The 72089-nt window shown below is 37.7% G+C and overlaps 1 protein-coding gene across 1 annotated transcript; it reads left to right on the top strand.

Annotated features, from left to right (window-relative positions):
* The first annotated feature begins 35567 nt into the window (after positions 1-35567).
* LOC149172115 (uncharacterized) lies at positions 35568-36341 on the top strand. Its single transcript, XM_089426203.1, has one exon. It carries the CDS (start codon positions 35568-35570, stop codon positions 36339-36341), a length of 774 nt encoding a protein of 257 aa, XP_089282329.1.
* Positions 36342-72089: the final 35748 nt, after the last annotated feature.

The following is a 72089-nucleotide window of genomic DNA, read 5'->3' as shown; positions in this document are numbered from 1 at the left end:
AGAACTGAAGCACAACAACCAAAGTCTTCAAACAGATAACGTTGAATTGAAGATGCTTCTACATGAAGAGAAAGAGGAGAAACATAGTTTGCTATGACAGTTGCAAGCAAAGGACGAGGCCTTGGAAAAGTTGCAGCATGACCCATGTGAGGTAAAAAGTAGTTCTCTGAATTCATGTATATGTCTTGATGATGATTTCACTTTTTTTGAAAATCATACCATAGGAATTGGCTCCAAAATTTTGAAGAGAATGGGTTATGAAGGAAAAGGATTGGGTGTTAATGGCCAAGGCATTGTCAACCCCATCAGAGTAGAGGAATTACCCTGTCAGGCAGGACTTGGGTATGTCAAAAAGGAAGTTGGGGAATGCGCTGAGACAGCTAGCGAACCACCAACAATAGATGATGAGAAGCCCTCATCAGTTCTTTCCAAATCGACAGAGGAGGTAAAATATGTTGATTTCCTTTCGGTTTCATCTTCACATAGTATGATTTTTGTTGGAGATTTGGAGATCCCAATTACAGGGACAAACATGAGGCTCCTTACTAGGATGAGGCACGAGGAGGAAAAACAACTTGGTGTTAATAACCAAAGCATAAATCAACCTTTGGAGGTTGTGCATAAACATCAATTTGCATGCGTGAGATACACCAAAGGATAATCCGAGACATCGTCGAGGAAAGAGAATGATGGGAACACATCCCCATCATCCCGTGGTAGTGCCCATTACAGGGAAAGAGCTGAGGAAAGCTCTCCTCGCCATACTTACACCAGAAACAACAAGGAAAGGTATAACCACTCTTGACATTCGAATCTTCATTTCAATTATAATCATGTTGTTAATGATGAACGTAAATCATGGAATAAAAAAACATGTACCTTTTGTGGATTACATAACCATACATTTTCTAAGTGTTGGAAAAGAATGGTAGCACAAACAAAGATGAGGCATGAAAGGCCCTCTCAACAACAGGCAAAGAAACATGTTAAACATATCTGGAGAAAGAATATGTATTGTAGTCATTGCGACAAAAATGGCCATCAAAGAGCCACATCTTGGAGGCTCCATCCAAAGTAGTGCCTTAAAGACAACGTGTCGATGCATGAACCAGGTGAAACAATTGTTCGACAAGCAAAACCACCACAGGGGGATGACCCATTCACAGTGTTAAGTGAAAAATGGTTTCTAGATATGTTAGCTTGTCATGGTCGTGCTTTTGTAAATCATTTGTTTCATTTAAAATTTAAAAGTGATGATGTGTTTTCCATCACTTGTTCAACAACAATGATGTCTGGTCTTATTTTGAGTTGCATGATAAACTGTGAAAGTGATGTCGTGTTTCCATCACTTGTCAAAGCAAAACAATAGTGTTTGGCCTTATTTTTGTAAATCATGTGTTGCAGTGATGATGTGTTTTCCATCACTTGTTGAAGAAACAATGATATGTTGGCCTTGTTTTCATAGCTAGGGTATTGTGTCCATCCTGATGTAAACTTGACCATCGAGTATGTGTTGTAGGTGTCGGCTCATCGCTTAGGGCTTCTAAAAACAAAGGTGAAGGAGATGGAAGCGAAACCTTTCAGGACACTTGTGATGCATACAAGGTACAAAGAAGTTGCAGATTATTTTTCATTCTTTTGGAGGACCAAAATCTCCTCAGTGGGGAGGATTGATCCAGGTGGCTCCAAAGCCACACACAGGACAAAGAGGGCTTATGGAAGCTCAAAAATCAAAGTGATTAGAATGTTTTTGAACCATAATCAGAGTGTAGATCTCGTTATCCTGATCCCAATGGTGTGAATGGTTCGTCAATCCGAGCTCGTATGAGGGAGAAGGAGCCAGTCAAAGTTTTGGTCAAAGTTGGGATGTGGGCCAGGTTTAAGTGTCCTACAATTTGACCGACCCCGGGCATGAAATCTAGCTCCTGAAAGTGGGCGAAATTGTTGCCTCTTTAATTTCTCTAATAACCACACTATATAACAAAGTTCTAAGTTTTTATCCCTAAAGGTCTAGTGTAAAACATTTGTTCTTTCATTTCATTTGTCTTGAGCCCATTGAGTCCAAGTGTTGAACATGGATCTAATACCACTCTATAACGGTCCCTCCCACCCCTTGGACTTCCAAATCCTAGTAGGAATTATTACCTTCAATTAGCCCGACCTTCATGGTAACATTATGGAAATGGGTTTAAAAAATTCCTCCTTTGCCAAAGTTAGTGGAATTAACTTTGGACAACACCAGTGCATTTAGCTCGTCCAGAGCTTTCCAACGATATATTTTTTATTGAAATCCTATGCTCAGATAAACATATATGGCCATTTAAAATTTCACTATCAAACCTTACCACATAGGCAAGGATCTACCACGTGGCACCTCACGTTACCCGAGTTGATCCATGTTGTGTATCAAGATGGTCGTGGCTAATTCCACATGGCACTTGACACGTCAGCTAGTCCAAGGGTCCCACAAGTCTGACCCCTTGGCATGTTATGTCAACATTTCACATTATATCTAGATTTAGGGAAGCTCAACATTCGCACGATTTCTCAGATGGAAAATGCCCTGGACCTCCAGACTAGCTCCCCTATACAAGTACATCTGGGCCTAGCCCACATTCGGACCTCCAAGCTTGTAGACATGTGCACACCTACAAATATCCCCGACGTCTGAACTAGCTTCTTATTATGGGCGCATCCAGGCTTGGCCCACATTCGGGTCCTTCATCCTCGCTCTCTTGCACTCGCCCTAGATGTGCCAGATTCCTAATCCTCCAAAGTACCACCCATACATTCCCACACCATTATTCCATTAGAGGGACCCACCCTAGACTTCCATTGAGTTATGACTTGCGATGGGATCTGAGGCCAAACACCATAATACACTAAACCTGAAGGGCCTCATGCCATATATGTCTTATCTAATCCATTTAACTACCACATCCAAGTATATTAAAACCATCCAAAATCCAAACCCACAACGATTTAACACTCATATTTCCTCCCAAACACCTAGACTCATGGACCTTTCTAGACTAGCCCTAATCCAAATTCCAAATACAATTGTTTCCTGCCTTAGTGGACCAGAATGCCTTTCTGAGTTTCTTCAAGTGTTTCAGGGATTTGACCAAGGTTCTCCTGAGAACATGGTTCTTCCTAAAACATACACAGTCACAAAATTTATATTGAGCCAAGCACAACAAACTTAAGTGATAACCATTAATAGAATGCACTCACAGAGGTGCAAGTCCAACTATTATTAGAACGAATACCCAACCAATCCGTGGAAACAACTCTTTGTGAGTTTTAACCACAATAATACCAAATTCCTCTGCTACACACACAAATTTATTCCTTTAATCTAATAGATAGCCATGTTGATTCATAACAATATTAACACAACTCGTCCAAGAAAAAACTCTTTACTTTTCAAGCATAGAGACTCTTGGTGAGTAAAACACTCAACCATGGAATTTCACACACACCATGGCAATTTACTAGCTATTATTCAATGTATTATACATAGTACTATCCACAACCCTCAACAACCTTTACACAACATCTATTCAATATATTCACACATAACATATGATGGAAATCACACAACCATAATCAAGTGATCATGTCAATAGTTAAACATAATCATATAAATAAATTTCCATCTAGGGGCATATCAACATTATAGTGATCCACAAGTCCTTTTCAACCATGAAAAATATTCACAAATCATCGCATTGTAATACATAGGAATAAACATCCTCATTAATAATGTTGATAAACCCATTGTCATGCAATCACATTGTTCATCATTCACATTGGCCAACATACAAAAGATACAAGTAATCAACTTATCTTATTAGTTGAATGACTAGAAACTAAGGGAGGGACTTCAACTCTCCACCCAACCATAGTGAAGATACACTAAAATCTTTCTTGCAGATGACCACCCTCAAGTTAGATTTAGAGTTTGAGGAGGCAATTACTCAAGAGTACTCTCACCAAAAACTAGTATGGTAAGAAGCAAAGTCTATTTCTCAAGTGATTTCTCAATAGCCCCCAATTGTAACACCAAAATGACTCTCTATTAGGTAGAACATCAACCACAAGGGTTCATCCAAATCTCAATGAGTTTCAACTCAGTTTCAGGAGAAGGAATATGTGTGTGTCTGTGTGTGAAGGGAGGTTTATCAACTAGATTAGTATTGTAGGAGTAAAGAGTCCACTTATAGGATATTTATTAGTTTACTGAGCAAGTCCCTAAGTGGTTTATCGGTTCCAAGGCAAGTAACTTAGGGGTTTATCACACCTTTCAACTAAGTCCTCAGTATCTCATCCTATCAAGTAGTTTGTTAACCTAACTAGTATCCCAGTGATTTATCAGCTCCAAGGATAGCTACTACCCAAGTGTTTATCATCTCTTTGAGTAGGCACTAGACTGGTTTATCAACCTTGACTGACACCTAAGTGTCACAACTTCATTGAAATCTGTATGGATTTTCAATGCAAAGTCACACTCATAGGCGTCAACAAACACATGGAATTCCATCTCAAGCAAAACATGGTCTGCGATAGGTTATATCTTCTTGGTAGATTCACTTCAACTACCAACTCATGCTATGTGTTCTCCTTTCTATCGAGCTATCTATCTTGCTTGACTCATTCCCTGTATCTTCAGTTTTAAATGAAAGCATCCTCCTCTAATTAATGCCTCCATACTGATTTAATTTTTATGTCTCTCCCCTTGTCACCTATTAGGATTTTACTCTTGTGCATTTTCCATGCACGTTGACCACACCCACATTTCTATGAGAACCAAGACTACACGCTCATCCTTTAGTTAGGGATCCCATTCCCTCAATTCAATGTTGTGCCAGTAGTGCCATAAATCCATTAGGGAGATAGGTGGTGGAATAAATACAGTGGCTTGGATTTTTAAGCAACTCCTCCTCCTCGGTCCTTTGAATCCGTGTCCACTTCTCTTAGCTAGTCAATGTGTTACATTTCCACATAGATAAGGAAAAGGGTTGCCATAGGCCGTAGAGTTGTAGGTTTTAACCCCGTACAAAAATTACCTGCATACGAATTCTAAGAACAAAAAATAAACAATGCGAGAGCATAACACATAAAACACATATACACAAAGATTTTCCCCTGGATCCCAAAACTGGGACTACTAGCTTGATTTTTCATTATGTTCCTTTCATATGTTACAATACATATATATACATGTCGAACATCCAATACCATGGACCAAAAAACCATCGCGCCCAAAACCATGTGCTAAAACCATGCACAAAACCATAGGTAGGTTTGTCCCACCTAATATAGGGTCCAATTTTTTTTTCCCCAGGGCGCTGCCCTAGACCTCGTAGAGGCGGGCTCCGCCCCCCCTCTAACCCCCCGGTTAACTAGGTGGGCTAGTCGTGGAAATAATATAACACAACCCAACATTGTACCACTTGTTGTTTTCTTTCCACAGGGGGCCACAAGAGAGCTTAGTCATTTATCCAGCCGTGCAACACCCATTGTTTCTATACACCAAGAGAACTTCTCAAAGCTCACAGATTTTGTCAATGCATCTGCAATATTCTTCAAAGTGTCCACCTTTACTAGCAACACCTTTTTGTCTTCTATCATATCCCTCACAAAGTGATACTGAACATCAATGTGCTTTGTCTTTGAATGGTAAGCAGGGTTCTTTGCCAAGAAAATTGCAATTTGGCTGTCACAGTATATCCTTATAACTCCCTATACTAACCCCATACTTGAACACAATCTCTGCAACCAAACTGCTTCCTTGCTTGCATGAGTGGCTACCATGTATTCTGCCTCTGTAATTGATAATGCCACTACAGATTGTTTCTTACTCATCCAACTAACTGCACCTCCAAATAGGTTAAACACATACCCACTTGTAGATCTTCTCTAATCCTGATCGCCAGCTTAGTCTGCATCAACAAAGCCATGAATATCCAAAACATTGTCCAATCTTGGTCTTCCTTGATAGCACAAACCATAATAACTAGTGCCACACAAATACCTGAAAATCTGCTTCACTGCTATCCAATGCTCCTTCCCTAGTTTTGACATAAACCTGCTCAATACTCCTGTTGCATGTGCAATGTCTGGTCTAGTATAGAGCATCACACACATCAGGCTACCGACTGCTTTTGCATATGGAACACGGGACATGTCCTCTTCCTCTTCTTGTGTCTTGGGACACTGTTCAACAGATAACTTTACACCTACAGGAATAGGAACCTTCATTGGTTTACTATCCTGCGTATTAAACCTTTGAGTATTGTCTCGACATACTTCCTATGGTTTAACCAGAGCTTCCTCTTTGCCCGATCTCTCTTAATTTCCATGCCCAAAATATAGTTTGTAGCACCGAGATATTTCATGTCGAATTTGGAGGACATTTGGGTCTTCAAATCCTAGATAATTTCTTTGTCATTTCCAACCAACAACATATCATCCACATACAAGACCAGATAAATAACACGGTCACCAATTAATTTAAAATACACACAGTGATCTGCTTTGCTTATGGTGAAGCCAAGTCCCCGTATAAATGTATCAAATTTATGATACCACATCCTTGGTGACTGTTTTAACCTATACATCGACTTATTTAACTTTCATACCAGTTCTTTCTTACCCTTCACCACAAAGCCTTCAGGTTGCTTCATGTAGATCTCCTCTTCCAGATCCCTGTGAAGAAATGTTGTCTTCACATCCATTTGTTCTACCTCAAAATCAAAAGAAGTAGCACCAAAAAAAAGTAATCTAATAGAAGCTACCTTGGCAATGGGAGAAAAAATATCACCAAAATCAATTCCTGGCACCAGGGAATAACCTTTTTATACCAACTGAGCTTTGTATTTCTCCACCTTTCCTTCTACATTTGTCTTCTTCTTGAAAACCCATTTGCTACCAATGGGTTTCCTTCCAGCTGACAATTCCACTAGATCCCAAGCCTCATTTTTGTGCAAAGATGCCATTTCATCAACCATGGCCTCTTTCCAGAGTTTTCCATCCTTTGAATCTACTACTTCCTTCATATTTCTGAGATCATCATCAGTAATAGATAAAGAAAAATTTGAATAGAAAGCAGATGGACTATACCTTTCTGGCTGCCTTCTTTCTTGAACTGATCTTCTCACACCCAGAGTTTATGGCTCTTCATCTTCTGATTCCTCTTCTGCTGTAGAGTTCGATTCTTCCTCCTTAAGCTCAAACTCTATCTTCTCAGGTTCCTTTGGTTGGAATTCATGTTTAATAACATCTTTCACCTCTCTAAACACCACATCTCGGTTGTACACAACCTTCACTTTTACTGGGTTCCAAAGCTTATAACCCATTAAACCATCCTTATACCCAATAAAGATGCACTTTTCAGATTTACTATCCAACTTTGTTCTTTTCTCCTTTGGAACATGTACATATGCATCACATCCAAATACCCTCACATGTGAAAGAGAGGGTTTCTTACCAGTCCATACCTCTTGTGGAGTCTTATCCTCCAACGTTGATGAAGGTGATCTGTTGACCAGGTAACATGTTGTCTCCACCGCCTCTACCCAGAATTCTTGTCCTAACCTGACACCACTGAGCATGCTTCTTTCCATTTCCATCAACATCTTGTTCATTCTTTCTGCAACTCCATTTTGCTCAGGTGTGTATGGAGTAGTCTTTTGTTGTGCTATACCACACTTCTTTAAGAATTCTTCAAATTCCTTCTTGCAAAACTCTCCACCGTTATCTATCCTCAACACCTTTATCTTCTTCTCTGTTTGGTTTTCGACCAAAGCCTTAAATTCTTTAAACCTGTCAAAGACTTCAAATTTCTTCTTGAGCAAATATATCCATGTATTCCTTGAGAAGTCATTTATAAATGATATATAGTACACTGACTTACCCAATGATGGAAACTTCATAGGTCCAAACACACCATTGTGCACAAGCTCTAATATATGTTTCGCCCTCTTACCACCAGAGGGGAAACTCACCCGATTTTGCTTCCCATATACACAATTTTCACAAAAATCAAAATATAGAGAGCTATTAGTCATACCTTCTACCATACCTTTACCATGAAGTATTTGAAGGCCCTTCTCTCCAATATGTCCAAGCCTTTGATGCCATAGCATGGTATTTTCTCCACAGACCACTAGATTTTCTACTCCACTTTCAGGAACCACAGAACTGTTGCACCCATCAATAACAGTGCTACCTTGCAGGTTGTACAGAGTTCCAATCCGAACTCCCTGCATCAATACAAGTGCTCCCCGAACCATATTGCAGGTATCTTTCTTGAACACTATTTTTACACCTGCATCATCCAACTTACTTACAGAAATCAGATTTCTGGCCAATGCAGGAATATGCAGAACACCCGAAAGTGTTCTAACCCTTCCACCTTGCAACTTCAACTTTACTTTTCCGTGACCAATGATTCTAGCCTTCCTATCATCCCCTAAGAAGACATCACCACCATCATATTTCTCATACTTGCAAAACCACTCTCTATGGGGAGTTAAGTGAAAGGATGCACCTGAGTCGATCAACCATGCCTCATGATCTACATGTGCACTTGAAGAAGCCAAGTACACATCCCCACCTTCATCTGAGGTGGTTTTCGCCTCTACAGAAGGAGCATCATCAGATCCGTTTCCTTTGTCAGGAGCTTTAGATTTACAGTCCCTTTTGTAGTGCCCTTCCTTTCTGCATTTCTAGCACACCACCTTTACAAGTTTTCCTAGAGATTTAGATCTCCCACTCGATGACTTATTTTTTTTGTTTATTCTTGGACCAGCCTCATACAGACAAGGCATCACCATTCTAGCTCTCCATATTTTTCCATCTCATCTCCTCCATAAGCAAGGATGAGACTATTTCATCAAACTACAAGGCAATTGCATTGCTACCTATTGCAATAACTAGACTATCCCATGAATCTGGTAAACAAAACAACAAACTGATGCACTTATCTTCATCTAAAATTTTAATATCAACAGATCATAACTAACTTACCACAGTATTAAATGCATTCAGATGCTCTGTCACTGAGTCTCCATCTTTCATCCTCAGGTTATACAAATTTTTCCGTAGGAACAGTTTATTGACCAAAGACTTAGATTGGTACAAAGTTCCTAACTTGTCCCACAAAGCCTTCGCCATAGCTTCCCCTAATACATTCAACAATACTGAATCCGAGAGACACAATCATATTCTGCTCTTTGCCTTCCAATCCAACTTCTTCCATTCTTCATCGGACACTCCCGTTGGTTTAGTACTTGGATCTACTGCGATCCACTGATCTTTGTCCACCAACAGATCCTCCATCTTTAGTTTCCACAACTCAAAACTCTGACCATTAAATTTCTCGATCTCTATGTTTCCACTGCTCGCCATCTTCTTTCACCACCAAAATCGATCCCGCATATCTCCCACTGAACAGGGTATACCATAGGCCTGAGCGAAACCCCTCAGCAACAAAGGCGTCCCCTTGAAGCCAAAACAACTCTGATACCAAATGTAGCTTTTAACCCCGTACAAAAATTACCTGCACACGAATTCTAAGAACAAAAAATAAACAATGTGAGAGCATAACACATAAAACACATATACACAGAGATTTTCCCATGGATCCCAAAACCGGGACTACCAGCTTGATTTTTCATTATGTTCCTTTCATATGTTACAATACATATATATACAAGCCGAGGCATCCAATACCATGGACTGAAAAACCATCGCACCCATAACCATGTGCTAAAACCATGCACAAAACCATAGGTAGGTTCGTCCCACATAATGTAGGGTCCAAAAAAAATTTCCTCAGGGCGCTGCCCTGGACCCCGTAGAGGGGGGCTACCCAGTCCCGTCAATCCCCCCATTGCGCAATCGGTGCAACAAAGGGGGGGCTCTGCCCCCCCTCTAACCCCCTAGTTAACTAGGTAGGCTAGTCGTGGAAAGAATATACCACAACCCAACAAGAGCAACACTCCCCCTTCTACTACCCTACCACCGCTAAGGCCAAAATATGTTTTTAACTAAGATAATATTTATAAAATACTAATATATCACTTAAACCACCTTTAATAGAATTAGGTATTTTTTAATAACAAATAATCTTTAATCCCATAAATAAACTAGAGACTTTCAATTGTAGTGTAATCCTTTTATCTATTAAAAAAGGAAAATGTTTACATAGTAGAAACAATTTTAATAAAAATGGTTGATTTCCCCCCTATGGGAGTGCTAATATGGATTAGATGGGGGCTTTGGAGGTAGTACCTGCCACCCCCCAAATGTGATTTTAAATTTAAAGGGGCCGTGGCTTGCGCTTCTATGCAATACAACAATTGGTGATTGTTATCTATTTATCACTCCATGAAGGTTATGGAGTATGTCTGTGGTGGTTTGAGTGGAGATGAGGGTTGGTCGTTGGACTCCCATTGCATGTTATTTGTTCTAGTTGCGACAGTGGAGCGCTTTGGGTCTTAGTGTGGGTCTGTAATTGAAGTTGGAGGAAGTGAAGTTGTCGGTCTACGTGGAAATTGGGAAATGCAACAGAGCTTCCTTAGTGAACAGGTCTATGCATGGTTATCTGGCACTAGGAATTATGGAGGTATGGTGAGGACACCCATTTCTTATTGCAACATGAAATCTCAGGTTAATTTCCTTTATTGTCTCGTTACTTTGCTTTTCAAGAACTTGCTTCCCAAGTCTGTGTTGTTAGGGTTAGTGTGTCCATGTGTTGAATCAGTCTCCATCTGCTAAAAGAGGTCAAAGGACCTTGGTAGTCTGTTTATGTAGTCGCCTCCAAGTCCTCTTTTTTATGTGTATATTGGAGCATAAATTTGAGATCTTAATGAAAAATTTGGGTGCCTATGTGTGAATGTCATTAATAGGTTGGTTGGGTTCTTGGTGATTGGTTGTCATAACTGTCTGTCCATCTCAAGATTATAAGTTTTTGTATTTTATATGAGTCTACTCCATTGTTTCATGGTATTGGGGAATGGATCATTCGTCAAGGGTGTTATGACCTTCTTTTGTCTCTAAAGCTACCTTGATCGAGGTTGAAACATGTATCTTGAGTTACAAGGATGATTTAGTAGGTTTAAGTCCTAGTCCTGAAGTGGGTTTGTCTAGTTCCTTTTCTTGTTTTTTTGCAAGTCGTGGAATTTTTAGTGGGTGCTCTAGGTGTGCCCCTAGTGTCTCATCTATGCCACTTAGACAAAAAATGTGTTGTAGAAAGGGAGGAGGTGGTAGTTCCCCACAAGGGCAAAGAGGGGTGAGACTCTTTGCTCATGATTCAGTTGCCACCTACTTTAATGTTGTTCTGCCAAAGACAAGGAAGGAAATTTGTAATTTGGAGACTCAAGTAGGCATTGAGAGACAATCCCATTCTGATTAATACATCCTAGAGGATAAGTTGACATGGGTTCATGACCCTGGGCACACCAGGGGTAGGAAGAAGAAATACCTAAATTTGATAGCATTACACTAGCAAATGAAAACTTTACTAAGTATTGTCCTGAAAGATAAGAAGGTGGAGAGGTATAATGTCCTCACCGCCTTGGAAGACATCAAATGGATACTCATAAATTATAGATTCTATTTGGAAAAAATTGATTCATGCCTGGCACATTTGGAGGGTCATATTGCTTGTGAGTCTGACAATGGAGATCTCTTGGATCCACCAGGGGCAAGTCCGAGAGTTTCGTCTACAATTTCCTCTTCAATGAATGATTAGAGTTTCAATTGGTCATCTATGTAGCCTGGTGATTCCTCTGTTTGTATTTGGCTTGGTCAACAGGGTCATTGCCTTTTTTATGGTCTTGGATTTTGGTTGCTTAAGCACTGGTTATGGGCATAAGGATGTGGTCACTTATGTATTGGATCTTTTTGTTTAGCTAGTCTTTGTGTTGGTTTTATTGCTCAATGACGGGTTAAGTGTTGGCCATAGATTATAGCTATGTATGGGTTCTTGGTGTTTAGTTATGTATGGGATATTCAACCACGGTTCTATTTTGAGTTGTGCATTGAGGAAGTCCAAATCCTCAAAGATAAATATGGAAAAACAATGTATTTATGATATTTAAATTTTTAATTACTAAAAAACCTCAATTTACAAAAAATAAAAGTGAAAAAAAATGGTTGATTTTATTTTTACATATTAAAATGCGAGAAAAATAATCCCTTTTAAAAATTAATAATAGTTTCATTTCCTAAATCTTAACAAAAATACAAGTTAATTTGCCTTGGTCTGTAACTAGGAAAACTAGACTAGTGGTAAAACCAAAGTTTCTTGAGCATCCAAAAATTACTAGTGTCTTTAAAATTCAAAATTATAGAGAAAATATCATGAGGCTTTGTGGCCTACTAAATCAACTATTAACTAAAAACCATAAAACCATTAAGGAAATCTAAAAAGAGAGTGAACATAAACCATCATCCAGTCTTGGGGCAGTCTGATTCCTCGAGAGAAAATGGGTTCTTTGTTGCTCCTTGGTGAGCAGTCGTGGTCTTAGGGGAGACATAAATGTGCCTTGATGTGCTACAACTATTTATCCATGCCACATACTGAGAGTTGTATTTCATAAATCACTAACAATATCTCCTCACTCGCCTTGTTATGATCCAAGAAAACTCACCCCAACGACATTTTTAGGTGTCAGTATATATATATCATGCACATATATTGGTTGAATCTGCCTCGAATATGTCCAACATTTGATACCCAAACTGTTATTTCAATTGCAACTTCTACTTTATATAGGTAGCTTCTCTCTTCAACGATCTCTTGCTCAACGTTTATAATCACCTCTTAAACCCATGGAGATGTATGTGCTTGTTATAGCTTGGTTGAAGAATTTGCTCATTGTTAGGATTGAAAATTTCACATATCTCTATAATAGGTTGTTCCATGGTAGCTTCTTGCTCACTACCAAGGAATCTTGATGATCATAAGACAACCATGAAAAAAGATCTAAAGGGAAAATTCATGACTTGAAGAAGGGGCAAATATGATGGGGGACAAGACTAAAAAGGAAGTAGGTGAGGAAAGTTGAGAGTCGACTAGCGGTTGAGAATCAGGGAAATGTAACTCACTAGGACTAGGACATGGACCAAAGGAAATAGGAAGGCGAAGGAATATATCAATTGGAAATTCACAATGGAAAATAAAAGGAGAGTCAGGACAGGGAAAGAGATAGTTGGAATATAAGCAAGTTGAATAAAAAGTCAGAGGGGAACCTTGCTACAAAAGGAAACAACCAAGTAAATCTAATGTGAAATACAAGGGAGGAAATTTAAATAGATGAGAGGCTATTTCCTACAATAAACATTGAGTACAATAGCCACGGGCCATAAGTGATCATGGGCCATAAGTGATCATAATTCCTTGTTGTATTGAGACCTAGACCAATATATAACACTTGAGGCATGAAAAATTGAATTAATACACAAATCCAACATCCCCTAATGTGTGAAATGAATGTTTGGCATGAAGAATTGGACTGATAATGACTATAAATGTCATACATGCAAACCTACACTAATGAATTTAGTGTATGCATTGATAGCCATCGTCAATAACATTACACACCACTCATCGTCGTGATCCTTCGAGCTCATAGTATTATGTGTAGGCATTATGGTGATATGATGACATATTGATGTCATGGGGGACAACAATACACGACATCCTCCTATAGTTATATTTGGTGGGACGATGGCCATGCACACTCCACCTATCTCCTCTCCCTCTCGATCCCGAGATTTAAAAAAAAATCACCTTATAATTAATGATTTTTTTGTTTGCTAGTTTATGTGAGTGTTGAGGCAACTACACGACTAAATTATAGCTTGAGTCATTGCAGCCCAGGGGCATCTAAGCCTTCAAAATCACATATGGATCGCACCCGGCTTGGGTCACAGGAACCCTTAACATGGCTAGTTTTTTCACACAGAGTTTCAAACATGTGACCTTTAAACTAGGGAGTGCCTTAACAAAACACCCTGTGATCATTTATTCTACAACCCATAAGGTTTTTTTTTTATTTCTTTTGTTGGCTTGACTCATGGGGATTCAAACCTTGAATCGCACAATTTACATAGTACTTCATAACATGCGATGACCAATTGAGCTGCACACATGGGCCAATTAATAAAATTATATATATATATATATATATATATATATATATATGTATATGTATATGTATGTATGTATGTATATATATTTATTTATTGTAAAGTGAACTTCTATTCCTTCAAAAATAGGGTTTGTGTTTAATAATTATATAGTCTTGTCAGGTCTCTGTAGGAATACCAGAACATAGCTAAAATTATATTTTACATACAGTTGCCAATGACATACAAAACATGGCATGGAAAAACTCCAAAAGGCCCTTACAATGTTTCTAACCTATCCAACTATAAGGATAAACATTGACAAAACCAATGGCTAAGATAGAATATTGTATCTTCATCAGTCAGGGTTGGAATCTTATCCCCCTACTGGGATTGGATTTTCTCGATTGACAGGAGAATAAGACATTGTTGGGAGGATTCCAAGATGTTGCTCGATTCGGGCTAGTTGTTGATCCATTTGATGCAGGGAATGATCATAATATCTGAGATGGCCATGCATATGCTCAAGGGTATGTTGTATGTCTCTTTTTGCTTCCTGGCTATCCCTCGAAGATCTTCCCAAGATAAATTGCATTTGCCAATATAGGTCAATTGTTTGAAGGTATTGGCTTGTTCTACTTTGGGTCTGACCTGTGTTTGGAGTCCATGATTTTTAGTCTGCCTGCACCACTATGTCTCGTGATGGTAGCTTATTGAGTGATTGCAACTCATTTAAAATGATCTATTTCTTCCTATATTTACTAATTTGTCTATTGAGAGTAGCGATTTGTTGATCCCCTTGCTCGTTCTTGGAGGCATGAGTTCCCATGGGCTACAAAGGCTTCATACTATGTTGTGCCTCTTCATGGGTAACCCCTCTCATGTGACATGTTGTTTAGAAGAGCGATATCATAGAGTCTGGGAAGGGGGGTCTTTAAAAGCAATGGTCGTTTGTCAAATGCCTCCCCTCCTATTATCACTGCTCATTCGTTGTACCTTTTTAACTCCTTCACAATTTATATGATGTTGTTAGAGGCTTTTTTGTACCTTGGGGGACAATCTCTCGCTGAGTAGGGATTAGTGCCCAAGACATTTACTGAAAATCGAAAATTGATTGATTTGTTGTCCCATCATCTTGTAAAACCCTAGAATGTTTATTTTACCCTTTATTCTTCAATATATGAACAATTCCTCTCAAGTGGCCTTCAAATGTTGACTACGAATGGATAGGAAATAGTAAGAAGTGTTGGTGAAAAGTTTCAGATAATAGGTTGTTTATACAAAATCTTTTATCTTTGACTTAGAAGAAAGTGTAATTAGCATGAAATGGAATTCGAAAAGAAGAGCGTTTTTTTAAGGATTTTTAACCTTAGATTTACATAAACTTAAAACCATAGAACTACAAAATTAAGACCCGACTACTTCAATTCTTTTCAATGAAGAAATAACATTTAAGATGTAACAAAGAAGACAAATCATACCCAACAATTTCTGGAATCACTATGAAAAGATTTATTCAATACAATATGAAGATCCAAAGTACAAAATTGTAGTCTCTCCTAAGGTGCAAAAATTCTCGGAACCTTCATTCATATTCTTCATGTTCTTTTATACAAAAATTTCAAAAGGACAGTTATGGGAACTATCAACTTCCTAAACTACCTTACATTCGATCATTACATTAAAACATAAAAATTACTTGATTTCATAAAATGAAAACTATTAAGAAATAAAGCACTTCATCATTGAACAATTTGTGATTGTGGGGCAGTAGAAGGTTCTGCTTCTTTAGTGTTTATCTGTGGAGACATTTGTTCCTTGCTTTTCCTCCAAATATTTTCATTTGTACTTGAGAAATTTATAACTTTACATGTGCCATCCTGAAATTTTCAACCCTATTGTATGTTGGCTTCTCCATGAAAAGAGTTTTCATCATCTAGAGGAGTTGAAAATCTTTATGCAAATAGTTAACAATGGTAGCTCCTTTCAGCACTCCAGTCTTCTCATGTGTGGAGCTAATTTTGCTTTTATCCTCCACCAGTAACGTTTCATATATTTCCCAGGATAACAAATTTCCTTGTTGATCCCAACAGGATGGTAAAATAGCTCTAGTTCTTTTGTTGAAAATGACATTGAACTTCATCACTGCTTCTTTGACTTCAATAAGCTTTTTCTCTACTTCTTTCCTATATGAATTCTTCACTATCATCTTATTGATTTCCATTATATGTTTAGTTATGTCCTCTACCCCAAATTCCTTTAACTCCTGTGCAGACCTAGAATTCAAGAAATCAATCATCTTCTTAGCAAACTAGGCTTTTAACTGTAGTTTTTGTTTGTTAGCCATAATGATTTCTTCTAAGTCTCTAACAATAATATTTTCTTCTTCCATGATGACTAGAAATTCCCACATGTTCTTCACTGTATTAATTATATCATTCCACAATATTTCCCTTGCTTGTATAAGAGACATGTTTCCTTTCACCTTTTATTTTAACTCCTTGATTTCCTAGTAAGCAATTTGATAATCTTTCCTGTATTTCTTTATAGTTTCCTTGGACATCAGTTATTCCTGCTCAGTGGCCTTGACAACTTTCATGGAATTCTCAAAATCTGTTTTCTTTTTCTTCAGTTCATTTTCAGCAATTTATAACTCAGTCATAACCCGAGTTAACTTAGCAGTGGGGTCCTCTAATTTTGTTGCTACCACAATTGTACAAACATGTGAATCAATCTTCTGTTGTAGAACAAGATTCATTTCCTTCAATTTTTTTACCTCTTCATTTATTTACAAAAGCTCTTAAATCAATCTTTCTTTTTCCTTTTCAACTTATGCCACCTCTAGAGCCATTGGATGTTCTACATGTTGGAAATACTGAGAGGGGGGGGTGAATCAATATTTCTTTTTCCCACAATTGTTTTGCCAGTTAAAACATATATATTCAGAACACAATATGAACAACAAGAATAAATGCTTCTATTAATATAACTGTGCAGTAAAATAAATACAATATATAGATGGTCACAATCGGTTGCCAAGCTCCAACTTGGACTTTGGTGAGGCTCCAACCTCCAGAGCACCAACTCTATTTTCCAGTTGCCAAGCTCCAACTTGGACTTCAGTGAGGCTTCAACCTCCAGAGCACCAACTTTGTTTTGCAGTTGCCAAGCACCAACTTGGGCTTCGGAGCACCAACTCTCAAGGACTTCAATCCAATCTCACTTCTGAGGCACCAACCCCAAGGACTCCAATCCTTCTGCTCTCAGAACTCTTCTCTGCTGAGTTCTGTCTATTTACAGCTTCACTGTAGTCTTCAAACTACTGTATCAATGACAACCATGTCTTCTTATGGATGAGTCTTCACAGCTCTGCACATTGCCCACGCACAGTCTCCAATAGCCTTCACTGCTTCTGCTGCCTCTACAACCTCCGCTGCTTCTGCAGCCTCTACAGCCTCCGCTGCTTTTACTACCTCACACTCTGGTTCTTCACCCCCACAATAGCTCTGACAGTGTTCAACAGCCGCAACAACATTCACTAGCAACTTCATACTATGCTTGACTACCTCTGCTGCTTCTGCTACCTCATATTCTAATTTGTTTGCCACAACAATAGCCTCATGCAGTCCTCTGTTTACTGTTTTATGCATTCCTGTCTTTGTCCATTCGTTTCCTCTTTCTCGCTGGCTCTTCGGCTTCCTTCTCGTCTGCTTCAGCTTCCTCATTGTTGGCTTGTTTGTCGCTGTAGCTTCCTCTGTCCATTCGTTTTCACAGGACACATTGAATCAATGGACAAGGATCGAATCATCCGTAAAGAACACAAGTTAAAAAACTTGTAACAGCGCTGCTTTGCTAATGATTGTGGGCATACACAGAGATGGCATTTTTTAACGGACAACCACGTCCTTATCATAATCATAATCGCCATGATTTGGTTTCTCAAGCTATCGGGACTGTTCCTTGCAGTATTTTTGCCTTCCATACTTAAGAATCGGAGCCACCCTTTTATCACCGCTTTTATGTCTATCGAAAGCTTTCCTTAGGCTATGTGCCTTCTATAAACCTTGGACTTACTTAGAATCAGAGCCACCTTTTATTGGTGCTTTATAATCAACCATCGGAAGCCACCAACCGAACCTTTAATCAACCATCACCGAGTGCTTTAATCAACCAACGCACAGGTTTTAATATATACCTTAACCCCACGACCATGTATCATATAATACACGGAAAACATTATAAACCCCCGCTCTAATTCAAATGCCGGACTTCAATTATTATGCACCCGCTTTTACAATTATCGGCGGGTCCGGATTTCGGCGATCGTAATAACTCTTAAGCTCAGACCTCCGACAAGGTGCGGACCCGATATGGCTTTAGACTCCCTTTAATATTGTTTCGGGTCCGATGAACATCATCGTTCGCTGTAAACAATAGACCCATTCCTCCGATGTAACGTGGACCCAATGCCTCCTTACATTTCTTCCTAAACTGAATTCGGATCCGTCATATCGGCGAGTCTTGATGGGTTGCGGACCCGATCTCCTTTAGGCTGCTCCAAATATAATTTCGGCTCCAGATGATTTCGGCGATCGCTACCTCCGCTGCTCCGATACGATACAAGAGTTCTGCGGACCCGATATGATTTTACACTCCACCTGATAAGGGACTCGGCTCCGGAAGTCGGAACTTTGCACTGCTGAAGGCCCTTTCCGGACCCGATCTACTTTATACTGGCTTCATAATATTTCGGCTCCGTTAATTCGGAGCTTTCACTTCGGCTGTTCTAAGGCCTCTCCTCCGATGCGATATTTGGTTTCCGAACCCGATATGGGTCTGGACCAAAATTAATATTCTTTCAATTCCGCCACCGCCCCACCTAAGGGGAAATATTTTGAATTCTCTGTGTAAACAGAGATATTCGATAAAGCACTTGTAAAATGATTTAAGGAGTCTGTGTACGCCGGGATAAAAAGGAAATGACTCCCAAGGCTTCAATCACATATCATGCAGAAAATAAGCACTCCAACACTTTCAATACACAGTGGATTAAGCTATCCGATACATGCATAGATATATATTAGCAGAACACCATTAACTCCTATACACAGATGGAAAAGCTTTCAAGAACAATGCTTCTGCTCGGTCCTCCTCTCGCTACGATAGCTCCTCCGATATGGCTCCATCTGCTCTATTCCATTTGCTCCCTTTTTTTTTTTTTTTGGCATATATATATGCTCTGTTCCGCTTGCTCTATTTGATCCTGTAGCTCCTCCTCTTTGGCTCTGATATGACATATACACATGTGGTTCCTCTTGCTTAGTCTGCACCTCTTGGCTCTGTTTGCTCCGTTAGCTCCTCCGATGGCTCCTCTTGCTCTGACACTCCTTCGATCCTCTCGGCTCCGATATGCTCTGTCTCCTCTTCTTTGGCTCCGATATGCTTGTTTTGGCATATATATTATAGGCAGCGTTCCTCTTGCTTTGTCATGGCTCTCCAATAGCTTGGTGGCTCTGTCTGCTCCTCTCGTCTCCATCCGCTCCTCTGGCTTGGCAGTTTCTTTCAAAGACCACCTCCTTGTATATATGTCTGTTTCTACATATATATATATATATATATATATATGGCTCAGCTATCTTGATGGCCTTTGCTCCTGTCTCTTCATGAATCTGCTCTGCATCCCCTTGGCTTCATGTCATCCTCTAGTATCCAGAATATTTCCATATTGACATCAATGACAACCTAGGTCAACAATCTCCCCCTTTGTTATTGATGGCAATATTCTTCTTCTCTCCCCCTTTGACATCAATGGCAAAGGAGTGCTCTGTGACTCCCCCTATCAATCTGCTTCTGTTCTTCATGAATGGTAGTTCTTCATGGGTCTGTGACTCCCCATGTCATAGTGCTCTTCTTCTTCAAGATAGAAGGATTGATGCTTTATCATCTTCATGTCTCAGAACTGCTTTATCATGGCTTCAACAATGCTTCAGGATGCTCTACTTTAATGCTTTTATTCAGATTGCAAATGGCCATACATAGGTGTCCAAGTCCAGGCTTTCATGCTCAATCCATATTGATGTCTCCATAGGTAGAATTGAGAGACGTTCATAGTTCGAATCAAGAGAGAAACTGCTACTGAGATTTCCTTTCTTCAGATCTGAGTTTATTTGTGTCTTTGTGCTTCCTCTTAAGTTACTGCCATCTAGTATTCAATCATCATTGCATTTGGACAAAAAAAAATGTGAGGGGTTGTGCCTTGTTGTTGCTATATTCCTTAAGTGATTTGTATCAGCTTCAGTTATGCTTGACTGCACAACATTATCCTTCCTGTGAGCCATCTTTTCCTTGCGTTCTTGTACATATCTGTGCAGATTCAAATATCCAATCTGTGACTGCCTTTTAAATCCAATTGCTGATTTGCATCCTTTTACAATGCTTCAATTTGTTATATGCTGCTAGCTGCTCTTACTTCAACCTCCATTCCAGATGTATCTGTTTGTTTGAAGACTGCCTCTATTAGTGTCCAGAATTTATCTGTTCTCACATTAAATTCCTGAGTTAAGACATAAACCTCTGTGATAACAACACCATGTATGTTTGCCCTATTTCTTTAACAACAGTCCAAAGAATGGTTACAAGATCATATGCTTCAATGGAGTGCTTCTAAAACATGATAGGCTCCCCCTAACTGTATGCATCATCTCCTCTTGGCAGAGTCTTCTTATAAAATGCTTAGATTGTCAGAATTTAGGCCAATGATACATGCTGTTGGCTGAAGAACTCAAGGGACTTTCGGATTGTATTTCCTTCCTTCTCCATACTTGTGTAACTTTCTTCTTTTGCATGGTTCTAGCTTGTGTAAGAGCCCATGTTAAGTTACAATCTCGTGCCATATGACCAATGTTATGACACTTGAGGCATTTTACATTGTACATGATTAAGAATTCATGGTTTCCTCTTGCAAAATTGTTTCTTGGAGGTTGTCGGAGGCTATAACATCTATCTCTATGAGATGGTTGGGGACCACAACATCTATCTTTATGATATACTTTACAGTCTTTTTCCATATGACCAAAGTTTGAACAGGAATAACAATAACCAAAAAATGAACTTTGGTACCTGGGAGATGGAGGTTTCATTGGTGTACTTCTGAAGCCTTGCTGCCTTGAGATCCTTTGATGATAACCATTGCCTCTCGCATCTTTGTCATCATCTATATTTCTTCTTGGAGTGGGTTTTCTTATTGGAGCATGATTTCTTCTTGGAGCAGGATTTGTTCTATTGTAGCCTTGATTTTTCTCCTTGCCTTTGCTGGAACTGGGAGCATCACTATTTCTTTCTAGCTTCTTCACATCTCTTTTGTTTGAAGCATTTTCATTCTTGTTTGAGGATTCACCTACATATCCAAGACCTGATTTATCAGATGGACATCTGTGATAGCTGAGCATGTCATCCAAGGCCTGAGAGCTCTTCATGATTTTGTTCATCCCTTCAACCTTTTTCCTGAGGAGGACAATCTCTTCTTCCAATCTTTCACACTCATTATTCTTCTTTGCAAGTTGTTCCTCAGTTTCTTCCTTGCTACGAGTAGCTTCAGCTGCTACTATTTTAAGGGAGATGATATCTGACTTCATTTTGAAGATTTCTTCATTCTTTGCTTTATGATATTCCTTCTTAAGCTTGGCAAGCTCTTCATCCCTTTCTTGTACTTGAAGCTTGATGAGATCAACTTTCTTCCTTGTTTGATCTTGGTCACCAACTGGAGCTATCTTCTTAAGTGCCTCATTTTCTTTTTTCAAATTATTATTCTCTTCCATGACAGTCATAAGTCGAGCAAGGAGTTCTTCTACGAAGTCTTTTTCATTCTCTTCATCTTTTTGGTCTGCTACAGTCTTGATGTCAACATTCTTATTTTCAGCTTCTATGATGGGTTCTGGATTTCCTTCTAGATTTCCATTATCTTCTTGATTGATGTTCATGGTCAATGCTCCTTTTGAGTGAAGGTCATGAAGTTTGTCCCGTATACCCTTTGCTAATGAACATTTTCCTAGATTTTTCTTTACAGAATCAGGTAGCCCATTCAAGATTGCCTTTACTGGTTTTGCATTGTACTCCTTGGATTTTTCATCCATACTGCTATCATCAATCACAGATTTCCAGATTTCAAAGCCTTGAGTCTGTAAGAAATTCCTCATTCTTACTTCCCATATATTAAAGTTCCCATTGAGCCTTGGAGCCTCCTCAAATTCATTGTCTTCTATTTTAGTAGTAGAGGGAGACACATCCTTAGGAGGATTGGAGACTTTCTTCCTTGATCTCACCATTTGTGTTCTGAGAGTCAACCTTCAAGCTGTTAAGCTTTGAATGAAGGAACTTGGCTCTAATACCAATTGTTGGAAATACTGAGAGGGGGGGTGAATCAATATTTCTTTTTCCCACAATTGTTTTGCCAGTTAAAACATATATATTCAGAACACAATATGAACAACAAGAATAAATGCTTTTATTAATATAACTGTGCAGTAAAATAAATACAATATATAGATGGTCACAATCGGTTGCCAAGCTCCAACTTGGACTTTGGTGAGGCTCCAACCTCCAGAGCACCAACTCTATTTTCCAGTTGCCAAGCTCCAACTTGGACTTCAGTGAGGCTTCAACCTCCAGAGCACCAACTCTGTTTTGCAGTTGCGAAGCACCAACTTGGGCTTCAGAGCACCAACTCTCAAGGAATCTCACTTCTGAGGCACCAACCCCAAGGACTCCAATCCTTCTGCTCTCAGAACTCTTCTCTACTGAGTTCTGCCTATTTACAGCTTCACTGTAGTCTTCAAACTACTGTATCAATGACAACCATGTCTTCTTATGGATGAGTCTTCACAGCTCTGCACATTGCCCACGCATAGTCTCCAATAGCCTTCACTGCTTCTGCTGCCTCTACAACCTCTGCTGCTTCTGTAGCCTCTACAGCCTCCGCTGCTTTTACTACCTCACACTCTAGTTCTTCACCCCCACAACAGCTCTGACAGTGTTCAACAGCCGCAGCAGCATTCACCAGCAACTTCATACTATGCTTGACTACCTCTGCTGCTTCTGCTACCTCATATTCTAATTTGTTTGCCACAACAACAGCCTCATGCAGTCCTCTGTTTACTGTTTTATGCATTCCTGTCTTTGTCCATTCGTTTCCTCTTTCTCGCTGGCTCTTCGGCTTCCTTCTCGTCTGCTTCAGCTTCCTCACTGTTGGCTTGTTTGTCGCTGTAGCTTCCTCTGTCCATTCGTTTTCACAGGACACGTTGAATCAATGGACAAGGATCGAATCATCCGTAGAGAACACAAGTTCAAAAACTTGTAACAACGCTGCTTTGCCAACGATTGTGGGCATACACAGAGATGGCATTTTTTAACGGACAACCACGTCCTTATCATAATCATAATCGCCATGATTTGGTTTCTCAAGCTATCGGGACTGTTCCTTGCAGTATTTTTGCCTTCCATACTTAAGAATCGAAGCCACCCTTTTATCACCGCTTTTATGTCTATCGAAAGCTTTTCTTAGGCTATGTGCCTTCTATAAACCTTAGACTTACTTAGAATCAGAGCCACCTTTTATTGGTGCTTTATAATCAACCATCGGAAGCCACCAACCGAGCCTTTAATCAACCATCACCGAGTGCTTTAATCAACCAACGCACAGGTTTTAATATATACCTTAACCCCGTGGCCATGTATCATATAATACACGGAAAACATTATAAACCCCCGCTCTAATTCAAATGCCGGACTTCAATTATTATGCACCCGCTTTTACAATTATCGGCGGGTCCGGATTTCGGCAATCGCAATAACTCTTAAGCTCAGACCTCTGACGAGGTACGGACCCGATATGGCTTTAGACTCCCTTTAATATTGTTTCGGGTCCGATGAACATCGTCGTTCGCTGTAAACAATAGACCCATTCCTCCGATGTAACGCGGACCCGATACCTCCTTACATTTCTTCCTAAACTGAATTCGGATCCGTCATATCGGTGGATTCCTTATCGGCGAGTCTTGATGGGTTGCGGACCCGATCTCCTTTAGGCTGCTCCAAATATAATTTTGGCTCCGGATGATTTCGGTGATCGCTACCTCCGCTGCTCCGATGCGATACAAGAGTTCTGCGGACCCGATATGATTTTACACTCCACTTGATAAGGGACTCGTCTCCGGAAGTCGGAACTTTGCACTTCTGAAGGCCCTTTCCGGACCCGATCTACTTTATACTGGCTTCATAATATTTCGGCTCCGTTAATTCGGAGCTTTCACTTCGGCTGTTCTAAGGCCTCTCCTCCGATGCGATATTTGGTTTCTGGACCCGATATGGGTCTGGACCAAAAATAATATTCTTTCAATTCCGCCACTGCCCCACCTAAGGGGAAATATTTTGAATTCTCTGTGTAAATAGAGATATTCGATAAAGCACTTGTAAAATGATTTAAGGAGTCTGTATATGCCGGGATAAAAAGGAAATGACTCCCAAGGCTTCAATCACATATCATGCAGAAAATAAGCGCTCCAACACTTTCAATACACAGTGGATTAAGCTATCCGATACATGCATAGATATATATTAGCAGAACACCATTAACTCCTATACACATATGGAAAAGCTTTCAAGAACAATGCTTCTGCTCGGTCCTCCTCTCGCTACGATAGCTCCTCCGATATGGCTCCATCTGCTCTGTTCCATTTGCTCCTCTTTTTTTTTTTTTTGGCATATATATGGCATATATATATGCTCTGTTCCGCTTGCTCTATTTGATCCTGTAGCTCCTCCTCTTTGGCTCTGATATGACATATACACATGTGGTTCCTCTTGCTTAGTCTGCACCTCTTGGCTCTATTTGCTCCAATAGCTCCTCCGATGGCTCCTCTTGCTCTGACACATCTTCGATCCTCTCGGCTCCGATATGCTCTGTCTCCTCTTCTTTGGCTCCGATATGCCTGTTTTGGCATATATATTACAGGCAGCGTTCCTCTTGCTTTGTCATGGCTCTCCGATAGCTTGGTGGCTCTGTTTGCTCCTCTCGTCTCCATCCGCTCCTCTAGCTTGGCAGTGTCTTTCAAAGACCACCTCCTTGTATATATGTCTGTTTCTACATATATATATATATATATATGGCTCAGCTATCTTGATGGCCTTTGCTCCTGTCTCTTCATGAATCTGCTCTGCATCCCCTTGGCTTCATGTCATCCTCTAGTATCCAGAATATTGCCATATTGACATCAATGACAACCTAGGTCAACAATACAGAAGGAAGCTTCAGTTTCTTCTTCAACATCTGAATCTCTATTTCAACACCCTGTAATAGTTTTTGGACTGCAGTTATGTCTTCTGGGTTCACTCCAATTTTAACAATTGATTTTTTCAATTCTACATTTTAGGTATTTAGAGCTCTAGAATTAGCTTTCTTCGGTTTCAACTGAATTACTACTTTTTCTAGCATACCTTCAACCTTAGTAGCAGCTAAGAAAGATTTGTTCAAATCATTAAAAATCAATTGACCAATCTGCATATGAAGATTGATCTTATCAGGCAGAGGAATTTTATTTTCATCTATTGTTAGATTAACAGTCTTAAAACCTGCTGAAGATGATACAAACATTGTTGAAGGATGAGAAAATCAATTTTCATTTGACTTCTTTCTAAATCCATGGCTAATGATAACCTTGTTTGATATTCAGAAGAAATTTGAGCCTCTGACTGAGACTCCATATTCTCTCTAATCTTCTTGTTTCTTTCCTCAACCTACAAAAACATTTGTTTAATTATAGACACAGAACTTTGAGAAGCTTCTTTTGGAATAGGAGAAGAAGGTGTACAAAATGTCTCCCCTAGCTGCAATTGAAAACTAGGAACTGATGATGAACTGGCCTCATCAGACATATTTGCCCTTTTTGTTGCTCTATCCACTTCTTCATCTAAATCAATCACCTTTTCTCTACTTCTCTTCAGCTTATTTTCAATAGGGAGAGGGGTTTCAATCTATATGCCCCCTGTTGATGCAGACTCTCCCTCATTAGCCAACTTTTCAATTTCTGGTATAGACTCATGTATAAAAGGGGCATAACCATTCTCCACTCTTTTGTTTGAAATTATATGACATGTATCATAGGCCCATATTTCCCCCAGCAATAAATTCATCTGCTCCAACATTTTCTGGACTTCTTTTATTTCTTGTCTAGTATTCACAATGAAAGGTCCAATAGTTCTAGGCAATCTGAAAAGATTTACTTTCTTTGCAGGCACAAAATGTATTTGATCTACATTTAAACTCTTGCTTATGAATTCGAGAGAAAAAAAACTCATAGGAACAAAATTTCGCAACTTGTAGGGCACAATTTTAGCTACATACAATCTAATTTCCACTTGATCTTGAAAAGAAAACCAATCTCCAACCTTTTCATCTTTGCTCAATTGAAGAAAAGATTGAGCTTCTGGTAAAATGCATGGTGCATGTAAACTATTTATAATTGAATATACAACTGAGAGAAAAGAGGAAGCAAAATCAAACAGACCTTCATTTTTAGGATCACTCCTTATTGTATCAGTCCATAAGACTATTGATTGCTTATTTTTGTGAGGATCCATAATTTTCAACCCCAAATGCATAAAAATTTCAACATGAGTATACAGGAACATATAAGTTATTAGAGAGGGAAACCTGAAGCAACCAATAAGTGAAAGATTCATGAACTGAACATTAATCACTCCTTCCCAAAAGCAAGTATATCTAAAACAACCTCAGGTTGCATCATCACATTAAACATCCCTGGTGGAAGGAAGCCACGGGAAAGGAGAGGAATTTACCTCTTCTCACTTGTTGGGCTATATGGATAGCCAGGAATCAAATTATTTTTCAGCAGATTTCCCCACTCTGGTCCTCCATCCTGTCCAGAATTTTAGTTGACTATCACTTTATACCCGAAGAAACCACCCAACAGCCCAACAGAAACATCACACCAGAGATCATCCAAGAAGACACTCCATGGGCTTATTTTGATGGTTCGGCTCAGGAGACAGGCTGTGGGGGGGAGCTATTCTTCACATCTCTGGAACCCATTCCTACAAAATACAAATGGGTCTGGGTAGAGGAACCAATAACTATGCTGAGCTTTTAACTGCCAAATACCTTATACAATTTGCATTGCATAAACAGTGCACGAAATTGCAACTCTTTGGTGACTCAAAACTTGTATGCAATTGGATAAACAAGAAGTCTAACTGTAATGCATATTCATTGAGGCACATTTTGGAGGATACTCACAGGATCATATCTCATTTTGACTCCTTCACTTGTCATCATATTTACAGGGAGCGCAATGTGGCTGCTGACCAGTTATCCAAGGAAGCAGTGCACAGGGATGAAGGCACCTGGTTAATACATGAGGAGAGGGATGGTACTACATATCAGTACTACCATAGACCGTTCATAGACCCAACAACAAATTAAATGATCATGAACTTCAGATGTTTTTATTTTTGATTACATGTAAATATTTATTTTAAGAACTTTGCTTCTCTATACTCTCTCTGCGAAGAGATCATAATGTTTTTGTTTTTTTGATTAGTGCTCCCTGCGTGGAGACTACAATACTGCTCTCTCATCTTTTGGACAAGCAACAACCTACGTAAATCATATGCACATCATCTACAAAATGTAATCTTCTCTTATTAATGAAAATTACAACTTTTTCCACAGGAAAAAAATCACATTAAACATCCCAAAAACTTCTTTATCAATCATCACAGTGTCTTATTTTCCAAAAAATTTGGCTAAAATCCGAAGAACGGGTCTAACATCTTCAGAAAAAAAATCTAAAGGAAATTGAGCTAAGTCCAAAGAAATTTGATTTCCATTAGGGATAAGGTAAAATATGACTTAAGCATACTCTGGTCTAGATAAATCTTGAAAATAGGTAGATAGGGACTCTTCTCTTCAGAAAAAGAAAAAAATGTATTCGCAGAAGGATAACATAATGCTTGTTGGATTAGAAGTGAAGATAGTTGAAAAATATTTTCTCTTAATCTATTCATTATGAAGCATTTATGAGGATACATTGCTAAGACTAGCCAATGGATAAACTCTGGAAAAAGATAGGTCTGAGGAACAAATGCTAACAAAACACCTAACCTTATTATTGCGCATAAATGGGGGAATTGGACTAGTTTAGATGGATAAGTTGATAGAATTCAAGGTGGTTTATGGGACATATAGCATCAAATATCTCCCTTTCTATGTCCATGAGGGGAATATGGGAGGATGATCCAGTTAAAGTAGCTTTTTTGGTTATTTTAATTATTATATGATGACTAACTCTAATATAAATACCTGGCGTTGACGGGTTACAATGAATGGAACACTAGCTAAAGTTTTCGAAGTCTTCAACAACCAGAGTGAATGGACAGGTGAAAAAGAATGACTTGGGAATGAGATTTTATAGATGGGATGGAATAACGACAGGGGGAAAACAACATTTATTGTTTTCTTGGGAATTTCAATTTTTTTGCAGGATCAATTTAATGAATGATTGGAAAAATTTAATGAATGATTGGAAAATTCAGATGACAGTTGGCAAAAGGGGAATGACATGGCGAAGGAATGGGCGGGGTCCATCTCACTTGATGACGCAATTGGCTCTCCTGATGACACAACTACGGGGGGGCTCCTTTGTACGAAGATTTTCAGAGTAGTGCCCCTGTAGTTCATCTAGGCCGTTTATCTGGAGTCAATGGGCCCAACTCCAAGTCTTTGTGGAGGCACCCACTGTGATAACCATCGAGCATTTTGTGGTGTCGGGTTTGCACCATCGTGCAGGGCCCATCACTATAACACATCTCCGACATTCAACTTGTTTGTTCGTTAACCTTACAACAATCGGCACACGGTCCCACCTTCGTTGTATGAAATATTCTGACAAATGCTTAGTGCCAATGATTAGTCATTAATAAAATAATTTAATAAGAACTAAATCACATCAGTATGATCAAAACTGAAACTATCTTTCACATCTTTTTTTTTGGCTTGAGTATTTGATTTTTTTTTGCAAAAAGGTAAGATATATACAACTAAGGCAAATTTAAAATGAGTTACAACATCTGGCTCCACTTGGGGATAATGTTTTGAAAAAAAAAAACACTAAGAATCGTAGATCAGTGCCTTCACCTCGAGCATGGAGTCAAACTGTAACTTTACACATTACAATGGATAACTCACTGGTATATTTACAATGGTCACACCGGAATATACAATGATGAAAGAAAATATAGGTCAGTGCTGGAAATAATGTTTGAGGTACTGCCCATTCACTGGCAGCTGCAGAAGTTCACCATCCATATTTTCCAAAACAAAAGTATTGTTTGCTCTTGACTCTGCAATTTTGAAGGGACCAAACCACAAAGGATCAAACTTTCCATGTTTGCCTTTGTCTTCTCTCCTTGTATCCCATCTGAGAACTAGATCACCTGGCTAAAAAAGAATGTCTTTAGCCTTTCTGTCAAAAATTATTTTCATTTTCTCCTGATAACCAATCAAATTCTCCATGACTTTTTCCCTGTTTTCATTGAGTTCTATCAATTGGTTCATTCTCTTAATCAGGGGACTTGATTCTTCCTGAACATCTTGGACCAATATTGCAACAGGTTTTATTAATTGACTTGGAAATAAAGCAATTGTTCCATAAACAAGTTCAAATTGTGACTTCCCAGTGGATCTTCTTGGAGTTACTCTACTTGCCCATAGAGAAAACTTCAGTTTAGTATCCCAATTCTTTTGATTTTCTGTAATAGTCTTTTTAAGAATCTTCACTAAAGTTTTATTAGAAGATTCTACTAGCCCATTCCCCTAAGAGTGATAGGTAGTTGAGTGAGACAAAATTACATTATACTTTTTACAGAAATCTAGTAATCTAGCTGATTTAAAAACTTGTGAAATATCTACTACTAATCTTTTGGGACAACCAAACCTGCTAAAGATGTTCTCCTCCAAGAATTTAATCACCACTAGATCATTTTCTTTTCTTGTTGGGACAACTTCCACCCATTTAGTAAAATAGTTTGTACCTGTCAAAATCCATTTATATTGCCCACTAGATGCTGGATTGATTTCCCATATGAAATCCAATCCTCACTGCCTAAAAGGTTCCTCTATAAACATAGGAATTAAAGGTAATGGTGCCAATTTTTTCTTCTCAGCAAAGACTTGACATTTTTGACAACCCCTCGCCAATCTATAAACATCTGAAAATAGAAAAGGAAAAAAAAAACAACTTTTAAAATTTTATGAGTTGACACTTTCCATCCATAGTGACCACCACAAAGACACCATGATATTCATTTACCACTTCAATGGTTTCTCGTTCCGTCAGGCACAGTAACAGGAACAAACTGGATCTTTCCAATATAACATCCCATTTGCCATTACATAATTCTAAGCTTTTAATCTCATAGCTTTTTACTTTGATCTATTTAAAAGAGGAGGACGACAAAGGAAACACATATAATGTACAATATCTTTATACCATTTTGAACAAAGATACTTATATTGAATTTAGTTACTAGATTCAAGCTCTTTTTTTTGTTCTCCTGTGCTTTTGTTTTCATCAACTTCAGCCAGTAGATTTATTCCCAAGGCCTGAAAATTTGTCTCTGTTAAAATCTTTGCTAAGTCTTGTCCTTTCACCAGCTTAGTTGGCTTTATATCCAAATCATATTCCTGAATATTTTCTATCCATTTTCCTCTTCTTCCTCAACATCACTCTGGATTAAAACATCTTTCACAACAGCATTTGGAACATAAGCAGTAACATGAGATTGGACAATATAGACCCTGAAAGCTTTTATTGCCTTAACCAAGGCATAAGCCTTCTTTTCCAGGACATTGTATTTCAATTCCGCATCCCTCAATACTCTACTAAAGAATGTCACAGGTTGTTCCCTTTTCTCTTCATTTCTCTGTAAAAGTATAGCTGCAATAGTAGAAGCAGAGATATTATATTACTGATATGACCTAAAAACTGCGAGCGGACCTGCTGAAGACCTAGCCGCCGACTGCACTACGCCCCTGGCTGCAGGCCAGCTTCGGCCATTCACGCTGCAACAGAGGAGCTCTCAGCCGAAATCCGGCTTCGGCCTTCCACGCTGCAACAGAGGACCTTTCAGCCGAAATTTTGGAAAAACCTGCCTGCTTGATAGATCGGAGAGCCTGGGCTTTCGGGAGCAAGCCAGCGCGGCCCAGCGGATGTAGAGGACCCCATGGAATCCAGCGGGGGCTTTGCCCCTCCTCTCAACCCGCCTCCGGAGATTTCTGCATTCAAAGCATTGATAGCCGCAAGCTCGAAACGCCCTCCCACGACTAGCCAGCAGAAGTTCATCAAGAAACTTGAATCGATTCCAACGGTTGCCCTTCCTGAAGAAGAAACATGCAAGGCTGCTCTGAACCTCACGGAGAGAGGGTTAATAGGCCAGTTTACGGGCCTTTGGCCTTCTCCAAAATCGGTTGAGGACTGGACCCAAAGAAACTGGTCTCCACTGATTAAAGACGGAGTCAAGAGCTATTTTGTGGGCAAAGGGTTCTTTGTATTTGTCTTTGAGAACCCGGAAGATAGAAGTCTCATCTTTAGAAACGACCCTTATTTCATGGGACCACAAGACCTGTATCTAAACAAATGGTCTCTCGACTTTGACCCCTCTCAGGACGTCCCCTCCGCTGTCCCGGTGTGGGTGTGACTTCCCCATGTGCCCCTCCACTGCTGTAATAAAAAAACCTTCCAAATCATTGGTAATGCGCTCGGAAAATACATAGATCAGGCAGCAAGGAAATATCAGTACTCATGCGCCCGAATCTGTGTAGAGGTTGACCTAGAAGAGGGTTTGCCTGAAGCAATAAAGCTCACTGTTGCTGGGTGGATACACATCCAGGAACTGGATTATGAACAACTCCATTTCAGATGCAGACGCTGTTAGGTCATGACCATTTTGCAAAGCACTGCAAGAAAAAAGTAGGGGATCAAGCAGATAAAACAAACGAGGACTAATGGACGGTAGTCCGAAAGACTGCTCATAAAAAAAAAGGAAATGGAAAAGGGCATACCTCTTGAGCTCCAGGCAGTTCCAAGATCAATCAAGAAATGGATGCAACCCTGAATGACATTGAAAAAGATCAGACCGATCCAGTAGGTATGACACAGGAAAAACAGGCAAACACAGAAGACCCTCCATTAAACCAAGTAGGGGAAGAAGCTACACAGGCTGAGGTCTCGCAAGGTAGCCCCTCTAACCCATCTTATGCTGAAGTAACAAGGAAAAAACTAGTAGATAGCTCGGGTTCTTCAGAGGATGAAGCCTTTGAGCGCCCCTCCAGAAGAGCAGGAAGGAAATCCCGCAAAGAAATAAGGGAAGAGGAGGCTGAGAGACTCAAAGTCCAAGGTAGTCAGTCCACCATAGAAATGTCCATTGGAAGAAACACCAGACCAAGGCCTTCAAAGGGAGGCCCTACTCCCCCTCTCAAGTAAATCATGAAGCTCGCCTCTTGGAACTGCAGAGGATTGGGGAACGCCTCCAAAGCTGAAGCAGTCATGGACCTCCTGAAAATAGAACCTATAGATATCCTCATGCTCCAAGAGATGAAGATAGAAGGTCGAGCGCTTCTAGACATCAACAAGTCAAAGTGGAAGAAAAGTGCAAGCAAACTAGTAAGTTCAAGGGGCTCTTCCGGAGGGCTGGCAACACTCTGGACAGAAGACTCTTTTTTGCTCAAAAAATCTCATGAAACTCAGCATTGGATATTCACAGAGCTGACACAATGTGCAAGTAAGCTGACTATCTCTCTATTTAATCTTTATGTTCCTGTAACTTACTCTGAAAAAAGAGAATGTTGGACCTCCCTCTCAACATTTTTAGACCAGCATACTCCAAGCAACATAATCCTAGCAGGTGATCTCAATATAGTTCTGAAATCAAAAGAGAAAAGGGGCGGCTCCAACAACAGAGACCCTATGCTGGCCTTTGTGGAAGAACTAGCGCAGCAATGGGACCTATTAGACTTCATGCCCATCCGCGGCCTATATACCTGGTCCAACAACAGATCTGGGCCAGAGCATATCTCTGCTCGATTGGATCGATTTCTGGTCCAAGGTTCCCTCATTATGGATAAAAAGATAATCAAAACAAAAATTTTACCCAAGTTGACCTCTGACCACAAGCCGATCCAGCTGCTCCTTGAAGACGAAGAAGATCTAGGTCCTCTACCATTCCGCTTCAGCCCTTTATGGATTGAGAGAGAAGGTTTTTTTGAAACTGTTAAAGAAGCCTGGGCCAAGACATTCTCAGGGTCCTCAAGCTTTGTATGGGAACAAAAATTGAAAGCCACAAAACAAGCACTGAAGGAGTGGATAAGGAAACCAGTCCCTACACCAAACATCATAAGGAAAGAGGCAGTATACGCATTGGAGACTTTAAAAATGGAAATGGAAAGCAAAGAGATCACAACTGAACTACTGGAACAAGAAATAAAGGCTCAATATTTTACATATCGATTATTCCGAAAAGAAGAAGAATACTGGCGTATCAAATCCAGGAGTCTGTGGCTAAAGGCAGGTGATCGGAACACCTCCTTCTTCCATAGACAATATAGAGCCCGGCTGACCAGGAACCACATCTCAAAAATAAGGAAAATAGAGGGCCATGTCAGCAAAGGCTTCACCCAAGTCAAAGCTGTTGTAGACAACCATTTTAAAAATATTTCTAGCGAAGGAACTCAGGCTTCCGAGGGGGAAACAACAGAATTCCTCTCCAATATCCCTCATCTAATCAGTCCAGAAGACAATGCTGCCCTCACCAGAGAAGTAACAGAGGAGGAAATTATAAAAATTATTTGGTCCATGGAATCAGATAAGGCGCCGGGCCCAGACGGATTCACGATACATTTCTATAAAGTCTGCTGGAACATCATCAAAAGAGATCTTCAAAAAATGATAAAGGGGTTCATGAGAAAAGCTAAGATTGGTGGAGGAACCAACTCTACTTATCTAGCATTAATCCCCAAAGAATCCAATCCAGAAACATTTGCCAGATTCAGACCCATATCACTTTGTAATGCATCCCATAAAATACTGGCAAAACTGTTAGCAAGCAGGATCAAGCCTCTGCTCAAGAAGTTGATCTCTAGTCCTCAAGGTGGCTTTGTGGAGGGCAGGCACATTCTCGACAATGTCATCCAAGTCCAGGAGACAATCCACTCTAGCATTAAGCGAAATGAGAAAGGTATGTTGATTAAATTAGACATGGCAAATGTGTTTCATAGAGTCAATCGTTATTTTCTCAACAAGGTTCTCCTCACCTTTGGCTTCTCGCCCCATTTTTTCCAGCTTATTAATGCTTGCATAAATAACCCTTGGATCGCCCCCCTGGTCAATGGCTGTCCCTCTACTTTCTTCCAAGCCCGAAGAGGCATCAAGCAGGGATGCCCACTCTCCCCTTTCCTGTACATTTTAATGGCAGATATCCTCAGTAGAAAACTCACAACTGAAAGAATACTTGGCTCTCTCCCTGGTCTCAAATCCTCCTCAAATGCAGTACCCCTGAATCATGCTCTCTTTGCTGACGACTCACTTCTCCTCGGAGGTGCGTCCCCCAGAATTGCCAAAGGCTTCGATTCAGTTTTGAAAAGCTATTGCAGAGTCATAGGTGCTCTCATCAATGAGAGAAAGAGTGAAATTTATAGTTGGAGCACAGGTCAACAAGAGCTCAACAACATCGCGAATGTCCTAGGATTTAGAGGTCACGCAAATTGGGATTGTATTAAATATCTCGGCCTTCCAATTACCAATGGTGTAAATAGGAGATCGCTCTGGTAAGACATTATATGTAAAATCAAAACCAAGATAGCAGCAATGGGAGGCTATTGGTTAACCAAAGGAGGAAAAACCATTTTAATTAAGACACAGCTATCTGCGCTCCCAATCTACCAAGCCGCTTTTTTGCTGGCCCCCAGGAATGTCATGGAGCAGATCTCAAAATTTTTAAGGGATTTCTTATGGCAAGGTGGGAGAGGGAATGAAAATAAGATGCATTTAGTAATCTGGGACCTGGTCAGACGGCCGATAGTAGAGGGGGGTCTTCAAATTTGAGATCCCTCCCTTGTAAATCTGGCTATGGGCGGAAAGCTTCTCTGGAAAATGGCCCACAAGCCTAATCATCTGACCAGCATCACGCTGCTGTCTAAATATGCCTGAAATTCAACATACATAAATTTGAAATTCGACTCCTTTGTCAACAACACGAATGTATGGAAGCTCTGTTGCAAAAGGAGCAAATTCTTTAATCAATTCCTGTACAGAGTGCCGGGCAATGGCAAACGCATCAATATGTGGCACGACAGAATTATGGGGAGTGATCCATTGGAGGGAAATGAAGACATAGTCAACATCAGAGAGTGGCTACTACGCGCAGGCAAAACAAGACTCTACGACCTTTCGATTTGGGACAACAGGGGTGAATGGGCTGGTTGGGATCTCAATGGTATCCCTGATTGGCTAACACCACAAAAAACCCTCCTTGTCGAATTGCTGGATGGATCCACTCCAGAACATTGCCAAATAAGAGACAGTTGGGCATGGGGAATGACAGGAACATATACCACAACAGCAGGATATAAAGCACTCCAGAATTCAAGGAACAATAGTCACTCTCCGGTCTTCTGGAAGTTAGTTTGGGACAATCTAACCCTTCCTAAAGTGAAGTTCTTCTTCTGGACTCTGGTGCACAACAAACTACTCACTGGAGAAAATCTAGAGAAAAGGAATATTGCAGGACCACATAGGTGCGAGCTATGCAGAAGCTACCCTGAAACAGCCCAACGTTTATTTCTGGAGTGCAAACTTGCCAAGGAAGCATGGGGGCTCACTCTTTTGGACCTGCAGATTCCAGCCTTCCCCCAGAACACTGTTGCTGAACTTTTTGCCTCCTGGAACAATATCTACCCTCATAACATCTCCACCAAATCCTTCTGGAAAAAAATTTGGATAGCAATCCCCAAATTCGTTTGCTGGCAGATAAGGTTGGCTCGTAATGATCAAATCTTCAATGGAAAAGGACACTCCCCTCTACAGGTTGCAGCTAAAGCTAAAGCATTTCTCTTGGAAGCAGCCCAACAATAGTTTTACAAAGAAGATCCACTGCTCCTTCTTGAAGAAAGGAGATGGCTATGCCCGCTTGAGCCTTCTCCTCGTAAGCTTCACCTCGCCCCTCAAACAGTAAATCCGGAGTGGAGAATAAGAGAAACAGAGGAACGTTTCATAAATTGGTGGAAATCCAAAAAACTCACCACAATCTTTTTTGACGGAGCCTCCAAAGGAAACCTCGGGAACGCTGGTGCTGGAGGGGTCATTTACTCTTCGGATGGCACTTCAAGAGACTGCTTCTACTGGGGTCTAGGCCAGAAATCCAACAACTAGGCAGAGATCTTCGGACTCCTCAAAGCTTGTCTAATAGCAAGAGAAAAGGGAGTTAAAGACCTCCAAGGTTTTGGTGATTCAGAGATTCTAATTAGAAAATTAAATTCTGAAGACCTCTTCAACAATGCTAGCCTTAATAAACTTCTGGGAAGATTGAAAAGAGTCCTCCAAGATTTCACCTCCTATAAGTTCTATCACATTCGTAGAAATCTGAATGGCGAAGCGGATCAGATGGCGAACAAAGGATGCCCACTCACGAAAGGACAACTTTTTATCAATGACGATAACTACTTCTAAATTCCTTGAAAAGGCTGTATCTCACAAGCAAAATATGCTGGCTGTTTTCTTTGTAAACAGGGCTGCCTCGGAAAAGACCCCTCCCCTCTTATTCAAATAAATAAAATTTCAGACTCGTTACAATTAAAAAAAAAAAATAGTAGAAGCAGAAGCAAATGAAAAAAGTTGAAATGGATTTTTATAATCAGGGCTTACCAATATAGGGGTTTCTTGAAGGGCCTCTTTTATTCTTGAGAAAGATTCCCTGGAAGTTGCATTCCATTTAACCTCAACGCCCTCTTTCATCATATCAGTAATTCCTTTAACAATCTTTGCATAGATAGGAACAAACCTCTTAAGGAAATTTATTCTCCCTAGAAAGCTCTGAATCTCTTTTTTTCTCTTTGGCAATGGTATTTTTTAATTGCCTCTACTCTTCCTCGATCTATTTTTGAATACTTCCTTTGACACAATATGGCCTAAGAATTTCCCTTCCTTCAAAGGAAAATGGGATTTTTTAGGATTTAATTATAGAACATACCTTCTGCATTTTTCAAAGATCTGTCGTAGATGCTCCAAATATTCCTCGTCTTACTTAGATAAAACAATAATACCATCCAAGTAAATAACCAAAAAATTGTCTTTTTCTCCTACAAAGGCTATATCCATATCCCTATAAAATGTGGCACCTGCATTCATTACTCTAAAAGGCATTTTAGAATACATAAAAGTACCCCAAGGAGTCGTAAATGTTGTTTTCTTTTGGTCTTCTTTTTCCACTGAAATCTGGTTATAACTAGAGAAACCATCAATCATTGATAACCTGTAAGATCTAGTTACTTTTTGTAAGATGTGGTCCATTTTTGGAAGAGGATAGTTATCTTTCAAGGATACTCTATTCAAATTTCGGAAATCAACACACAATCTAATTTCTCCATTTTTCTTTCTTACAGGAACTAAATTTGCTACCCAGTCAGAATACCTTAAGGGAACAATTATTTTTTCCTGTAACAATTTCTTGACTTCCTTTTCTATTGATGGCAGCAATAAAGGATTGATTTGTCTCAATTTTTGCCTAAAATCTTTAACCCCTGGCTTTAAAGGAATCTTATGTTGAATGATACTGGTATCATAAGTTTTTAAATCTTCATATGACCATGCAAATACATCAACAAACTTCTTAAAAAGACTTACATATCTCTATTTAAAATATTCTGGAACATCTTTAGCCAACCTTACCATTTTTGGTTGCTGATTTGTTCCCAGATTTCACTCCTCAAAGTCTTGTTCCAAGTCTGTCTTCTTTGGATTGATAGCAACATCATTTGCATTAAAAAACCTTGCCAAGGGCACCAAACCTTTTGGTATTACATTGTCCTTAAGCTAAAACTTTTTCTGGTTTCCTACTGAATCTTTAAAATATAATCCATCCATATGTTCCTCTTAATCTTCTTCTTCATGATCAATTTCCAAGTTAGCAAATTCTCCAATCACTTCAAGAAAGTCTTTGATCCGTTCTTCGTCTTCAAACCACTGTCAATGCTTTATATTATCCAAGATAGATGGTCTATGTCTGATTTCAACTTCATACCTTAATCTGGGATTGAGAGGAGGTTTAAAAGTATTGGCTGCTACTGCTAAAGAATCAACAAGTCTATTACCTTCCCTAGGTATAAATTATATATTGAAAGCAACAAAGAAATTGTCTATCAAATCCCAGACCTCATTTCTATAAGTCCTCAATCTTGGATGTTTTGTTTGGCATTGATTCTTGATCTATTTAACTACTAATTTAGAATCCCCAAAAACAGAAATACATTGTATTCCTAAACATTTAGTAGCTTGTAGTCCAAGAATCAAAGCTTCATACTCAGTGATATTATTTGTGGAGTCAAATTCCAACTTATAAGAAAAAGGAATGAAATGACCTTTTGGGGAAATTAAAAGTATACCTGCTCCACTACCATCTCTTGAATAAGAACCATCAAAATAAAGTTTCCAAAATCCACTGACTTCCAGCTTCTTGTTCTGAACCGCTGAAGGGAGCTGCACTTTACTGTCTTCAGAAATTTCTTCTGTTTCTTGCAACATAAAACAAGAAAAGTCATCCTTTTCCTAACTATACACAGGAGAATTACTAGAACCCTCCTTTTTAATGGTTTTAATAAACTTGGTTTCTCTGTATAATCTCCTCTCTTCACCTCCAAAGACAGGGATTATTGCATATGTAAAGTCCAACTTCAACACTCCTCCCAATTTAGCCCCCGAAGACCTAGAAAGAAGCATTCCAAAACATACTAGAATATCTGCGACAACTACATCCATTACAAGACTTTTGGTTGGGATTTGAGCCAAGGAAACAACCAAATCTTTAATCACTCCCACACATTTAACCTTCTTAGAATCAAATGAGTAAAGATCCTTGTAAGTTTTAGTGATCTGCAAATTCAATTGTTTCATAACTGATAATGGCATCAAGTTATGGGAAGCTCCAGAGTCTAACATACAGTTATGAAGAATAAAAGAATGTACCAGTAATGAAAGATAGAAAGGAGGAGTGGAAGAATCCACTTCTTCTACATGAGGGCCAAACATTACTATTGGTCTCTCTTCTTGCAAATTTACTGTGTCTGACACATGATCATCTTGAGAGAGATTGATAAAATCCTATTTTTTTTTTTATATACTGGGGTTTTAGCCAATTTAGTCAAAGGAATTTGAATTTTAATCTTTTCTAACTCCTTTGCCAGGCTAAAATAATGACCCTGTTTCACTAGATTTTCTTGTTCTTCATCATCCATATTTTGTTTTGAAAATTCATGAGAATTATCTATAGGTTGTTGAACAAATTTATTCAATACTCCCATACCTGATTTCTCCTTTGAGCTTTCTCCTTGTTGAAATATAGTTTTTGTGACTGAATCAACTTGTTTCTTTCCTTTATCAAGTTGAATTGGAAGTCGTTGTGGAGTTGCCATATGTTGAGACATTGGATCTTTTTGTTCTTCCACACTATCATGCATCCTTGACCTTTTCCTCGATCTAAGGTCATATTTCCTGTGTAATTCTGCTTGCATAAGATCAATAATTTTTTTTCAATATTCTTCAATTTAATCTTCATCCAAAGAAACTCGTGACTTAAAATTTAAATCTTCACTTCTAATAGTATCTTCTTCCTCTCCATACAATGCAAATATTTGAGTTTCTTGTTCTTTTGAAGTTCCTTCCACTGCATCTTCATATTCATCTTCTATATATAAGGGAGGTTGGATATAATCTTGATCCTTTCTATCCCTCTGCATAATTTGTAGTGGTTGTCTCCTGAATTGGGGATTAAAATTCATATTTTTCATATGTTGAAACTGTGTTGGTGCATTCTTATTTTCCAATTCCAACTTCACCAATTTATTAGACAGACTTTTAATGACTTTTGTCATTGCATCTAGTTTGTTCTCAAAAGAATCTTTTGAGTGACTGGAAACCTTTGTTTCTTCTTCTTTTCCTTTGCCTTTATCCTGCTCTGATTATTTTGGCTTAATTTTTCCTGCGGCAGATAAATTGGCTTCAATTTCAAGGGCATCAGTCTGTATTTGGTCGAGGGTAGAAGATATCCACTCCCTTAGGGTGAAACAAAAATCAGAATCAAATGCTCCTGCAAATACTACTTTTTCTCCTGTAGGAGGTGGCTTAATTTCTTTAGGCAGATTGTTATACAATTTATTAAATCTCTTAATGAATTCATTAACCTCCTCTTCAGGCTTCCTTTTCATAGCATTGAATTCGGTTAGAAAATAACCATGGTCTTTTTCTCTCCCCATCGTTGTGTAAACACATTTTCCAATTATTCCCATGTATTAATAGAATTGGCAGAAAGAGTTTAAACCACTTCCTTGCCTCCCCATCCAACAATTGAACAAATAACCTCATCACTACTTCTAAAATTCAACATTCAAGTTTTCAGCAAATGCACAAAATGTAGCAATATGTTTTTCTGTTGTGATTTCATCTTCTCTTGTGAAATGGGGCAGAAACTTAAGATAATCTTGGGGCATTGCATTCATCGGTTAGGGAAGATTTAGGGGAGCATATCTATTCAGAAGAAAAACAAGGATAGCCATATTGGAATTCAAGTTAGTTGCAGAAGAATTATATGCTTGAAAACAAAAGACTTAGGAGGTAATACTGATATAGGAACTAGTTGATTTATAATGGAAATAGATTCACTTGAAACTGAAAAATAAAATAATATATCTTCTTGAAATTCTGGAAAAGAAAATGAAACTGACTCAAAATATTTTTCTTCCAAAGTTGGTTCAGGAAAAATTGTTTGGGGAGATGTAGAATCTTCTTTGAAAAAGTCAAGATTTCTTATCACTTCTTCTGAATGAAAGACAAATAATTGATGAACGAAACTAGTACCAGGAGCAGACAAAGTAGGGTTTGGAGTCACTAGTGATTTGGGCTTCCAAACTCTCCTAGAAATTAATTTTTCTGGGTCAGAAAGAACAGGGGCTTTCTGTTGTGAGGTATCTGACCTTGTGTGTGGTCTTTTTAGAGCCAGGTCTACTGTTTTGATGAGAAACTCAACCTAGTCACTTTCTTTGCTCACCAATCAAAGAAATGATCCTAATGAAAACCTAGGGAAAAATAACTTCAAGTCTCCGTTCCCTGGCAATGGTGCCAAAAAATGTTGTACCTTGGGGGACAATCTCTGGCTGAGTAGGGATTAGTGCCCAAGACATTTACTGAAAATTGAAAATTGATTGATTTGTTGTCCCATCATCTTGTAAAACCCCAGAATGTTTATTTTTAACCCTTTAGTCTTCAATATATGAACAATGCCTCTCAAGTGGCCTTCAAATGTTGAATACAAATGGATAGGAAATAGTAAGAAGTGTTGGTGAAAAGTTTCAGATAACAGACTGTTTATACAAAATCTTTTATCTTTGACTTAGAAGAAAGTATAATTAGCATGAAATGGAATTTGAAAAGAAGAGGGCTTTTTTAAGGATTTTTAACCTTAGATTTACAGAAACTTAAAACCACAAAACTGCAAAATTAAGGCCCTGCTTCTTCAATCCCTTTAAATGAATAAATAACATATAAGATGTAACAAAGAAGACAAATCATACCCAACAATTTCTAGAATCACTGTGAAAAGCTTTATTCAATATTATATGAAGATCCAAAGTACAAAACTGTAGTCTCTCTTGAGGTGCCAAAATTCTCGGAACCTTCATTCATCTTCTTCAAGTTCTTTTATACAAAATTTTCAAAAGGACAGTTATGGGAATTGTCAACTTCCTAAACTACCTTACATTCGATCATTACATTAAAACATAAAAATTACATGACTTCATAAAATGAAAACTATTAAGAAATAAAGCACTTCATCATTGAACAATTTGTGATTGCGGGGCAGTAGAAGGTTTTGCTTCTCTATTGTTTGCCTGTGGAGACATCCATTCCTTGCTTTTCCTCCAAATCTCTGCATTTGTACTTGGGAAATTTATAAAATTTACATGTGCCATCCTGAAATTTGTAACCCTGTTGTATGTTGGCTTCTCAATGAAAAGAGTTTTCATCATCCAGAGGAGTTGAAAATATTTATGCAAATAGTTAACAATGGTAGCTCCTTTCAGCACTGTAGTCTTCTCATGTGTGGAGCTAATTTTTCTTTTAGCCTCCACCAGTAATGTTTCATATATTTCCCAGGATAACAAATTTCCTTACTGATCCCAATAGGATGGTAAAATAGCTCTAGTTATTTTGTCGAAAATGACATTGAACTTCATTACTCCTTCTTTGACTTCAATAAGTTTTTTCTTTGTTGCTTTCCTATATGAATTCTTCACTATCATCTTATTGATTTTGGTTATATTTTTATGTTTGTCCTCTACTCCAAATTCCTTTAACTCTGGTGTAGACCTAGAATTCAGGAAATCAATCATCTTCTTAGCAAACTAAGATTTTAACTGTAGTTTTTATTTGTTAGCCATAATGATTTCTTCTAAGTCTCTAACAATAATCTTTTCTTTTTCCATGATGACCAGAAATTCCCACATGTTCTTCACTGTATTAATTATATCATTCCACAATATTTCCCTTGCCTGTATAAGGGACATGTTGCCTTTCACCTTTTATTTTAACTCCTTGATTTCCTAGTGAGAAATTTGATAATCTTTCATGTATTTCTCTACAGTTTCCTTGGACATCAGTAATTCCTGCTCAATGGCCTTGAAAAATTTCATGGCATTCTCAAAATATGTTTTCTTTTTCTTGAGTTCATTTCAGCGATTTGTAACTCAGGCATAACCCGAGTTAACTTAGCAGTGGGGTCCTCTGAGTCTGTTGCTACCATAATTATACAAACATGTGAATCAATCTTCTACTGTAGAACAAGATTCATTTCCTTCATTTTTGTTACCTCTTCATTTCTTTGAAAAAGCTCTTGAATCAATGTTTCTTTTTCCTTTTCAACTTTTTCCACCTTTGTAGCCATTGGATGTTCTACAGAAGGAAGCTTCAGTTTCTTCTTCAACACCTGAATCTCTATTTCAGCACCCTGTAATAGTTTTTGGACTGCAATTCTATCTTCTGGGTTCACTCCAATTTTAACAATTAATTTTTTCAATTCTTCATTTTGGGTATTTAGAGCTCTAGAATTATCTTTCTCTAGCTTCAACTGATTTACTACTTTTTCTAGAATACCTTCAGCCTTAGTAGCAACTGAGAAAGATTTGTTCAAATCATTAAAAATCAATTGACTAGTCTGCATATGAAGATTGATCTTATCAGACAGAGGAATTTTCTTTACATCTACTATTAGATTAATAGTCTTAAAACCTACTGAAGATGATATAGACATTGCTGAAGGATGAGAAAAAAAAATTTTCAACTGACTTCTTTCTAAATCCATGGCTGACAATAACCTTGTTTGATATTCAGAAGAAATTTGAGCCTCTGACTGAGACTCCATATTCTCTCTAATCTTCTTGTTTATTTCCTCAACCTGTAAAAACATTTGTTTAATTATAGACATAGAACTTTGAGAAGATTCTTCTAGAATAGGAGAAGAAGGTGTACAAAGTGTATCCCCTAGCTGCAATTGAAAACCAGGAACTGATGATGAACTGGCCTCATGAGACATCTTTTCCCTTTTTGTTTCTCTATCCACTTCTTCATCTAAATCAATCACCTCTGCTCTACCTCTCTTCAAATTCTTTTCAGTAGGGAGAGGGGTTTCAATCTCTATGCCCCCTGATGAAGCAAATTGTCCGTCATTAGCCAACTTTTCAATTTCTGGTCTAGACTCATGTATAAAAGGGGTATAACCATTTTCCACTCCTTGTTTGAAATTATATGACATGGATCATAGGCCCATTTTTCTCCCAACAATAAATTCATCCCCTCCAACATTTTCTGGACTTCTTCTACTGCATGTCTAGTATTCACAATGAAAGGTCCAATAGTTCTAGGCAATATGAAAATATATCCTTTCTTTGCATGCACAAAATGTATTTGATCTACATTTAAACTCTGCCTTATGATCAAGAGAAAACAATCTCATAGGAACAAAAGTTGGCAACCTAAAGGGCACAATTTCAGCTCCATACAATCCGATTTCCACATTATCTTGAAAAGAAAACCAGTCTCCAACCTTTGCATCTTTTTTCAGTTGAAGAAAAGATTGAGCTTCTGGTAACGACATGGTGCAGGTGAACTATTTATAATTGAATATAAGAGAAAAGAGTAAGCAAAATCAAATCTACCTTCATTTTTAGGATCACTCCTTATTGTATCAGTCCAGAAGACTATTGATTGCTTATTTTTGTGAGGATCCATAATGTTCAACCCCAAATGCATAAATCTTTCAACATGAGTATACAGGAATAGATAAGTTATTATGGAGGGAAACTTGAAGCAACAAGTAAGTGAAAGATTCATGAATTGAACATTAATCACTCATTCCCAAAAAGTAGGTATATCTAAAACAACCTCAGGTTTCATCATCACACTAAAAATCCCCAAAATTGCTTTATCAATCACTGCAATGTCTTATTTTCCCAAAATTTTGGCTAAAATCTGAAGAACAGGTCTAACATCTTCAGCAAAAACATTTAAAGGAAATTGAGCAAAGTCCAAACAAAACTAATTTCCATCAGGCATAAGGTAAAAGATGACTTGAGCATACTCTGGTCCAGATAAATCTTGAAAATAGGCAAATAGGGACTCTTCAGAAAAATAAAAATACGCAAAAGGATAACACAATTCTTGTTGGATTAGAAGTGAAGATACTTGAAAAATATTTTCTCCTAATCTATTCATTACGAAGCATTTCTGAGGATACATTGCTGAGACTAACCAATGGATAAACTCTGGAAAAAGATAGGTCCGAGGAACAAATGCTGACAAAACCCCTGACCTTATTACTACGACATAAATGGGGGAATTGGACTAGTTTATATGAATATGTTGATAAAATTCAAGGTGGTTTACGGGACAGATAGCATCAAATATGTCCCTTTCTGTGTCCATGAGGGGAATATGGGAGGATGATCTAGTTAAGGAAATTTTTTTGGTCATTTTAATTATTATATGATGACTAACTCTGATATAAATACCTGGTGCTGATGGGTTATGATGACTGGGACACTAGCTAAAGTTTTTGGAGTCTTCAACAACCAGGTGAAAAAGAATGACTTAGGAATGAGGTTTTATAGGTGGGATGGAATAACGGCAGGGAGAAAACAACATTTATTGTTTTCATGGGAATTTCATTTTTTTTGCAGGATTAATTTAATGAATGATTGGACAAATTGGATGACAGTTGGCAAAAGGGGAATGACATGGCTAAGGAATGGGCAGGGTCTGGCTCGCTTGATGACGCAACTACGGGGGGACTCCTCTGTAAGGGGATTTTTTGGAGTAGTTCCCCCGTAGTTAATCTAGGTCGTTGATATGGATTCAACGCGCCCAACTCCAAGTCTTTGCGGAGGCACCCACTGTGATAACCATCGAGCGGTTTGTGGTGTTGGGTTTGCACCATCGTGTAGACCCCATCACTATAACACATCTTTGACATTCAACTTGTTTGTTCATTAACCTTACAACCATCAGCACACGGTCCCACCTCTGTTGTATGAAATATGATGACAAATGCTTAGCGCCAATGATTAGTCCTTAATAACATAATTTAATAAGAACTAAATCACTTCATTATAATCAAAACCGAAACTATCTTTCACATATTTCCTTTTTTTCTCTTTTTGCTTGAGTATTTGATTTATTTTTTTTACAAAAAGGTAACATATATACAACATCGGAAAATTTAAAAAGAATTACAACAGGCTCCCAATCCTTTTCCCTCATGGAACGTAGCTCGAGATAACAAAGGGAAACAACATGACAGAGGATGGATTCCCCCAATACCTCTCCATTGTGTTGATGGACTTGCTAATTTAGAATAAAAACAACCAGGCAGTATCTAGTATTGATCGAGATTGGATCATTCTATTGTTTCTCATCCATCTTAATGCATTTGGAGTGGAAAAAGTGGAGGAATTAGCTCACAGGACGGTTTTTACCGGTGAGACCTTGTTTGGAAAAATGGGGTCTGAAACCTTCTAGAAGCGTTGTGAGGCACCAAATGACATTTTTTTGGGGGTAAAACTTTGCCTCTTTGGTGCTGCTTCATTTTATGATATTCTACACACGTAACTCTTTCCAACGGTGCGAGAAGTGCACCAATTGGAGTATGTGTGCAAAAGTTATGCTACTCAGAAGTTGACCTTCCTGTTTTCACACCTATAGTTTAGGAGGATGTCGCGTCAACCAAATTATTCATTGAAAAGGGGCTAGCCACGTGAATATGATGTAAAATATTCTAGAATAGTCTATATTGTAACTCTAGTTAAGAGTTGATGTATTCAAAATTAACCACTAGTAGGTTATCAGGTTGTGTTATAACCATGTCACTAGGAAGAAGATACATTCCAATCTTTCGAGAGAATTTTGTTCCATAATTGAGAAAAGATAGCTAGAAGCGATAAGAGGTAAAGCATATAGAGAGGATCTGTGCATTGGAGCATCCCACGGGCCACATGCATTATTTATTTTTACCTATAGCCAAATTTCTAGGCAAGAAAGAGAGCAAAACAACCTCACCTTCTAGTTGGGTTTTCTCTCGAAATGGTTTCCCATAGATCATATCTTGTGTCTGATGTGTGTGTGAGAGAGATTATTTTGTCGTTCTCTACTTTTCTGCATAATTTCCATTCACATGCATACATTAATTACAGTTAAATCTATAGATCTTAAAGTTTAATAATACTATAATAATGTAGAATCTCAGATTTTGAATATAATGTTATCAGATCTGTTGTGACAAACTATCCAGTGGAATATCCATGGTAGTTTATGGATCATTTGGTATCAAATCCAACTTGGTATTTTGTAGAGATTGCAGGGAATCTATATCGACGGGGACAAAAATCGTAAAACCCTAATAATGGCCGACCAATCTGTAAACGAACCTCATGATCCTGCAAAGGTGAGGTTTATGCAATTACAATAACAAGTCATAGATATCAACTCGTTAATGGTGCTGGAACCACCAACATTCAAGGGATGTCCCTGATATGAACTCCCAATTAGACCTCACACCTTTTGGTGTAGGAGTCCCATCCGGTATAAAGGCCTGGTTGTCGAATCCTTAAAGAATTGCCTTGGCTCTAACTCTCAGCAACAGAGAGGGATGCAATGGTGCCTTTGAAAATCAAGAAGGTGTGCCTAGTGAGTGTTCAGTTGTAAATGTGTCAAGGTTATTCTACTGTGGAGAGGGGAGAAAAGTGAGCCTCTAAGAGAGAGGTAGTAACACCACCCATGAAGAGACACACATGATCTGGAAGGATCCATGTAACATCCAGTGAAATAGTCCACAGAGGATGCGACGGTTGTTACAACCAATAATTTAAGAAAGATCTATCTAATACCCTGTGGAATAGTCCACACAGATGGGATGACAATAAAAACCATTACAACACATTCTAAAAAATATAAGTATTAAAACAACCAAAACATTTCAACTATCTTAGCACATGTGAAAGCAAACATGAAATCCAAACATTTGCATAATAGTCTTACAAACATTCATAATCCATGCATGAAGAATGTGTTGGCCTTGAAGGCTTTTGTTATTAAGTAAAATTTCCAAGACACGTGTTTACAATGTACATCACTAGCTCCAGTAGTGGAGCATTAGAGCCACTCCTTGCTCCCCAAAGAACTAGCTTATCTCTCTAATCCTTTGCGGGAGGAGCCAAGGTGAAAATTCCTTTGCTTGTACAATGAGGGAGTATATATAACCAAAGGGTGATGCTTCCCCTTCCTTTTGACTCTTTGAATACCCTCATGATTGTTTGTCTTCCTATGAATTTTCAACTTTAATGACTCTTCGTATTCCACACATGTCCTTTGGACTTTCACTTAATAATACATTTCTGAAACATATGTTACATCATTGGCCACAAGGTGTGGAATGTGACTACTCATGACATGACACTACTGACATGGAATGCATGATGATGTGGCAATGTCAAGCCACTGTTGTTGCTAAGTGCTGAGTGTCTGCCTCTTATTTTCACTTCCATATGACTTGGTGATAAGGAATCTTCAATGATCTTAAGTATTGAGTTGCAATAAAAAACGGGTGTCCCTTCTGATTCTCTTGATTCAACTATAAGTGTATTTTTCAATAATCTTACCTCCTTCATCTCCTTCTTCATCATCTTTCGATGGTGTGATAGAGTACTTGCATCTGTAATTCACTCATTACAAGATGACATCAGTTTGAAAAACCCCTAGTCTAAGATAGTGCATTTTGATCCATTCACTGAGCCGGAACCAGGTGACAGGTCGGGAGAGAGGGATTAGTGATTGCGTAATGTGCCGTTCCAACAACTAAGGGAAAATCTTGAGCCTTAAGACTGCGCAGTGCGCGGTTCCAGCAAGACTGAGGGATAAGACTACACAATTTTGGGAGCTAGTGGGATAGGCTGAAGAGATGAGCACTAAGAGGACACACTGCGCAATTTTGGGAGACAAGGGAGGCAGGGCTACTATGCAATTGTAGAGTTCAAAGGCTTAGGGGATGAGCTTGAGGCTTGTGATTGTGTAGTGTATAGTGAAAGTCAGGTTGGGAGGAATGATTGCGCAATTTTCGAGGCCAAGACTAGAGCTTGAGCATAGGAACAACACAATGCAACAATAATGGGAGATAAGAACTGCACATTACATGGTGTCAAGGGGTAAGGTCTTAGCTAAAGGGTTGGAACTACGTATTGCGCAATTCAGGGAGGCCGAGTGAAGCCAAGTTGCTTAGTTGGGAAGCCTTCTCAGAAATGGCTAAGTGTAAGATTGGTTAGACTGATGTGAACATTGATAAGATTTCAACTGTGATCTCACACTTAGAATACTTGAAGACATGGCAACATAGATCACCCAGGAAACATGAAAAATGCATTTCCCTCTGCGTGACCACTTTATGACCATTTACGACAAGTGTGACACTTAAGATAGAATTTGGAACGACTATGACGAAACTTGTGTGACAGTTCTCATAACTTTGTGAATGAGTGCGATAGATGTTTACATAGTTAGAGAAACTCATATACATGAAGATAGACCCTTGAAACCATAAAAATAGGCTTGTACCACATTGTGCCATAGTTGATCATGCCAAAGACAACATTTTACCCAACATGCAAAAGGGAGCAAAATACATCAAGAAATCTCATAAAATAAGCTTTGGTGTTTGTGAAAACAAAGTATAAGACCAAGGAAGGTTCTAAATTTGAGTGTACACCAAAATTTTGGAGGGTGTTGAAGCAGATACAACACTTGGAGACACATTGGTAGAATTCCATCTTCTCTGTCTCAATTAAATTCTTCTATGTGGGGCCTTCGTTCTTCAGGGAGTTTTGATTCATCATGCATATTAATTTGGTCTTCCCACTTACTCCATGAATATACACGGTCTCTTTTATGCCTTCTCGGTTGAATGCAACATAAGATTCAGTGATATCATAAGGGAATGGTAGTGTAGCTCACGAGCTTAAGATTTTCAGAGTATAATTTTTCATCTTTGGTGTTGTTCCGCTGCTAGCAGGCCTGGACAATATCCCGACGGAGTCACGCATGAACACAAACATTGCACCGCTGATAGCGAGCCTGGACAGTACCCGACAGAGTTGCTTGCTTCACCTCTCTGCACATGAAGCCTTTCTCTTCTTTCACCTTTATTTATTTATTTAAAGAGGATTTTGCATCGACACTATTCATTTTGGGGTCAAAGAGGGATCTCAACTTATTGAGAGAAAAAGAGGTTGTTCCTTCTGAGAAGCATATAGAGAACTTTGATTTAGGTTTTATCGTTTAGATTTTTCCCCTTCTCCTCTTCTACTGATTGTATAAGAATGAAAAACTCAAAACACAAAACCAATTGTGGGCATAAAAATTCCTGGATAGACATAGTTTCATGGTTGGACCAAAACTCTCCTTATGGACATATCGTATTTTCCATCGGAACTTCATCAGCCAAAAGATATAACCAACACAAGGAACATGGATAGAAGGTTAGCCAAATGTTGAAGTGTCATATTACTCTTTAGCATTTGTCCACACACATAATAAGAAGCTACAACATGTTCATGCACAACACTTATTCATACAACGGAAATAGAAAAAATGTCAAACAAACAAGAAAGAAAAAATTATGTACATAGTGTAGGGAACAACCCTAGATCTTCATTGGAAGTAGTGATTTAAGTCTTGGCCATTTACAAGGAGAAATTAAATATTCCCATCAAGTGATTGAAGACGATAAGTGTGATGGCCAAGCTTTCTGTGGACAATGAATGGCCCAATCCATAGGGACTGAAACTTAGTGTGTTGCCTTTGTCCTCAGGGGATTTGTCCCACTTCATGACTAAGTCACCCATAGTAAAGTTGTTCTTCCCTGCAGACTTCTTGTTGAACCACCTCTTGATATGATTCTAGTGAAGTGAATTTTTTTTCTTTTGCTTGCAATGTTTCTTCTAGTAATCTATGAAGGGTTTCCATCCTATGTTGCACTAATAAACATGGCCTGCCTTGGGATTCTTTCGAAAGTTGGAGTGCAGACAAGTAGATGTTAGGTGGGAGGAAGGATTCTTTTCCATATACCAAGAAGTAAGGGAAGGTGTTTAGAGAGGGATTTGGTGTGACTCGGTCAACCCATAAAGAATTTACCAAAGCAGAGTGCCAGTTTCGCTACTAAGAGAATATGGTATTTTTGATGATGCAGATTAGGTTCTTATTTGTGGATTCAGTAAGACAATTCCCTTGTGGATAATAATTGGTTGACTGTTTCAATACAATACTAGTTTCCTATTCAAAATCATAAAGTTATAGAGATGAAAAGTATGTTGCATAGTCGAAAACAAGTGAAGCAGGAATGTCGAACCTGGAAATGATGTTCTGATGAAGGAAATTTATGACTTCATCATCATTCGCATGTTTGAGCAGAACAAATTCTACCCACCGCGTGAAATAATATGTAGTAGTGAAAATATAATGGTGTTGCTTTGATGAATGTGAAAATATTTCTCCAATGATATCCAAGCCTCACTGTTGAAAAGGTTCTTCCTCTTCAATGCATTGCAATGGGGCAGATGACTTCTTGTTTCTGCCAACACACCTCTGACAGACCAAACACTTGCGTGCGTAAGCATGAGCATCCATGAATAATGTAGGCTGTTAAAAGTAGGTCTGCATGACTTTATGTGTTGTTGTGTTACCTGCAAAATGTCCCTCGGCTCGTATGTTTTGGAGATCACGCAGTAATTTATCTGAATCATGTGCTTCCAAATATCTGAGTAACACTCCATTATGGTGCTTTTTAAAAAGCACCTCATGCATCAGCTGGTAAGATAATGATTTGAGTCTGAGTGTTCTCTTTTGTTGTGTGGATAGATGGGAGGGCATGGTGTCATTCTCAAGGTATTGGCGCACATCGGTGTACCAAGAGTTCATGACTGTAATGGGGAGATCTCGCTCGACATTGTACATTTCGATTTATTGCTCACCACCTGAGAGATCTTCTTCTTCCTTTGCGCCACTACTTCTGATGCTAGTAAACATAGATCATGGCCCTTGATTGTGTGAACTGGTTTGAATTCTAAGTCGTATTCCTGTAGACCAGTCATCCAGTTGGCTCTCCTCTCACCTAGCTCTTGTTGGAAAAACAATGATTTGACTGCTGGGTGGGCAACAAAGACAATACAATGATTTTTTAGAAGATAGGGATGAAAATGCTTCACCGCCTTTTATATTGTGTACGCCTACTTTTCAATGGTAGGATAATTGAGTTAAGGTCCACAAAGACTATCGCTCATGAAAGATATAGGCCGCTCATTATTATGGTGATCCTTTTGTGTGAGCACAACGACAAGAGAACTGTCAGAAGCAAGGTGTAGAGCAAAAAATATATGTTGAAGTCTGGGCTATATAATGCAGGCGCTTCTGCGATAGCTTGTTTGATATGGGAAAACCCATCCTTTTCCCTTTTGTCTCATATGTATACTGCATCCTTCTTTATCATCTCTTGTATTGGTTTAACAATCTGAGCGTAATCAGAAATGAACTTGCGTAGGAAATTAATTTTCCCGAGAAAGGATTGCATAACTTTTTTATTCACTGGGAAGGAAATCTGTGTGACTTTTTTGACCCTCTCTGGGTCCACTTTAATCCCACTCTTAGCAATGATGTGGCCCAATAGGTTACCCTTGGACACTGCAAAGATACTCTTCTTGGGATTAAGAGATATCTCGTACTTGCAACATCGCTAGAAAAATTTCTTCAAGTGGGGTATGTGACCAAACCTTTGTTTGGAAAACACTGTAACAACATCAAGATAGACCATTACCCTTTGTTCAATCAATCACTAGAATGTGATGTCCATGGCACGTTGAAATGTAGCACCAACATTAATAAACCCAAATGGCATTTGCTTGAATTCATGTGGAAGGTTCTTTTAAGTCTGTCAGGCTTTGACACCAAAACTTGGTTGTATCCTTAATATCCATCCAAGAGAGAAAACATTTCTAACCCCAATACTATTTGCAATATTTTCTCCATAGACAACACGGGGTAATTATCTTTGTCCGAGGCACAGTTAAGATTTCAGAAATCAACGCATAAGCAGATTCCCCAGACTTCTTTCTTAAGAGGACCAATTTTGATACCCTGGTGGAGTGTTGCACTTTGTATATGATCCGAGCATCCAAAAATTTCCTTAACTACTTTTGAATAAGGGGTTCAAGAATCGGATGTACCTTACGTAGATTTTTTTGAACTGGCTTGGCCCCTTCTTTTATCGGAATCACATCTTGGATAATTCCTGCGTCATAATTTTTTAGCTCATCGTACATCCACACGAATACATCTTGGTACTTCTTGAACAGGAGGATAAAGGCTTGTCGCTCTTGTGGTGTACAACAAATACCAATATTGACAAACTTCGAATCCTTTTATGTTCCCAAATTGATCTGCTCATGCGACATCGTGGAACTATGGGTTTTAGCATTAATAGGTCCCCAAAAGCAGTTTTCCATGTCATACAACTTTTCCAGTGATACCACGCCTTTCAACATGAGATTGCCTTTGCTTGAGCTAGCTACATCCTACAAGGTCCTTTCATGTTCGTCTTCATCAATTGTTGTGTCCTTGAAAACATCAGCATTTGCCATGAATTGCAGTATCTGTTTGTCATCATTGAAAACACATAAATTAGTGATATTATCAGGGACGGATGGCTTATAAAGAATTTCAATAGAAAAACCATCCCTTGATGGTGACAACCTAACAACAACATTTTCCAATGCATCTGTAATTGCATTACGCATTCTAGGAACAATAATGATATTAAAATCTTGGAATTGTGAAATTAAATGTCATACCTCTTGTTGACAGCTTTTAAGATGAGGTGACACACAATGTATGGTATCACATACCTGTTACACCACAATTTCTAAGTCATGTACTGATTTTAGGATGGAAACGTTGAGGTCAATGGCTCTTTGCAAGCCCAAGATAAGTGCCTCGTATTTTGCAGTGTTTTTCGTGCACACAAATTCCAAGTGGTTAGAGATCAAATGTTTTCTCTATAGCGGGTCTATTAAAACACAACCATCTCCAGAGCCCTCCTATGTTTTTGAACCATAAAAGTAAAAAGTCCACATGTCCTATGTACAAGGACTGGGAACTACACTAGTACTATTATTACTATCACTAACTCTACAAATGCCATTTTCACCAATTGGACTAGGAAGGAGCTCCAACTGTGTATTTGGTGGGACTGGTGATGGTTGTGCAAGATAACACCCCAGTTGGGTTTCCAAGAAGTAATTACCAAAGATAAGTTCTATAAAAGCCACAGGTTCATTCTGTCCATTCAAGGGAGTGACAATAGATTTCATGTATCTCTCTGAATTCACACGGATCTGATTATTTATGCCCTTATATGAAAGCCACAAATGTGACTAGATCGTAGAAAAGTACGCTTGTACCTTGCTGGACCAATTCTTGCTCAACAACACTCCATATGCTTTTGAAATATCCACAATCACTATTTTTATACATTGGTTGACTTGCTCATCGGATGATAAACAAATAATAACATCTTTGATTTCACTAACTGTATGGACAAGAGTTTTGTCCAGTTGAATAATTTGTGCATATTTTTGTTCCATTTTGTGTTGATTTTCTTGGCGACAGGTAATGGAATTATGTTCATCGATGCACCAGAATCAACCAAGAAATTGTGTACATTGAAATTGAAGATCTCAAAAGTTTAGAGATAAGGAGGGCAGAGTGTATTTGCATCCATTGTTAAAGCATTGAGTACAAATTCAAGGGAACCAGAGGACATACCAGATCCCTTGTCAGAGGAAGCATCATTACCTGTGGTGGACTGCCCAAGTGCGCGTAAGAGGATGTCTTGCTGGCTCATGATATTTTTTAGTTCAAAAATTGATTTGTTTGCATAAACCTTCTTCATGTCATCAAATATGTTGTAATCTACAGTGGGAACGATTGTTGAAGTGTCTCGGGGTGTGACTTGTTTTGTGACTTCCAGAATGTTGGTCTTACTCTTCCTACTTACGGAAGCACCTTTTGTTGTAGTTGTGTTACCAGACTGGCTTTGAGTGTTATGTGTTGAGATGACGGGTGGTTTGACCTTTCTTAGCAGGTTTTATTTGAGTTTCTACTTCGTCAACTTTGGTCTAGTGGTTGGCCCTTGGTTTCTCAGATTGTACCAGTTGGTATACTTCTGTGTCGGACCATCATTCAAAGTTCGCTTGTCGGTCGTACTCTTTTGGGTTGTGACTATGCAATTGAACATGTTTACTATGTGCCCCACACTCGGAGTCTCTTCGGTTGCAGGCTTTTGGCTTTTCTTCTGCAGGCTTAGTTTGCTCCTCAACCATTACTACATCAACAATATCGGTAGCAAGAATGGTCATGCCATGATTCCATTGTGGCCATGTTTTCTTGGAATGATATTCTTGATGGTACAAATAGTATTTTTCTATGCCCATTCTTTCAATATTCAATACAACATTCGAGCTTTGCGCAGGCTTAGCCAGTTGGTTGCTGCTACTGCCAGAATTTGCAGTCCTTTTGAACATGTTGAACTTAGGAGGCTTGTTTCTCATGGTAGTCTTGCTTGACCTTTGTTTTAGCTCTGCCAACTCATTCGATAGAGTTTTGACAGTACGGGTCAAAATCTCAATATCAATAGTTTCTTTGTCTTTGGTCTTGCTTACAGAGGCCTGAGACCTTTTACCCGTGTATTTGGAGTCTTTAGCTCATTCATCGTCTGCAATGACTCCAATCGTGCATAAGTCCTTTTCAACCGCGATTTCCTCTTCATAATTTTTTTCAAAGTTTGTTTCATAGTTCTCTTTACAAACTGCGCAATGTTGGTTGGCAAGGAAAAAGTGTAATAATCGATGGTGATGGATTCATGAGGTTTAGTGTTTGCTAAGAAATTATTCAGAATGCGGTTAAACCTATGATTGAAATATTTCACTTTTTCCTTTTGCTTCATCTTGAGACTACCAAACTCTTTCAATAACATCACGAGGGTCTTCTCATCAACAAATTTCTCAAGGAAACTTTTCTTAAACCCCCTCCAGCTCTAGATGGAATTAAGAGGAAGATTGTGATACCACACAACTGCTCTACCATCTAAGGTACATAGAAACAATCTATATGTAACATCATCATAGTGTACCTCAAGTGTTTGGAGATGTAGGTAGAAGTTGTCTAGATGATCCTCCACCTTTACTGCTCTTTCAAGGTCATACTTCGTTAAGAGATTTTCCAGATGTCTTTGCATCTTGTTTAACAAACCTTGTAGTGAAAGTGGGCCCTGAGACATCCAATCTAGATCTTGTCTTGTTATGTCTTATTCACCACCTTCACCTTCTTCTACAAAATATGATTGGTCTTCTTCTTCTTCTTCTTCTCCTCCCAACCCACAAAAAGTATCATTTGAGAGAACTTCGTTATCACCGCCACCATTGTTGAAGTTTGGAGGTTGTTGTGGTTTTTCTGTGTTTTCTTTAGAGTATGCTAAATCTTCAAGGGTGGCGAGAACCAACTCTTCCACTATTGAAACCACTATCCGAGTAGGAGTAGTTTGGTTCTTCTTCAAAAATAATGGAAGAGTTTCTATTCCAGGTATCAATCCAATAGCTCTCACAAACTTTCAGGTGATGGCGTAGATGGCCCTCAGCTATTTGTATGTGAGTTCATAAGGTTGTGCAGTCTCGGGTTGATAAGAATTACCAACTTCAGGAATGCACAGAGGGGAGTTACTACCTCGACCAGAGGAAGTAATATTGGGGTTGTGTTGATTGGGAAAAATGACCCTTTCAACATTCTAAGGGAGACCACCTGGTCAGAAAATTAAAGCAATTCCTTTTCCATTGAAATGGTGGTTCTGACTGGTTAGACTAGGTCTAGTTACCTTTTCTCTTTCTCTATTGGATTAAGGTATGTCTTTTAATTACCAATAGATAAGAGACATCATATCAATTCTCCTTGTTGATCAGGCAAGAGAATGATCCTTAAGTTGACTTTTTGGCTTAGCCAAACCACTCTAAACTTTTCCTCTTTTGGAAGAGGACTTCTAAGATGCAGAAACAAGAATTAAAATGCAAAACTTAACCTATGATGCACTTATCCTAGACCTATCTTGATTGAAGGAAAGAATAGTCTTTCTCTCAATTGAGAGCAAGCTAAAAGGATGGGAAAAGAAGCATGTAGGAATTGGAATTGGAATGAAGGAAATAGACCAAGGAAATAGTTCACGAGATCTAATCCTTGTTAAAACAAATACAAACAACTAAATGCCTAATAAATAGTTACCAAACACTTAATTGTAAATAGTTCCAACTCCTAATAAAAATATGTATAAGAACAAGAAATTTATGTCATAGTACTGAAGTAGTTCAAATAAAATGCCATGTAGAAAAGCAAAACATCTATAACTCTAAATTGTTAGATAGCTAGCCAACCTAAAGAAATAAATGTTTGTTCTTATACAATTTCCAATTTTCAAGATGCATTTCTGATTAATTCTGCAAGGTAGCTTGATCAGAATTTTAAATGGGCTAACAATTAACATTTAACAATAGTGCTAAAGCCAACAAATAACTCATACAATAGAAATGTAATTGAAAACTGAAAACATTTATTTCAATAATCGATGCAAACAATAGTGTCATACAAAAATTACATAAATAAACTTTATTATGAATATGAATCAAGTTACAGAACCTCAAAATATTACAGTAGTGCAAATCCCTCACTGCCAACAACTCGATCTTTGTCTGCAAAGAAGACTTCAATCCCACTACAATAGTGCAAATGAGCATTGAAACTCCTCTACAAACAGACTAAAAGATCCTAAATTATTCTTCCTCTTCTCCTGGATTTGAATCACCCATGAACTCAGCCCAGAGATGAGTATTTATATAGAATTTACAATGCTAAGAGTTCCCCTCTATTACTCAACAGTTAGAGCATTAAAAGTAAGATGAATCTGGTGGTTTTGCTTCTATCAAATCGCAAGCCAAATACAAATTGTATCAATTGAGAAAAATCTCCATGTTTGGTATGTGCTTATGAGTTTAGTTTGCTTCTGACAGGATAGAATTACACTTTTCACGGTGATAGACATCTTTAACCATTCGTTTCAACAATTTTTCACCCATTAAACAGTCTTTCGTCACCTGGAGAAATTTCTTTGAGAATGTTGATTGGATTCATTAATTCTCATCGGCCCTATGCGCCTTTTGTCATAATAGAACCGAGTTAATCTATTATAGTGAGCTTTTATTAAAATGGCAGAAATATAGATTAAACTAAAAAAATGTGTTAAAACTATACTTATGCCAAGAGATCCTTTTAAATTAATTAAGTGGATTTGTACTTATACGTGGCAAGAGCTGAGTGGTATCAAAGGTAAGCTCATCAAAACTTTTAAAATGAGACAAAATGAAATAATTGTGATATTGGGCGGCTCCAATATGGAACAGATCCAGTATCACATTCAACTCTCTTTAATAGTTTTATTGGGTCCATTATATCAGAGGTCGGGTGGATCGAAGATCAGAGGTTTGGGAGGCAAAGGATATTGAAAATTTCTAACGTGGTTACATACGGGAGCTCCGATATGGAGTGGACGTGATATCTCTATAGACCGAAATTAATACCATATCTAGTCCGACATATCAGAGCTTGGAAAATATTGGAAGTCGAAGAGGCAAGGTGTATCGGCATATCAGCGAAGTGTCATATCGAAATATTGACGAGGAACATGGATATCGGAGATCAGAGGGATATGAATATTGGAAATTTGAAAACCTTTCTCAGTTGAAAATCTCCGATAAGTGTTAAGGGAGGGGAGGCTCGTGTGGAGGTGGGGCCTCCTGTCGACTATATTATAATATGGTGGGACTTTGGGTTTTTATTAACTTTGAATATATGCCATAAGCTATATAAATATGAGTTTGGACTTTGAATATTTTTAATATAGCTCTGATACTATATCAATATATATATGTGCCACTTGTTTTAAGCCTTCGGCTATGACCACTTTTTAAATGTGAAAGGTTTAAATCCACTTTTAAACAATAAGACATTACATAATAAAAGGCTTGGTCTCGGGGGCTATGAAATGCATGATAAAAAATAATACTTACAAACATAAATATTTACAAAAAGCTAATTATTTAGTAAGAGACAAATTTATAAAATAAAAGGTAAATACATTATATAAGGCCAAATCAGTGAAAAACATCCAATCTTCAGTTAGGTGCTATTTGCAAACCAAATGTACAAATGAGATCAAACGAGATATGATAGAAATATAGGAACAAATTGAACTCATTGAAGCCATCCAAATACTCAAAATCAAATAGTAATATAACCAATCATTCAATTAGAGGGTCCCCATTATGAGAATTAAGTGAATAATGGGGGGGGGGTGTGTTTTTACCACAACAATGGCGACACACTCAGAAGAACTTATTATCTCTGGAAAAATGATGAAATTCTAAGAAAAAGAAATGAGGTTAAATCAATCAAAGTGCTAGGATTCATATTTTCAATGAAATCTCAATAACGGATATCATAATTTTGTCATTTTGTTTATATCTAATATTGATTATAAGAGTCAAGTTACAACCACTATTTAATTGATAACAAATTAAACTTAAAGAACAAAAGTTTATCATTATGTTTCTTAAGAAAGATGAATTCTCATTATCATAAGTAGAGCCACTATTGCCAACATGCGTCCATAGCCTCGACAGGGTTACCTCTTAGCCCAAAGGAAATGTTAGTATCCCATCTATGTTTAAATATTTCAAAGGAGACATAATTCATTAATAACTCTGAAAGCCATTGTCCTGGCTTGGTAACCAGATATTGACAATGCCATTCACAAGCATTGATGGTCATGAACAAGTCGGCTCGTGATGAGACCTCTCACCTTATAGCAAATTGTGATAAGCCATTATCCTGGTTTGGTGACCAAATACGATAATGTCATAACCATCAAGACCCGTGATCATGGTAGGCTGGCTCATTATGGAGACCCCAATATTTTTCAGGTATTTTACACAACTATTTTTCAGGTATTTTATAAGAGTCATGTTACAACCACTATTTAATTGATAAAAACTTAAACTCAAAGAACAAAAGGTTATCATTGTGTTTAGTAAGAAAGATGAACTCTCATTGTCATAAGTAGAGCCACTGTTGCCTGCAGGCGTCCATAGCCTCAATAGGGTTACCTCTTAGCCCAAAGGAAATGTCAGTGTCCCATCTATGTTTAAATATTTTAGAGGAGACATAATTCATTAATAACTTTGAAAGTCATTGTCTCAGCTTGGTAACCAGATATTGACAATTCCATTCAAAAGCGTTGATGGCCATGAACAAGTTGGCTCGTGATGAGACCTCTCATCTTACAACAAATTGTGATAAGCCATTATCTTGGTTTGGTGACCAGATACGATAATGTCATAACCATCAAGACCCATGATCATGGTAGGCTGGATCATTACAGAGACCCCCTATTTTTTAGGTATTTTACACAACTTTTAATTTACACTTTGATACTTTTATCATAAATGGGGAGACAAATATTCTCCTTAAGAGATTGGGATGACTTAGAAGAATTATAAAAATACTAAACTTGTTTGTTGCTTTTTGTTGTTTTAGCAAGAGTTGTTTATAATATAAGTTGTTGCAAAAACATAATTATCTCTTATGTTATAAAGTGAGATTATCAAAATGATAAAGAAAAACAATATAATAAGAATTTCAAATCTAAATCTAAAAAATAGCAATTTGATAATTATTTTGATGTTCTTCCTTTTACCAATGAATTTCATTAAATAAGAGTAAATATTTCCCATATATCAGACCAAAGGTGGGTGGAAAAGGCCCTCCAACTAAAAGGTTGGTAATATCACCAAAAGCACACAAGGGGATTTTCAAAAGGAAACAAAATGAAATGTCATGAAATCAGATCCGAAAGGAGGAGCAAAGAGAAATGCAAACCAAACTAAGATAAAAGTAAACTACTGAAAGAAAAATCATGAAATAGGCATAAATCAAACAATATAAAAGCAAAATATTGACATAAGGAATTAAGGTCTTGTTATGTATTTGTCAAGCAAATGTTGTCTCGTTTAATGAGTTTCTCATTCATGATTTTATTATAAACAAACTAATGAAGAGTTGTGATTAAAAATTGTATTTTAAGAGCTTAACAGGGATTTTTATTTCCTTAATCAAGTCTTGTTTTCAAAAATATATAAAAAATGATAAGAAAAACTAAAAGTTGAGGAAATCTCCCTGAGTGAGGCTTGAAAAAATGCTCCTTTTAGCATTTGGATTTAGCACAACTGTTTTATTAGAAAAAACTAAATCAAACCAAAACCTGCAAAAAAGAACAACAAAATATAAGAAAGAAAAATTGAAGCAGAAAAGAATAAACTGAAATAAAACACACAAACAGATGATAATAAAAATGCATACCTGGAAGAATTTAATAATAAGTTTACCTCATGGGTCTTCATCTTCCTCCATGTATTTCTTAAAAATGTTTAAAATCATCTTTTTATTCAATCTCTAAAACATTAACAAAAAGAGATCTAATCTATTCCTAATCCTAATTTAAAAGAAAACAAAGATTAAGTGAAATCGTACTTCCAATGTAGCCATTCAAGCATCTTATTTTCTGCATGAATGGGCACATCCAACATTAGTAATAAAAGCATAAATATAATTAAACCAAAAAAAATAAAACTAAAAACATTATGTATATCTATTGTTAATGTATGTACAAGAACCAACTTATTTACAAAATCCTTTCCCTGAAATTCTTCCAAACATTTGCCTACAGGATCATAAAATTTAAGATGCATTTCAATTGATACTTGAAAGAGCTTCAGGAAAGAGGAAACAACAAATCAGTGTTAAATGATAAGTCTTTGAATATCATAGGCTGTTGTAAACAAGGAATTATATCTAAATGACTAGAAATTTAATTTTCAAATGAATCGAGCAATTGTGGGTAGTGATGTAGAAAATTTCTAGAGGAATTACATGACTGACCAGTATATAATAATAGGCTCTCAAATTTCAGCATTCACGAAAAAATAACTTTAAAATCTTAAATAAATTGGTCATGCATAATCATCAAATAGAATTTCAAAATAAAAACTAGTTAATGTTCATGATTTAAATTCTAAAATTGATTTTCATTTATGTTGATTAATGTGTTAGATGAGAGACTAGAGTTATGATGCTCATAGTGCTAGCGCAGTGTGTTTAGAAAATCAAAAATGAAATTTAAAAAAGAAACAAATTGAAATATGGAAAAATGAGAAAAAGACAAATTATAATTTACATCTATATTACAGATAATGATACAACACAACGAGAGTCTGTTTGTAAAGATTTTCTTCTCACAAGTGATTACAAAATTAAAATATTTTTTGTTTCCATTCACTTGTAAAGATGGGAACATTTTTAGATTATGATCCCAAAAAGGAATGTCATCATTGTAGGAGTCATAAATTGGGGCAGATTCATAATTGCTGAAATCATCATGATGATTGAATGATTGAGAATTTATTGAAACATTTAAATTAGCATTCTTTTCATCTTCAAAAACATATTTACTTAAAGAATTAATCTTTTAAGAACAAGAATAACAAGGTTCAATGTTTTCATCATTATGAACAATTTCATTAATATCCTCTTTTCCTAAATCAGAATCAAACAGAGAATTAGCATAATTGTAAGTGACTAAATTTTCTCTATCCCTATCGGAACTTACTAATAATTCGTTAATGGAAACTCCTTTATCTTTAGAACTGTTATCAATATCGAAAGGAGTAGCTGATTACTATTTAATGACTTATCAAATAAATCGGGATATAGAGAAAAGTGGGAATTAGAATTTACAAACTTGAAAATTTATCTATTAGAAAATAATTGCTCATTTCCCAAAATTTGCGTTTCAAAATCTTCTTGATTTGCATGATTGCAAACTTTAGGATGTTGATCCATGTCCTCATTTGTAGAAGAATTGGATTTTCCATTGCTTAAAAGAATATAAGGAGGGAGATATTGATTTCTATTTATTGTGTTCATTCAAAACAACATTATTTATTTGGGCAGAATCCTTTTTCTCCTAAAATTGTTCATTGGCAATACTAATTTCTAGAAGAGGATAATTATTGATGGTATGAGTAGTTGATTTTTTAATAGAAACAAATATATTTTCCGACTCTTGATAAGGAATACAAGGGAGAGATATCAAATGTTTAAACCAACCCATTAATTGAAATTGAGGTAAAACTTTGGACTGAATTTGCGTTATAATTAATTTGAATATAATTAGGAAATCATCCATTGATTCACCTTCCATCCTACACAATTCAACTAATTGATGACACACCTTTTCGTAATCATATCGCTGAAAAGAATGAAGGAAAATCTTTGAAAATTCGTCCCAACTATGTACAGAGGCAACTGGAAGTGATAAGCACTAGTCTTTAGCTTTACCTATCAAATTAAGAGTAAAAATCCTGCAAATATTATCTTCATCAATTTTAAAATTATAGCAACTTAAAATAAATCGAAGGAGATGAATATAAGTAGAATTCTTACCATTATATTTTACCTTAGACAAGATCTTGACTGCCTTTATCGGAGTAGTCATTGGATTAGGTCTACTAAAGCAACCCCAAGGAGGTATTTTAAATGGAACCATAGAAATAAGATACAATTTTAAAGCACAAAATCTTCAAAGAAAATAATTTACTATGGCCCTCCTTCTAGCACCAAAAATGATGATCGGGAAAAATGACCCTTTCAACGTTCTAATGAAGACCACCCAGTCAGGAACTTAAATCAATTCCTTTTCCTTTGAAATGGCAGTTCTGACTAGTTAGACTAGGTCCAATTACCTTTTCTCTATCTCTATTGGCTTAAGGTATGTCTTTTAATTACCAACATATAAGAGACATCAAATTGATTCTCCTTGTTGATCAAGCAAGAGAATGATCCTTTAGCTGACTTTGTGGCTCAACCAAACCACTCTAAACTTTGCCTCTTTGGGAAGAGGACTCTTAAAATGCAAAACCTAACCTATGATGCACATATGCTAGACCTATCTCGATTGAAGGAAAGAATAGTCTTTCTCTCAATCGAGAGCAAGCTAAAAGCACGGGAAAAGAAGCATGTAGGAATTGGAAATAGTTCACGAGGTCTAATCATTGTTAAAACAAATACAAACACTTAAATGCCTAATAAATAGTTACCAGACACTTAACTGTAAATAGCTCCAACTCCTAATAAAAATATGTATAAGAACGAGAAATTCATGTCATAGTACTGAAGTAGTTCAAATAAAATGCCATGTAGAAAAGAAAAACATCTATAACTCTAAACTATTAGATATCTAGCTAGCCTAAACAAATAAATGTTTGTTCTTATACAATTTCCAATTTTCAAGATACATTTTTGATTAATTCTGCAAGGTAGTTTGATCAGAATTTTAAAAGGGCTAACAATTAACATTTAAAAATAGTGTTAAAGCCAACAAATAACTCATACAATAGAAATGTAATTGAAAACTAAAAACATTTATTTCAATAATCGATGCAAACAATAATGCCATACAAAAATTATAGAAATGAAATTTATTATGAATACGAATCAAGTTACAAAACCTCAAAAGATTACAGTAGTGCAAATACCTCGCTGCTAGCAATTCGATCTTTGTCTACAAAGAAGACTTCAATCCCACTATAATAGTGCAAAAGAGTGCTAAATTTCATCAGTGGTACAACCCAAAATACATGATATAATAATCACAATATGCTTGCCTCTTTCAGAGAAAATGGAAGAAACATATGGAGGGGCATCTTTGGGAATGTGTTGCTCTTCTACAATGAAAGTTTGGAACAATTGGGCCAGTTTTGAAGGACTCAACTTGATGTACTGGTCTAAAAAATCTCCAATTGAGAGTGGGGTCAGGTTTGGAACTAGTTGGACTTGTAACATCTCATTGATTTATTCAGCTGTGATGGTAAACATGACTTTCTGGTTAGGGGATATTATAGCTCTCTGGCTGGGAATGTAACAGGTATGGCACATATGGACAATTTCAGAAAAAACATGTACTTGGGGAAATTGATATTTAGGCAAATTGGATTCCCAAAGACCAATGTCATCTAAATGGTTTAGGTATCTATCTTTACTCAAACAATGAAGTTTGAGCAGGACCTCATATGCACTAGTATCTCTGATTTGAAAATCCCTGTTTGCTAGGGGGAGGTGGTCTAGGTCCAAATGGGGAGTAGTGATAGGTCTGACATCCATGGCGACAGGGGCAGCCATAATTCAGTTCTTGTGGATTTGAATTTGGTAGTGTAGGGTTGTATCAGAGGGTTGGAAGGAAATTTGGAAACTTTGAGAAGGGCTTGGGTATGTGGTGTTAACTTGAAAGTATTTTTCAATTAATTTTACTTAATTAAAGCACTTTAAGAGTGAATGTTTTCAAATTTTGAAAGGGCGTCTGGTAATTCGTTCACAAATACCTGGAGTTTAGGTGAATTGACTTCAAACTGGTGTTCTGTACGACGACGGAAGGTTGAAAGGGCTCTAAGAGCTTTGAAGGTGGTCTCCGCAACTTCTTTAAGGACTAAAATGGGGTTAATTGGTAGCTTTTAGTTTTGCAGGTGTCACACTGGTTTGCAGAGGTTTTCAAAGAGCTTGAGCGAAAAAGGGCTTCTAGGACTTTTTATCAAGCAACGGTCACTTTTTGGTGGGAAATTTTATGAATGAAAAGTAGGTGGTTTATCGGGTTGAATGGGTAGGTAGTTTCCCGGGCCATCGCACCACTTTTGTGGAGGGAGTGGTATTTCGGAGGGGTCACCCGATCTACTCCATCGATCGACGTGTGTTGGGGGGCTGGGGAAAACCACCTTATCGGGCGGGTAAAGGTCGACTATCGGGTGCAGTCGATATGGCTGTGGACTGTCGGATGAGGGAGATGGTGATCGGATGACAGTCGGGCAAGGAAGATGCACGGGTGATAAGAGCATGGGCTTCCGGGGGACCCATGGCTTTAATCTTCGGTGGTTCGGGATTTATTCAAGGTTAATGAGGTGATTAATCAATCGGGTGGGGTTTAATGATGGGATTTATCTATTCGTCAGGATATGGGGAAAATGGTATAGTTTATAATTAAACTAAGGGTTCGGATATTTATATAGGGGATTTAATTAATATACGGGAAAAGGTATATGGGGATTTATATAATAAAGTTAAAAATTAATATGAAATGAGCAAAGTGACCATACCCTTAGCATAAATGTAAAATTTGCACATTTTATTTACGTACATTTCATACTTAGGATAAAGAATTTTTGTGGGTTTTTTGAATGAAATAGAATTTAACATGGGGGGTTTTTTTATTTTTCCTAGGCAAATGAAGTTTAACCTTAGGAAAAGGGGTTTTATTAGGGTAATGATGGGGAAATGAATTTCATGAAGGGGATTCTAACACTTGATATCCATAAGTCATTAAGCCGAGGGTGTGGTTCCACCAAAATTCAGAGAAATTCTCTGAGCCTCTTTGACTTGAAGGATTTAAAGTACTAGAACATACTTGTGGATAGGAAATTAGTAAGTAAGGGGAAAAATGAATGAGGGGGAGTTAATCATATTAACTTGCAAACCTTTGTTTTTGCTTCCATAATTGATCATACATATAGAAATATGTGTCTAAGCATGATGCATGTGTTTTGATCCAATCAACTTTATACTTCAGCAACCTTTCTTCTACTTACCCATTACTTACCCTACCATTTTTTCTTCATTTTATTTGGGTGCATTTAGACTAGCAAACCCTTATCATCCATTTTTCTTTTGAAAAGTAATCTATCTAATTCTAACCTTATATCATCCAAGGGCTCAGATTAAACTGATGAGCTCCTTTTATTTTCTCTACCTATCTAATGATCTGCCAAGATTAAACTGTTTGGTCAGATTTTATTCTCTAACTATAAACATAAAATTCAAAGCATGAAATAACTAAGATTATATAGTTTGATTACCATGAATTGTGGCATGAATAACAAGATGCACACAATCATTATTATGAATAAAAGTAAATAGTAGTGGCATTTAGACTTGCATACTTTCATGGTCTCTTTTTGTTTTTGGGGTTCATATATTTTCATTTTTTGACCTTCCCTTATTCTTTTTCCTTTGATATTTCTTTTAGGACATACCCTCTTTACATTTTTTAATTTTTAATATGGAAAACATTTGCAAAAAGAAAAGGTATGTACAATATTACAAGGTTTAACCTTAGTCATTCAAAATTATGACTCCTATTGGTATAGGAACCTAATAGTGGCTCCACTTGGGGATGGCATTTTCTAGTGAAATGTCAAGAACTCTAAAGATCAATAGCCTTTGAATTGTTGCTGATGTTACCTTGCAAAGTGTCCTTCTGTGAATCTACATTATTGATACTTATGACAGTAAATCTTTTTAAAGCTTAGGGCCTTCTCTTCGGGCTTCAACTTCAAAGATCACCATCCAATCCAAACTAGACTTTGTAAATAAAGTATGTACAAATGGGAAATGAAAATTAGTAACTTGGTTCAAAGTAATGTTTTAGCATTCGACCATTCATTGGCCCACCTTCTGCATCTGTACCATTAATTTCTCTCAAGAAGAAGGCATTATTTCCTCTGTAAGCATAAATGACATAGGGACCTTTCCATAGGAAATCAAATTTCCCATGTTTGCCTTTGTCTTCCCTCCTTGAATCCCACTTAAGCACTTTGTCACCAATGTAGAAATCTTCAGCCTTGGTTCTCTTATCAAAAATATTTTTAATCTTTTCCTGCACAACTTGAGACCTGACATAGACCTCTTCTCTGGTTTGTTGTAGATGAATAGTTTGGTTGATTCTTCTTTGGATACTATTTGGTTCAACCTGCAATTCTTGAAGTATCTTCATTACTGGTACTCCCAAAGAGGATGGAAAGACAACTTCCATCCCATAAACTAGTTGATAGGGAGAAGTACCAATTGATTTCTTAGTAGTCAATCTGTCTGCCCATAAGGCATTGACTAGCTTTTATTCCAAGTTTTCTTATTGTCCTCTAGTAACTTCTTGATGATGTTTACTAGGCTTTTGTTTGAGGATTCTTCCAGTCCATTACCTTGAGGGTAATAGGCTGTGGAATGGCCAAGGGTGATATGATATTTATTGCAGAAATCTATCATTCTTTTGGATTTAAAGGCTGCTACATTATCAATAATGAGCTTAGTTGGACATCCAAATCTTGATAGAATATTGGTTTCAAGGAAGGTTATGATAACAGTATCTGTGGCTTGCCTTGAAGGTATGGCCTCTATCCATTTTGTGAAGTAGTCTGTGGCTGTGAGGATCCATTTGTGCTGGGCAGAGGAGGGTGGGTGGATTTCACCAATGAAGTCTAAACCTCATTGTTGGAAAGGTATTTCTACAGAGATTGGCTTGAGGGGTAATGGTAAGAACTTTTTCTTCCCCTAAAAAATTTGGCATTTGTGATGGGATGTCACATATTTTTTGACATCAACAAACAACGTAGGGCAGTAGAAACTAGCTCTAAGGATTTTATCTGTAGTGGTATTCTAGTAAAGGTGTCCTCCACAGTCACCTGCATGAAATTCTTCCAAAACTTTGTCAGATTCTTCTTTTAATAAGCAATTTATAAGAATACCTTCATGATCTCTCCAAAACAGAGCATTGTCTAATATACAAACGTTCAAGGATTTCATCTCTAAAAGCCTGCTTTTAGTAATTTAGGAGGAGCTTGTAAATTAAGTAAAACATAAATAATACCAGCATACCAAGGTGATTCAATAAAGGCTTGGCTGATTAGTGGAGTCACTATCTCCTCTTCATTATCTATTGCTACAATAAAGTTTATATCCAAGGCCTGACAGTTTGATTTAGCCATGAGTTTGGCTAAACCTTGGCCCTTGATTAACTTAGTAGGTTTGATTTTTATATCATATTCTAAAATAGTAGCAATCCACTTTCCCCTCTTTCCATCAGGACCATCCTGAGTTAGGATGTCTTTAACTACTGAATTAGGAACGTAGGCTATTATATGAGAATATAATATGTATACCCTAAAGTCCTTAATGGCTTTGACTAAAGCCAAGGCTTGTTTTTCCATTATATTATATTTCAAGGTGGCATCTCTCAGGGCTTTGCTGAAGAAAGCAATGGGTTGTTCATAGCCCTGGTCATTTTTCTGCAATAGAACTGCAACAATTGTGTGCTCAGAAGCAAAGGAAAACAAGATGAAATCTCTGTCAAATTTAGGACTGATTAACATAGGTGTTTTAGTCAAGGCTAGTTTAATGTCTTCAAAGGATTTTTTAGCCTCAACAGTCCATTTTATGGTGGAGTCTTTTTTCAGCATGTTGTTTAGTGATCTAATTAACTCTGCTAGATTAGATATAAATCTTCTAAGAAAATTAATTTTTCCTAAGAAAGCTTGTAACTCTTTAATGTTCCTAGGGTGTTTTATTTGCAGGATGGCTTCTATTCTAGCAGGGTCTATTCTTATACCATCTTTTGAAATTATGTGACCTAACAAATTTCCTTCTTCTAACCCAAACAAGGATTTTTTGGAGTTTAAGGAGATTCCAAAGTTCCTGGATTTAATAAAAACTTGCCTTAGATGATCCAAATGTTGATTGTCAGATTTTGAAAATACAATAATATCATCTAGATATATCACAAGAAAATCATGAATTTCTTTTGCGAAGGCTATATCCATAGCCCTATAGAAAGTGGCTCCTGCATTCATTAGCCCAAAAGGCATTTTCACATACATAAATATGCCCCAAGGAGTAGTAAAGGCAGTTTTGGGTTGGTCATCTGGATGAACCAAGATTTGATTGTAACCAGAAAAACCATCCAATAATGAGATTCTGGTTGATCCAACTACTCTCTGTAAAATGTGGTCCATTTTGGGGAGAGGGTAATTGTCTTTTAGTGACACTTTGTTGAGGTTTTTGAGATCCACATAGAGTCTGATCTCCCCAGTTTTCTTTCTAGTTGGCACCAAGTTTGAGACCCAAATATAAAATATGATTGGTGTAATGATTTTGGCATCATACATCCTCTGAATTTCTTTTTCAATTGCAGGTAATAAGACAGGATTAATCCTTCTAAGTTTTTGTTTGAAAGGCTTTTGATTTTCTTTAATAGGAATTGTGTGTTGGATGATGTTGGTGTCATAGGATTTGAGGTCTTCCTAACTCCAAGCAAAGATATCTTGAAATTATTTCAACAACTCAATGTATTTCACTTTTTCAGTTGGGGGTAATGATTTTGAAAGTTTGATCAGTTTAGGATTTTCATCGGTGCCTATATTACATTCCTCTATATCAGACCTTGAAGGTTCCATTTTAGGTTTCCTAGGAACATCATTTGAATCAAATAAATCTTCCAGAGGGGTTAATCCCTTTGGTAAGAAGTTATCCTTGAGATTAATTACTTCGGTTTCTTCACTGATTATTTCATCAATCTCAATTTTCTCTAAGTTATCTACATCTAATTTGGTAAATTTAGTTGGGTTGAGTCTATCTATTTCATCACCTTCTATCTCATTTATTTCTATCTCATCCTTAGTGTCAGGATCTATTGATGTATCAATATCTATATTGTTATTGGTAAACTCTTCTTCTGAAATTAAAAAGTTATTTATTTGTTTATCATCAAAAAATATTTGCCAATTATTCAAATTGTCTGGAATTGTAGGTCTATGCCTAACTTTAGCAGTGTACTAATGGTTGGGTTGGAAGGGTAATTTGCAGGTGCTGGCAAACATTGCTAAACTATGGGCTTGCATGTTATGTTTTCTGGGAATTACTGCAAGCCTTAATTCTAGGAAAGTGTTAAGTATTTCTATAATAGTTCCCATATAACAACTTAATCTAGGGTCCTTTGTCATATATACACCATCAATCTGTTTTACAATTAGTTCAGAGTCTCCCATGACAGAAACTCTTTTAGCTCCTAGATTCCTAACTAACTTAAGACCTAAAATTAATGCTTCATACTCGGCCATATTATTGGTACATTTAAAATTCAATCTATATGCATGGCCTTCTGAGTAATTATTTTCCAAATTATATATCCACACTCTTGCTCCTGCTCCTAACCTATTGACTGATTCGTCAAAATCTAAATGCCATAAAATCTCATGATCTATATTTACACTATCCAGTGCAACAAACTTTTCATCATTTATAGCAATTTGACTGTCTTGTTCATTGAACAATTCTGTAGTCTGGTCAGTTTCATTTTGTGTAGAAACTGCAATTTCTTTTGGTTCTGTATTAGTACTGTCTGAAATTTTTTCTTGTGTTTGATCAACATTATATAGGATAAAAGAATCAATATCTGAGTGTATGGAGTAGATGGGAAAGTTTTGAGGCCGATCCTGGCTACTTACCATATATTTCATTAAGGTTTCTCGGTATAGTTTCTTAGGTTGTCCAAAAACAGAGATTGTTGCATATGACATATCTAGTTGTAAGGATCCCTGAAGTTTGGCTCCCCATGATCTGGATAACAGCATGCCATACTTTGGTGGGATGTCAGCAACTACAATATCCATAAGGATGCTTTTGGCAGGATATTGGACTAAAGTGACACACAGGTCTTTAATCAATCCTAGACACTTTACCTGACTAGAGTCAAATGAGAATAAGTCTTTGTAAGGCCTTGTAATGTCTAGGTTTAATTTCTCCATCACTAATTTGGGCATTAAGTTGTGAGAGGCCCTAGAATCGAACATTGCATTGTGTAGAATTTTGTCATGGATACCAAGGCTAATGTAAAAAGGTGGAACTCCTCCTTATAATGGTTTGCCATTAACATCTGGACCAAATATGAGTTCTGGTTGGTCATCAAACAAGTTGACTGAATCCTCATTTTAAACAATGTTTAAG

The sequence above is a fragment of the Pinus tabuliformis genome, chromosome 4_2 (assembly GCF_031772625.1).
Source record: "Pinus tabuliformis cultivar Carrire ecotype Pingquan chromosome 4_2, CPIR1, whole genome shotgun sequence".
Lineage (NCBI taxonomy): Eukaryota > Viridiplantae > Streptophyta > Pinopsida > Pinales > Pinaceae > Pinus > Pinus tabuliformis.
Note: the sequence above shows the minus strand (reverse complement) of the source record. Positions and strands in the feature narration are given on the sequence as shown.

Bases quoted from the DNA above. Each gene is read 5' to 3' on its own strand.
- LOC149172115 (XM_089426203.1), top strand. From the start codon at position 35,568: ATGGGGAGTGATCCATTGGAGGGAAATGAAGACATAGTCAACATCAGA.